This window comes from Schistocerca serialis, chromosome 1, assembly GCF_023864345.2.
Source record: "Schistocerca serialis cubense isolate TAMUIC-IGC-003099 chromosome 1, iqSchSeri2.2, whole genome shotgun sequence".
NCBI classification, from domain to species: domain Eukaryota; kingdom Metazoa; phylum Arthropoda; class Insecta; order Orthoptera; family Acrididae; genus Schistocerca; species Schistocerca serialis.
Window position 1 is genome coordinate 102,875,786 of NC_064638.1, and position 72,089 is coordinate 102,947,874.

Sequence of the window (72,089 nt, forward strand, 5' to 3'; positions counted from 1 at the left end):
TAGTAAGAACGCGTTCTAACTAAAAACGGCTTTTGACTGTAACATATCAATATTTTATCCCCAGCCCTACGATGAAGCTGTTGCTAGTTCCAGTCACACCAGCTGACTGTCCTCTCACCGCCCGTGTCTGTCCACAGCTGGGTGACGGCGACGCTCGCCTCCATCAAGCCTTACCTAGTCCTAGCATTTTGCGAGATTTACTCTTAAATTTGCAAAAATTACTGTTTCCTGAAAACAATAAAGTGAGCATATAGGAAAATGAACTTTAAATATGGGTCCTTTTTCAAAAAACTCTATCCAAGATGGCGAACATGGCCAAGAAAGACCGATAGATTTGCACAAGTGCGTAAAAAACTGGAAAATCTGTAAGTCCGATCAAAAATCTTAAATAAGAAAGTAGTACGGCTTAACAAGATCTATCTACAGCTTCTATATAAATATCGATTATTTTGTTACTTATCGATATACATCGAGAAAATCGTTAAAATCAGCTTTTTGTAACTCGTTATCCTTCATAGTCCCTCCTTCCTGTTTACTGTAAATATAGCCTGCAGTAAGTCAAGAAATTAAAAAATTATAATAATTTGTCGAGATAATTCTTATTTTTTTTAAAAAAAAGAAAGAAAAAGGATTCACCTGGTAACCAGCTAGATCTCATCAGCGGATGTTCCTAATGTAAAGATTTTAACCTTACTTCTTTTGCAAGTTATTAATTTCTACAATTTTATTGATTGTGAGGACCAAAGGACTTAGCAAAACTTGAACTTTTGTTCGGCGTGTTTCAATTATACACTCCTGGAAATTGAAATAAGAACACCGTGAATTCATTGTCCCAGGAAGGGGAAACTTTATTGACACATTCCTGGGGTCAGATACATCACATGATCACACTGACAGAACCACAGGCACATAGACACAGGCAACAGAGCATGCACAATGTCGGCACTAGTACAGTGTATATCCACCTTTCGCAGCAATGCAGGCTGCTATTCTCCCATGGAGACGATCGTAGAGATGCTGGATGTAGTCCTGTGGAACGGCTTGCCATGCCATTTCCACCTGGCGCCTCAGTTGGACCAGCGTTCGTGCTGGACGTGCAGACCGCGTGAGACGACGCTTCATCCAGTCCCAAACATGCTCAATGGGGGACAGATCCGGAGATCTTGCTGGCCAGGGTAGTTGACTTACACCTTCTAGAGCACGTTCGGTGGCACGGGATACATGCGGACGTGCATTGTCCTGTTGGAACAGCAAGTTCCCTTGCCGGTCTAGGAATGGTAGAACGATGGGTTCGATGACGGTTTGGATGTACTGTGCACTATTCAGTGTCCCCTCGACGATCACCAGTGGTGTACGGCCAGTGTAGGAGATCGCTCCCCACACCATGATGCCGGGTGTTGGCCCTGTGTGCCTCGGTCGTATGCAGTCCTGATTGTGGCGCTCACCTGCACGGCGCCAAACACGCATACGACCATCATTGGCACCAAGGCAGAAGCGACTCTCATCGCTGAAGACGACACGTCTCCATTCGTCCCTCCATTCACGCCTGTCGCGACACCACTGGAGGCGGGCTGCACGATGTTGGGGCGTGAGCGGAAGACGACCTAACGGTGTGCGGGACCGTAACCCAGCTTCATGGAGACGGTTGCGAATGGTCCTCGCCGATACCCCAGGAGCAACAGTGTCCCTAATTTGCTGGGAAGTGGCGGTGCGGTCCCCTACGGCACTGCGTAGGATCCTACGGTCTTGGCGTGCATCCGTGCGTCGCTGCGGTCCGGTCCCAGGTCGACGGGCACGTGCACCTTCCGCGGACCACTGGCGACAACATCGATGTACTGTGGAGACCTCACGCCCCACGTGTTGAGCAATTCGGCGGTACGTCCACCCGGCCTCCCGCATGTCCACTATACGCCCTCGCTCAAAGTCCGTCAACTGCACATACGGTTCACGTCCACGCTGTCGCGGCATGCTACCAGTGTTAAAGACTGCGATGGAGCTCCGTATGCCACGGCAAACTGGCTGACACTGACGGCGGCGGTGCACAAATGCTGCGCAGCTAGCGCCATTCGACGGCCAACACCGCGGTTCCTGGTGTGTCCGCTGTGCCGTGCGTGTGATCATTGCTTGTACAGCCCTCTCGCAGTGTCCGGAGCAAGTATGGTGGGTCTGACACACCGGTGTCAATGTGTTCTTTTTTCCATTTCCAGGAGTGTATATGTCAGCTTTTATTTTATGAAAATACGAGGGGCGTTCAATAAGTAATGCAACACAGATTTTTGTGAAAGCAGGTCTATTTTATTCAGGATTCCAGTGCACCGTATTATTCCCCACTCCTTTCGGTTCGAAACACTGTTTTTCAATATAAACTCAGTTCAATGCGACGGCCTTACTGGGAGGGCCTGTATGCCCACAGTGTACCTCTCTACTGGTCGACGTCGGACCCAAAGTTTTGCTGCATCACTAACCCCTCTCGTAACCCGGTAGCAATTCCTCACATATGGTCATCCGTTGTCCATTATGGTTCTCCGTTAGGTGGCGAGGCACCCAGCGTGCACAGTCCTTTAGTGCTCCAACTGGTGGACGAGTGTGCCAGCACTACCACCAGAAACGGCCAGCTGAGCAGCAAGGTGTGTGATAGTGATCCGTTCATCACCTCGAATAAGGGTGATCGCACATTGCAAAACTGCGAGAGTCGCAGGTGCGTACGCCCATCCGGGCCGCGGCAGACACGACAGGTTTGCGGCGCCCTGTTGCGATGGAGACAGACGCCTCGCCCAGCAACTCAACGTTCTTTAGTTCACCGCCTGGTCTCCGTAGACATTCTGAAACCACCTATTACTATCACTAATGTGCTTTTCCACCAAATGAAACTAATACAAAGCTCTCTCCTTACAGACACCATTTTTAAGGCTACATACAGTGCCCCCACCTTAGCAACTTTACGAAGCTACAGGGGGAAGCTGTAATATTACACATTTCCCACAACAAATGCCGTATTTCTTGATCCAAAATCGACTAAAAAGTGTTTTCCATTGCTTATTGAACACCCCTCACTAGTTTTAAAGCATGAAATTGCTGACATTTTACTATTAATTAAACGAAAAGAATGTGCATCCTTCTGGGATCGAAACAACTTCTTTGAAAAAAATCTTGTGGACGCAGTTAACATTTTTCAGCAATGTGCTTACTTGAGTTTAGGAAGCATAACAATATTTATCACTAATTAAGCGAAGCGCTTAAGATATTACATGAAAAATGCTATTGTAGTACTGCAAAGATATTAAAATGACAGTAAATGTAAACAAAATGAAAATTAAATATTTCTTGCAATTTTTTTAGTTCTAGAGAGAAAAGACTATAAAATCGTGTTTGTCTTGTCAAGCTAGCGCAGAGTAAGAACAAAAGCATTTCTGTATGTAGGCCACAACCCGAGATACCAAAGGTTATGCAGACGCCAGCTGTTAAGAGTCAGGTTCCCCTCCCCCTCACCTCCCCCTCTCCCCCCCGCCCCCATCTATTTCCCATTCTTCCTCCGCCTGGCTCCAGTTCAAATGGTTCAAATGGCTCTGAGCACTATGCGACTTAACATCTGAGGTCATCAGTCGCCTAGAACTTAGAACTAACTAAACCTAAGGACATCACACACATCCATGCCCGAGGCAGGATTCGAACCTGCGACCGTAGCGGTCGCCCGGCTCCAGACTGTAGCGCCTAGAACCGCACGGCCACTCCGGCCGGCTGGCTCCATTTGACGCACTCCGCGTTTGTTGTACACTTCACTCATTACGCAATTACTAACACTAAAACTCAATTAAACACATCCTAGTACTTTTCTAGAACACATAAGTATTGAATATTAACCTCCATCAACAACAACGCTGTAAAATGGGAATTGCGATTTGTGAGCACTATACTTTTTTAACCTTATCACGGCTCCAGGAGTTCGTAGGAAAAAAATTTAAATGCATGAAAAAAATATCAACTTTCTCCTGTTTCAAAAGTTATTCTCTTCAAATAAAAATTGGTGTAATTTAAAAAAAAACACTCCTAACCGGAGTACATTTTCTTCGAAAACTGTTGTTGATCCTTAAAATTAACACAATGGAAAAATTATGCAACAACATGATAGCACAACTCATCACAAAGAAAATAAGTCTAAAAGTGTACCATAGTACCATTCACGGACAACATGTAGCCAATTATCGGTAGTGCCTTTTTGTAAAAAGTCAAAATATCTCGAAGTACAATTAATACTTTTTAATTTTTCAAAGAAGTACATTTCTCACTTGCTGAGGGATATACTTTCAGTAAATAGCAAGTATGGTAACTTGAATGTTAACGAGTTATAAAGAAACCGATTTTAACATTCCTTTTAGATGTATCACGAAATATAAAAAAAGCAATCGATATTTATAAAGATAGGTCGATAGATCTTTTTAAGCCCTGCAGCATTCTTGTTTAACGTTTTTCCACCGAAGCTATATTTTTTCACTTATTTAAAAAAAATCCTTTTCTCTTGCCATGTTCGCCAGCAGGAACTGAGTTTCATGAAAGAGGAACTGTATTTAAAATTTAATTACCTATATGTTCATTTTTTAGGTAATAATTTATGAATTCACTTCTCCATAATGTATGGACCAACCTTTTGCCCACAAGAGCGATAGTTGGTTCAAAAATAATCTTTGTTTTAGGGGAAACTGACCACGCCGTACGACACAGCGAACTGTCATCAAAAGACGTCAGTCTTCGACAGTTGTACATGTTCTTCAACATGTACATTTTTTTTCACTTCCCGTCACCACCAAATATCGAGGAAACGTAAATCACAGGTGCTTTTCCAGATATAAAAATTATGTGAAATACTGAGTGAAAAGCAAGCATATTAGAAATACTTGGAAAGTAAATATGCTGAGAAGGAATCAGTTTAAACGGATATAAAATTTAGTTACTTTGTACACCACGCGAACACGTATAAGAAGTTTCGTAATTAAGTTGTCAGACTCGTAACTTGCGGAGCAGGCAGCACTTTTTAAATACTACAGGGAAACTAAGCGTAGACGTATACTGAACGTTGGTATGAAGAGCCTAGCATATAAGGTACTTCACAGAATGGAGGCGGGTGGTTTCCCGGTAACTTGCGAAGCCGACAGGTGTGTCGGCGGCAGCTGCCGTGGTCTGTATACCCAGAGGGTCCGCCGCGTGAATTCGGCCGCAGCTCCAGGCACGCCTGTCAAGCTGTTTAAACAGAGCGCTGAAAACATTGACAGCCAATTAAAACTGCCGAGAAGTTTCCCGGCGGTTGCTGAGTGCAAACTCTCGCCGGCTGCGAAATGCACGAGGGAGCAAACACTGTGACGACCAATTTCTCTGCAGCTCTGCTCATGAACGCAGCGGTCGCTTGACGAGCGAGCAGAGGGGCCTACGTTTCATAACTTGCCTTTAGTTGAAGACGTAATCAGTTTCGCTCCCCACTCAATCGAAATTCAATAAAACGACATGATTTGATTTAATTTTAAAATAAGCCAGAAATGAATTGGTATTCATGATGACCATGTCTTGCGGTTCTGGTGAACATCACCAGAGTCATTATTGACCAAACAGTGTATCATGTGATAAGAGTATAGCTGAAATAGGCATCATTAAACCTATAAAACACGCTCAATAGGAAGTATAACGCCGTTCAAACTTATTTCATGACAAAATGGTTCAAATGGCTCCCAGCACTATGGCACTTAACTTCTGAGGTCATCAGACCCTAGAAATACACTCCTGGAAATTGAAATAAGAACACCGTGAATTCATTGTCCCAGGAAGGGGAAACTTTATTGACACATTCCTGGGGTCAGATACATCACATGATCACACTGACAGAACCACAGGCACATAGACACAGGCAACAGAGCATGCACAATGTCGGCACTAGTACAGTGTATATCCACCTTTCGCAGCAATGGAGGCTGCTATTCTCCCATGGAGACGATCGTAGAGACGCTGGATGTAGTCCTGTGGAACGGCTTGCCATGCCATTTCCACCTGGCGCCTCAGTTGGACCAGCGTTCGTGCTGGACGTGCAGACCGCGTGAGACAACGCTTCATCCAGTCCCAAACATGCTCAATGGGGGACAGATCCGGAGATCTTGCTGGCCAGGGTAGTTGACTTACACCTTCTAGAGCACGTTGGGTGGCACGGGATGCATGCGGACGTGCATTGTCCTGTTGTAACAGCAAGTTCCCTTGCCGGTCTAGGAATGGTAGAACGATGGGTTCGATGACGGTTTGGATGTACCGTGCACTATTCAGTGTCCCCTCGACGATCGCCAGTGGTGTACGGCCAGTGTAGGAGATCGCTCCCCACACCATGATGCCGGGTGTTGGCCCTGTGTGCGTCGGTCGTATGCAGTCCTGATTGTGGCGCTCACCTGCACGGCGCCAAACACGCATACGACCATCATTGGCACCAAGGCAGAAGCGACTCTCATCGCTGAAGACGACACGTCTCCATTCGTCCCTCCATTCACGCCTGTCGCGACACCACTGGAGGCGGGCTGCACGATGTTGGGGCGTGAGCGGAAGACGGCCTAACGGTGTGCGGGACCGTAGCCCAGCTTCATGGAGACGGTTGCGAATGGTCCTCGCCGATACCCCAGGAGCAACAGTGTCCCTAATTTGCTGGGAAGTGGCGGTGCGGTCCCCTACGGCACTGCGTAGGATCCTACGGTCTTGGCGTGCATCCGTGCGTCGCTGCGGTCCGGTCCCAGGTCGACGGGCACGTGCACCTTTCGCCGACCACTGGCGACAACATCGATGTACTGTGGAGACCTCACGCCCCACGTGTTGAGCAATTCGGCGGTACGTCCACCCGGCCTCCCGCATGCCCACTATACGCCCTCGCTCAAAGTCCGTCAACTGCACATACGGTTCACATCCACGCTGTCGCGGCATGCTACCAGTGTTAAAGACTGCGATGGAGCTCCGTATGCCACGGCAAACTGGCTGACACTGACGGCGGCGGTGCACAAATGCTGCGCAGCTAGCGCCATTCGACGGCCAACACCGCGGTTCCTGGTGTGTCCACTGTGCCGTGCGTGTGATCATTGCTTGTACAGCCCTCTCGCAGTGTCCGGAGCAAGTATGGTGGGTCTGACACACCGGTGTCAATGTGTTCTTTTTTCCATTTCCAGGAGTGTACTTAAACCTAACTAACCTAAGGACATCACACACATCCATGCCAGAGGCAGGGTTCGAACCTGCGACCATAGCGGTGGCGCGGTTCCAGACTGTAGCGCCGAGAACCGCTCTGTCACCCAGGCCGGCTATTTAATGACAGTACTGTCCAAAAACACCCCGACAGTTCCTAAGTGAATCTTTTCCTTATTCTCCAGGTTTCGTCTGCTACATCATTGTCACGATACGCAACATCAGCTAAGCATACAAACGTGATGATTTAGATAATGGCAGTTCCACCACAACAGAATATGTAAGGTCAAATCCGCTACCAATTTTCTGCAATAAAAAGTTAGATATAAGCGAAACTACAATTTATGATGGATCACAGTCGTTGTTGTTGTTGTGGTCTTCAGTCTGGCAGTCTGGAGACTGCCTTGATGCATGTCTTTAAGCTACTCTATCCCGCGCAAGTATATTCATCTCCGATAACTACTGTAACTTACATCCTTCTGAATCTGCTTACTACATTCATCTCTTGGTCTCCCTCTAAGATTTTTACTCCCTGCAGTTCCCTCCAGTACTAAATCAATAATCCGTTTACGTCTGAGAATGTGTCTTATCAACCCACCCCTTCTCCTAGTCAGATTGCGCCACAAATTTCTTTTCCCCCCAATTCTGTTCTGTACTTCCCCATTAGTCACGTAATCTACCCATCTAATCTTCAGCATTCTCTTGTGGCATGACATTTCAAAAGCTTCTATTATCTTCTTGTCTAAACTGTTTATCGTCCATGTTTCACTTCAATACTTGGCTACACACCGTACAAGTACGTTCAGAAAAGACTTTCTTAAGACTAAATCTATATTCGGTCTTAACAAATTTCTCTTCTTCAGAAATTCTTTTCTTGCCATTTCCAGTCTGCATCTTATATTCTCTCTAATTTGGCTGTCATTAGTTACTTTGCTGCCCGAATGGGAAAACTCATGTACTACCTTAAGTGTTTCATTTCTTAATCTAATTTCCCCGGTGTCATCTGATTTAATTCGGCTACATTCCATTATCCTTGTTTTTCTTTGTTGATATTCATTTTACAGCCTGCTCTCATGGCACTGTCCTTTCCATTCAACGGTTCTTCCAAGTCCTTTGCTGTCTCTGAGAAAATTACAATCTCACTGACAAGCCCCAAAGTTTTTATTTCTTTTCCTTGAACTTTAATTGCTAGTCCAGTTTTTTCTTTGGTTTCCTTTGCTGCTTGCTCACTGTACAGATTGAGTAGCATCGGGGATAAGCTACAACTTCTACGAAGTGGGTACGTTGAATGTACTTGGCGTCATTTCGTTAACATTCTTCACAAGCACCCAAAAACGTACACTAAATACATACAACGTGAAAAATTCATTATTATTATTTTTAAGCTTTCGTTCTCTTTCAGAGATCGGCACAGAGAGCATTTTGTTACAGAGTGACAGAGAGAACATTTGATGTAGGAGATCAGAAGCAAACAGCAGGTTTGTGGGTGTGAGGTCGATGAAGGGCAGTTGGAGTCCTTTCGATATTCGAGGCAGCACTCAGAATGGCGATGTCAGAATTTAACTGAGATTAACATCATTTGAAATTCAGCAGCCTTGCGCCCAAATTACCAGCAGTCATGATTCTTAATTGAGTATAACTTGTCTCCTCAGAGTGTCGACATGCATGCCGCAATGGTGTTCTTGCTACTCAAAATTTTTACTTTGTGAGTAATCTTATATGGCTAACTATTATGACTCTGCCATCTATATACGTAATGACACGATTTGTGTAGTATCCTGCAACTACTCAAGCCATTTGTGATCGAAATTAACAATTTGATTTATATATGCAGACTTTAGCAAATAATGAAAATTTGCACCAAGTGGGGGGGGGGGGGGTTACAGTGGTTCTGCATAATTACACGGAGTACCCTAGCAGACCTTCCTTCCCAATCTAGATTCCCGTTTTGACGCTTCAGTCCATTTGGTATTCCCCCTAAACGGCAACAACGTTATAGAGGCCCTCCAACTGACGTTTGAGACTTGGAAAAGTCTCTGGAACCATGTAGTTTCATGCGATTCAAGCACCAATGCCTCGGTTTCAGCATGATATCCAGTTTCATTCAGCGCTGAGATGATACGCATTTGGAGAGCCTCTGCAGCGCTATTCGAATTTAGGGGAATACCAAATAGACTGGAGCATGAATGGGAAATTGGTTCGGGAGGAAAGTGTTGTAGTGAACTCGAGAAATTATTTTTGTGACATCAGATACCATGAAAATTACCAATCAGGTCGCCCCACGTAGCACGCCAAAAATGTGGTGAAGAGTGAATTGTTCTCTCAGCGGTCGGACGTGAAACGAAGAACAGATGACTAATGAGATTGCTCCACGTTAGGAGAGAACAATTAATTACTATCAGTGATTAAATTTTGAAAATCTGGACATTGGCGGTAAGGTCTTATGGTACCAAACTGCAAAGGTCATCGGCCTATGAGCCTACACACTACTTAATCTAACTTAAAGTAACTTCCACTATGAACAACACACACACCCATGCCCGAGGGAGGACTCGAACCCTCGGACGGGGGGGAGCCGCACAGATCATGATTAGGCGCCTCAGAGCTCGTGGCTACACCGCGCGGAAATGATTAAATGAAATGAAACACAAAGGGTACAAAATTAAGGTGTTAATGTATGAATGCAAAAGATTGCTTATATGATCAAAACATGAAAGAAATATATTTATATTCGTGCTTTTACCACAAACCAAAACAAAATTACAAATCTCAGGGCAGATTTAACTGGGCACGTACACGACTCAGTTATAGGGGGAAGGAGGAGGGGACGGGGGGGGGGGGACAAATCGTCTCACCACTCTTCGTTATCGTTCGTCGTGTACTGCTGTCAGCGGCTGGAGCTGCGTCTTTTCGAAGCATCGTCTCGGGGTTGTGCGGCGCGAGTCGGCTGATCTCATTAGCAATCGCAGCTTTGAGGCGTGTCCCAGGTACGATCTCCGCGTTGTCTGCCCGTTGTAGGTTGCGTGGCCGAAGCTGTGCTATCACCGTGTCGGAAGGCGAATGTTGACGATGGGTGGAGGGGCACCCATGTCCTCAATATATTTTTGAGCTTTACTTAGTGCTGGGAACAATCGTGTGGAAACAGTCGACTCATTTGGTTGTGGCTTTACATATTGGTTTAATTATTCAGTCATGGGTGGAGGAGCGCCCATGTCCTCAATATATATATATATATATATATATATATATATATATATATATATATATATATATATACTCCTGGAAATTGAAATAAGAACACCGTGAATTCATTGTCCCAGGAAGGGGAAACTTTATTGACACATTCCTGGGGTCAGATACATCACATGATCACACTGACAGAACCACAGGCACATAGACACAGGCAACAGAGCATGCACAATGTCGGCACTAGTGCAGTTTATAACCACCTTTCGCAGCAATGCAGGCTGCTATTCTCCCATGGAGGATCGTAGAGATGCTGGATGTAGTCCTGTGGAACGGCTTGCCATGCCATTTCCACCTGGCGCCTCAGTTGGACCAGCGTTCGTGCTGGACGTGCAGACCGCGTGAGACGACGCTTCATCCAGTCCCAAACATGCTCAATGGGGGACAGATCTGGAGATCTTGCTGGCCAGGGTAGTTGACTTACACCTTCTAGAGCACGTTGGGTGGCACGGGATACATGCGGACGTGCATTGTCCTGTTGGAACAGCAAGTTCCCTTGCCGGTCTAGGAATGGTAGAACGATGGGTTCGATGACGGTTTGGATGTACCGTGCACTATTCAGTGTCCCCTCGACGATCACCAGTGGTGTACGGCCAGTGTAGGAGATCGCTCCCCATACCATGATGCCGGGTGTTGGCCCTGTGTGCCTCGGTCGTATGCAGTCCTGATTGTGGCGCTCACCTGCACTGCGCCAAACACGCATACGACCATCATTGGCACCAAGGCAGAAGTGACTCTCATCGCTGAAGACGACACGTCTCCATTCGTCCCTCCATTCACGCCTGTCGCGACACCACTGGAGGCGGGCTGCACGATGTTGGGGCGTGAGCGGAAGACGGTCTAACGGTGTGCGGGACCGTAGCCCAGCTTCATGGAGACGGTTGCGAATGGTCCTCGCCGATACCCCAGGAGCAACAGTGTCCCAAATTTGCTGGGAAGTGGCGGTGCGGTCCCCTACGGCACTGCGTAGGATCCTACGGTCTTGGCGTGCATCCGTGCGTCGCTGCGGTCCGGTCCCAGGTCGACGGGCACGTGCACCTTCCGCCGACCACTGGCGACAACATCGATGTACTGTGGAGACCTCACGCCCCACGTGTTGAGCAATTCGGCGGTACGTCCACCCGGCCTCCCGCATGCCCACTATACGCCCTCGCTCAAAGTCCGTCAACTGCACATACGGTTCACGTCCACGCTGTCGCGGCATGCTACCAGTGTTAAAGACTGCGATGGAGCTCCGTATGCCACGGCAAACTGGCTGACACTGACGGCGGCGGTGCACAAATGCTGCGCAGCTAGCGCCATTCGACGGCCAATACCGCGGTTCCTGGTGTGTCCGCTGTGCCGTGCGTGTGATCATTGGTTGTACAGCCCTCTCGCAGTGTCCGGAGCGAGTATGGTGGGTCTGACACACCGATGTCAATGTGTTCTTTTTTCCATTTCCAGGAGTATATATATATATATATATATATATATATATATATATATATATATATATATATTCCATAAGCTGATGAACATTTGTGGTCCGTCATTGTATTTCTAATAAAATAAATGTTGTAATGAAGCTCATTGACAATGCTTTTGCTGTGCTGTCTGTTTCGGTTCTACACACTTTCCCAGATCATCCACGGCGAAATCTGCGGCTAGAATTGCGTATCATTGTTTGTGTTACACTGTACAAGAAACTTACATCACTGTCGACTTGTTAACACACAGTAAAGAAAAATACGCAGAATCAATTCTTGAGCTTGACTTAGTGCTGGGAACAATCATGTGGAAACAATCGATTTAATCGGTTGTTGGGAAACAATCGACTCATTTGGTGTGCCTTTACATATTGGTTTAATTATTCAGTCATTCTTTTGAATGACACCCTGTCTATGTACGGGAACAACCGAATGGGAAACAAGAGAATCAGTCTATTGTAGCTTTACATTTGAGCTGGATTATTATACATTCATCTCTTTTGGTTGAGACCAGTCAGTGTGTTGAACCGAAGAAAAACAGTCGGCACAGTCTGTTGGTGTTTTGGGTACTGGCTGAGCTTCTAGTGAGAAATGTGTCACGCGCATGTCCCAACGACCGTCGCCCTCCACGAAATCCAGAGACTGAGTGAAAGCATTCAGATACCGGTAACTGGCGTAGTTAAAGATACTTGTGTCCGTTGGTTGCCTCGGATTGAATGAAACGACACAAACTAGTGAGTGAAAACATTCATGTAGCTGACACAGCCACAGAGACTAGTTTCATTCGACTGAAAAAACCGGCTGAAGGAAGAAAACAATCGACTACCCTGTCGGTTGCTGAAAACAGTCGGTTTTTCCATCACTAGTTTTAGTAACGATCGATGACATAGGTTCTGCAAATATGTTTTATGGAACTGTGTAATGTAATGATGTTCCTGATCTGTAAAAATAGAGCCGTGGAGATAGTAAAACTAATATACAATTCTCTTTGGCATAAACAATGGATAAGTTGTATGGTAATGACTGTCAGTCATCGGAGCCTCACTTTGGGAACAGCCACGGAGTGATGAAGTTTTCTTCCTTGCTATTTCAGCTCACTGAACTTCTTAGATGTTGGTGTTGTATCTTCGAGGAAATTGTGTCAGAGTTAGTTGGATTTTAATGACTCTTTGAAAGAAATCTGTTTCAGTTTTGCAGAGTGTCTTTGCAAGTTTATTGTTAATATATCAGATCTTGCCATTATATATAGAGTATTGTTGTTGGGCATCTCTATCCAATGGAAGTGTTGTATTTCAGAGTTGATAGGAGTTTCGCAATCTCTTGCTTCCTATTACTACTGTTGCGTCATGTGGGAAATTTAAATGCTGGTAAAATCTATCTGCAACATACTTAGTTTTGTATTAACGCCCTTCGTCATTTATTTTTATTTTGTTGTTACCTGTTACTTCAAAACATAACGGTAAGTCCACTGCCGTAGTTGTGGTCTCCACTCCGGCGAATGGTTTCTTACAGCTTCCCACGCTTGATGGCTCAGGATGTGACCCACAAACGTTGTGCCTTGAAGGTCATTTTTATGCATATATTCAAAAGCTGCAAAAACTGTACTGTGCTGCAAATAGCTTTGACACTTCCCATCAAATGGCAGCCTTCCAAGCTTGCAGATAATGACGTTAACTACTGAAGCTAGGTCTGCAGATTTTGGAAGTATGTATAATAACACTTTTCATCAAAGCTGTGTAATACAACGGGAAGTAGATTTTATTCTACAATAAAGTTGTTTCCTGCCCAGATACACTCAGTATTTCTTTATTAGTTCCACGATCCATTCATTTAATCTTCAGCATAATTCTGAAATCTCTTATTTCAAAAGCTGTACTGTCTATGTCCAAGTTTCACCACCGTAAGAGATTACATGGCAAACCAGAAAAGATTCTTCAGTACTTAAATTTATACTGTTTATAGGTTAAAATAGCCACTATCCACAAGTATGGCTTCAAAAGCTTTGAAATAAATCATTACCTGTTTGGATTTATTACAAATATACGCATCAAAAAACGTTTAGCATCACCTCGGTTCCGAAAGTTCCAGACCTGTACAGAGAATTGGAATAAAGATCAACGTGAACATCATTTCCGCCCTTTTTATTGTTCATGAAAACCACACATTGCATGTTGTGCCACCATACAGCGAGACCTTCAGAGATGGTGGTCCAGATTGCTGTATATAGCGGTAACTGTAACACCTAGTAGTCGAGCATGTCGTTATCCTGAAGGAAGTCATTCACAAGATGTGCACTATGGGGGTCCATGAAGACGAATGCCTCGCCAATATGTTGCCTGTTGTGACTTGGCGAGACAGCCAAGCCACTACGAGGTAGCCGAAAGGCACGCGTTTAAGCTCACGCAGGATGGCGTGAAGTCTGGAACAGTTCAAGGTCTTATCGTAGCAAAAATAGTACGTGGCTTCTGGAATACTTAACTTTAATCCATAATTGGTGAACATCCGTCGGACGGTACATGCATCACAAGATAAATAGCAAATGATAATGGCGCCTTGCTAGGTCGTAGCAAATGACGTAGCTGAAGGCTATGCTAACTATCGTCTCGGCAAATGAGAGCGTAATTTGTCAGTGAACCATCGCTATCAAAGTCGGCTGTACAACTGGGACGAGTGCTAGGAAGTCTCTCTAGACCTGCCGTGTGGCGGCGCTCGGTCTGCAATCACTGACAGTGGCGACACGCGGGTCCGACGTATACTACCGGACCGCGGCCGATTTAAAGGCTACCACCTAGCAAGTGTGGTGTCTGGCGGTGACACCACATTGCCTATATGGTTGCACTGTCCGTCGGAGGATGGCATTCGCGTGTCGTACAGCGGTTACGACGCCTTCCATGACCAGCAGCGGCGTACTTCGGCCCCACATAATGAAACCCCAAAACATCTGTGAACCTCCAACTTGTTGCACTCGCTGGACAGTGTGTCCGAGACGTTCAGCCTGACCAGGTTGCCTCAAAACACGTCTCCGACGATTGTCTGGTTGAAGGCATACGCGACACTCATCGGTGAAGAGAACCTGATGCCAATCCTGAGCAGCCCATTCGGCATGTTGTTGGGCCCATCTGTCCCACGCTGCATGGTGTCGATATAGGAAAGATGGACCGCGCCATGGACGTCGGGATTGAAGTTGCGCATCATGCATCCTGTTGTCCACAGTTTGAATCGTAACACGACGTCCTATGGCTACACGAAAAGATTATTCAATATGGTGGCGTTGGTGTCAGGGTTCCTCCGAGCCATAATTCGTAGGTCGCGGTCAACCATTGCAGTAGCAGTCCTTGGGCAGCCTGAGCGAAGAATGTCATCGGCAGTTCCTGTGTTTCTGTATCTCCTCCACGTCCGTACAACATCGCTTTGGTTCACTCCGAGACGCCTGGACACTTCCCTTGCTGAGAGCCTTTCCTGGCGCAAAGTAACAATGCGGACGCGATCGAATCGCTGTATTGACCGTCTAGGCATGTTTGAATTGCAGACAACACCAGCCGTGTACCTCCTTCCTGGTGGAATGACTGGATCTGATCGGCTGTCGGACCCCCTCCGTCTACTAGGCGCCGCTCATGCATGGTTGTTTACATCTTTGGGAGGGTTTAGTGACATCTCTGAACTGTCAAAGGGACTGTGTCTGTCATACAGTATCCACAGTCAACGTCTGTCTTCAGAAGTTCTGGGAACCGGAGTGATGCAAAACTTTTTTTGATGTGTGTACGTCTTCAAATGGCTATTACAAATTTTCTTGGTTTCGTGTTGTGGTCTCGGTTTCTAGTCATTTAATTTGTGCACTAATATATACAAAAAAAATTTCGTTCAAAAAAATCGTTAACCTTACAGAAGATGTTTCTTTTTCTTCCCTCTTTAACCTTCACAAAAGAAATACATGAAATGATTTTAAAGTCTTTGAAACATAAAATGTGAGGAAAACGTACTTTTGTCCATTTCTCTGTATTCGTGTCAGTTTTAAAGTTGTTACAGACACTGTACAGAGCATACATGCGAATTAAGACATATCTTTGCCAGAAGGTTGACATTAATTTAAAGGTTTAAAAGGTAAATGGTGAAATGTTGAATAAATTCTAATGTGGCATTTTAATGAATTGCTACAATTATGCAAATAAATGCTGTATATAAAGTACAAAAAGATTGTAGGTGTGAGATATGCAGCCAGATCTCACGTGTGTTGCATTGTGATCAGATAAAATAGTTGCATGGTGTACAAAATTAGCAAAATATCCACTCATACCATGTATATGCATACTATCACATAAAATTTCCAACCCATTAGAAGAAAGAACGTCAAAATCAGTTTTACCATCAGTAATAAATTTCGACAAAGAATTGCATACACACCTGCACATTAGTATCCTCCACAATACCACAACAATTTATAAGCTGAAATGTAATAACTGTCAGAAATGCTACATTGAAACAAATTTTAAGGAAAACCTTGCTGCCCTACGACTGAATAACTAAGCAAATCATCCATTTGCACTCGTTTTGCAGCAAACAATCACACACAACATAATATAGAAAACAGACCGCAGATTTTACACCTTATAGTTAAATGTGTCGCAATGAATGATCTAGAAGAGATTGGAATCCGTAAACCGTATAATACCTTCCATCTAATTCTGGATGAACAAGCACAGACAGCCAACATCACATTCCGAAATTATTTGCAATAAGTCTTCTCATGTTTTAAACCAGCTCAATACTATGATAATTTACGATGGCCATAATGCAGTTTCAACGTCCTTTAATTTAAATTTTTACCCATTTGCATGATTACAACATAAAATACTTATGCTTTGATTGTAAAACTCGTATCTGTACGATATGCTTAATTTGACATAAAAGAATATTTGCAATATTTTTGTATTATAACCGGCCTATGAGTTGAATACATCATACTACTGTTCATAATTCATGATATAGCTTTAGAATCGATTTTCAAACTCAGTTTTATCACTGTAACAAAAACCTATCTTATTGTGTTTTGTGATTTTCAAATGTGTGTGAATTCCTAAGCAACGAAACTGCTAAGGTCACCGGTACCTAGACTTACACAGTAGTTAAACTAACTTATGCTAAGAACAACACACATACACACACACACACACACACACCCATGCCCGAAGGAGTCGAACCTCCGGCGGGCGGTGCTGCGCAATCCGTGACTTGGCGCCTGAGACCGCGCGGCCACTCCACGCGGCTTTTATGTTGTACACAGTACTGATCATCTGCTGCTGATTCTATTCATTGCACAAATATCACAGCATGTGGCTTACCATAATACGATTGACAATAATGAAAGCAGTTCTAGATTGAGCTTGCATTTGTGCCGTGTTGGTCTTGTAACAACCACGATAAACGCTTATTCTAGTGAATGCACTAACATTTTATTTGATGTCAACGGAACATGAGTATGATCTGATTTGGCACTTGACACCTATAAAATATCAATGTCTGTACATGACATTTGTTTATATAATTCTAGCCGTTCAGTAGAAGGTCATTTTCGAGTTTATTCCATATAATTTTACTTCTTTTACACCTTGAAATTAATTTCAACCTTCTAGCAAAGACATATCTCAGTGCGGCCATATACTCTGTACAGCTTCTGTAACTACCATCTTTGGGAGTCTAATGTCACTGAATATTTCTTACGTGAAACTGAACTACGTTTTTCAAAAGTTGACTGTGTTTGCTACCATTAGACATAGAATGGCGTGAGTTACAGCAGCTTCTAGAGAATTTAGCAGCACTCAGATAGTGCACCCGCTAAAAATGTGCTAATTTTAAAATGTATAGCACGAATACACGATGGATTCGTCTCACAAAAAATGGACACCACGTAGGTTTTCGTCTGTAGTTCATGATTTAATGCATTTCAAATCACTTTTTGTACAGGGTATTAAATTTCCAGTTTCGAAACGCTATAGAATGAGAATTACTACTCAGAATGACATCAGATCAGAACAGCATACTATTGATGCAGAGGGCAGCGCCATTGAACAAAAACAAATTACGAAAATAGATGGCATAGTAAGTGTCTTAAGGTAAATGGGGTTATTTACAAATGACAACCGGCCTCTGTGGCAGAGCGGTTCTATGCGCTTCAGTCCGGAACTGTGCTACTGCTACGGTCGCAGGTTCGAATCCTGCCTCGGGCATGGATGTGTGTGATGTCCTTAGGTTAGTTAGGTTTAAGTAGTTCTAAGTGTAAGGGACTGATGACCTCAGATGTAAAGTCCCATAGTGCTTACAGCCATTTGAACCATTTGACCAAATGACAGGTGAATCGCAATAGGACGGCTACTCTTTGATTTGCACATTTACAACTTTCGTGATGTTCGTTGTACGACTAGACAAGTTCAGGAGTCAACAGTTGTGGCACTGTTAGTGAGGTAAGCCAATGCACCACCAATGTGGTACCACATCGGATGTGAAAAATCTGGTTTCAGTTGTCCTGAGGTCAAAAACCGCATAAAAAGCAAAATGATGTCGGTCTTTACTTATCTTTGGCCCAAAAACTGTATATAAAAGAAAAAATGACATCGGTTTCTCTTCGTCCACGGACTGGCGCAGGACATGTTCAGTATACTGTCAACTGTTTTCTGCCTCAAGTTGAAATCGTAAAACAGATGTTCCACAACAGATTGGGGTGTATCAGCGATCAGTTTCAGAATCCTTTGCGCAATGCGTGCCTTCAATTCACCTACGTTCTTAACTAGAGCACTGAACACAACATCGTTCAGCCAGAAGTCACACGGAATAATATCTTCTGATCTGGTCGCCCAGGTTGTAGGAAAATGACGACAATATAATTCTAGCATTTACGAAATACCTCTGCAGCAGCCTCTTCACTAGTTGTGCAATGTGGGGAGGAGCACCATCTTGCACGTAAATGATCCTGCTCATACAACCACGATGTTGAGCGATTGGGACGAAATTGGTGCGAAAAAGACTCTCATAGCGTATACCACTGACGGTACAGATAACAGGACCAGCACGACAGCGCCTCGGAAAAAAATACGGTCCTACGATAAATGATGCCGTCGACCTGCACCACACATTCACCTTTGTAGAATGAAGTGGTACGGGATGAAAACCGTGCGGCTTTTCTGTTGCTCATATTCAGCAAATTCCTGCACAAGGGTGATTTTGCATGATTGGCACTGGAGGATGTTTCGTTGTATTTTATGCACCGTACTCGCAGGCACATTCAGCATTCGGTCAGTTCCCCGTGCAGTGCATGTCTGCACACGACCGCTCGACGCCTCGTGCAGCGCTGTGGCCATGCCTTCGGCAGACGTCGGATCAACTGCTTTGCTCGCTCTGCCACACTGCACTTCAAAAGAATCCGTTTTTTTTCCCGAAGTTTGGAATCATTTTCAAAAAAATGTGTGTGAAATCTTATGGGACCAACTACTAAGGTCATCAGTCCCAATTCTAACACACTCTAGTTAACCTAAACTATCCTAAGGACAAACACACACACTCATGCACGAGGGAGGACTCGAACCTCCGGCGGGACCAGCACCACAGTCCAGGACTGCAGCGCCTCAGAGCGCTCGGCTAATCCCGAGCGGCGAATTATTTTCTCCAGACCCTTAGCACACATGGGACCAACGCCTTTTTCCATACCCTTGACTGTGTGGAAGTTCTGTAGGGCTACTGGCGCATAGTCAACGTTCTTGTCGCGGAGTTTTACCATCAGCGCGGGATCTGTCACGGAGACAGGTATGTTTGGCAGCTGGGACGCAAACTGAGGAACAGCCGTGTATTGCACGTCTGTTGGAGTGGATGTTCCGACGCTTACGTCTATTGGTTAAATTCTCCTTCAATTTTTTTCTTCCACGGCGTTTCTTCCTGCGATAATAACATCCTGTTCAAATTTGACGTCATTCTGTGTAGTGGTTCTGTATCTACAGCGTTTTGAAACTGGAACTTTAATTGTGGTCACTCTATATTTTTCTTATGAAGGTCAAAAAGAAACATCTGTCGTAAGTTTACCGAATTTTGAACCAAAAATCTTTTTGTTTATCTTATTACACAGAACAGGCCAGTGGCATTGCCGCAGTGGTGAGGCCGGTTCCCGCCAGATCACCACAGTTGCTCTTGGGCTAGGCTAGCACTTGGATGGGTGACCGACCGGGTCTGCCGAGCGCTGTTGGGAAAGGGGGTGCATTTAGCTCTTGTGATGGCAGATAAGGAGTCAGTTGGCTGAGAAGTAGCAGCTCCGATCAGGAAAACTGACAACGGCCGGTAGGAAGGTGTTCTGACCCACATGCCCCCTCAATATTCATGTCCAATGACGCATATCGGCTGAGAATGATACGGCTGACGGTCGGTACCACTGGGCCTTTCCACCCATGTTCGGATGAAATTTTACTGCACAAAGGAGTACAAAACGTGAGAACTTTTAACATCGCATCGCGTCAGCAATCGTGAATAATTTAATGATTATAAAGAAGCCACCTCGATTGCAAATAGAAACCCGATGTTGACCTAAGTTTCGGCGCGGATAAGCACGCTTTCTTCGGAACACACTAAAACTACAAAATTGCCTAAAGAGGCATGGTCCAACATTAATACAGAACGCCCAAAAGTGCAAATGACGCGCATAAAATGTAAAATAATCGGTATGTACACACGGTACACACATACCGTTTATTTTACATTTTATGCGAGTCTTTTGCACTTTTGGGCGTTCTGTATTAATGATGGACCATGCCTCTTTAGGCAGTTTGTAGTTTTGGTGTGTTCCGAAGAAGGCGTGCTTATCCGCGCCGTAACCTAGGTCAACATCCGGTTTCTATTTGCAATCGAGGCTGATTCTTTATAATCGTTAGAGAACAAAACGAGTTCGTAGCAGGAAACGAAGAAGATCCGTAACAGCGACCTCAAACCGATTATCCCACTGTTATAATGCCTATATTCGGCAAGATGGTGTTACTTAAAGCTATTTTGATGTAAACGTTTAATCGTTTTCTAGGAAAGCATTTCACGCTATTGCCATTGTATATTTACGCTGATGATTTAAAACATTATTCGTACCTGCTCAATGGCGTACTGGCCTACTTTTAGACTGAAATGTAGCAACGATTCTGCGTGGCATGGATATGAGAAGTCCCTGCAGTTCTGTAAATTTCCTCGTTTGTGCCCCGTATCGTCGCTATCATGATTCCCCATTCGTCTCTGCTCCTTACCACGAGACGTGCCCGTAACGCCAGCAGTCGGTATTGGCTTTCTCGTAGGGTCAGCGGCTATCGCTGTAACAATCGGTTTTCGGTTATGTTGCTTTTCTTTCACGCCAGTTTAACGTGATTGTTAAAACCGCTCAGAATAACCGATTTTTGGTTTTTTATTCCTGTTAAATCTCGTAATAAACGTAGAAATTGAACAAAAATTCGAAGAATTTTGACTACCCCAGTTTCGAGATACAATCAAAATATTAAATGAAATAGGCAAATAAGAGAAAACTCTACCATTCGGCCGCGCGGAGTGACCGCGCGGTTAGAGGCGCTATGTCACCGACTGCGCGGCCCCTCCCACCGGAGGTTCGAGTCCTCCCTCGGGCATAGTTTTGTGTGTTGTTCTTAGCATAAGTTAGTTTAAGTAGTGTGTAAGTCTAGAGACCGATGACATCTGCAGTTTGGTCCATTAAGAACTCAAACACATTTGAACATTTCTACCATACGCTGCTTCTCACGAGAAGTGATAAGTGATTGAACACTTCAAAAACAATCACCAGTGTTCTCCTGCTGATTCAAAGTTTTTTGAAACTACTCAGAAATCATGCAGCAATTGGGATTCGTACCACTATTTGAGCTTTACGAGTAGTCAGTGCTAAGGGACGAAAGCTGAGGTTGAAGAAGTTTGTGTTTCATGTTAATTTGTCCTTTTCCAAGGGCTGCAAGCAGATAAGGTCACATTATGTAAAACCAGGGAGCATATCACATCATGTTTCTAGTGTATACTGTGTATGATTTGTTTTTAAGTTTTTAGTTTGTTACTCTTACCATTATTTCCTTCCTCTTTCGTTATTTAACAGAAAAGGCAAAGAAATCTTTAATCTTCTTTACTACGTCCCTTCGTAAAAAGATTTCCAGACTAGCGTTGTTGCCGTTCTGCAACACAAGAGATGTCCGGCGATGACAGCGACAAACTACCGTATGGACCAAGTAGGGGTCAGGTCTTCCACACTGCACGTACGCGCGTACCATAAAATGACGACAGAGGCGTTACTGTCGCAGCAATGCAGTACCAATTTATACCTGAGGTGTTTGTTGCTCTTTCCTGTTCACACAGTTATTAAAATACCGCGGATCGTTTTTCCCAATTCCCGTAGTAACGTAATAATTGAAACGGTTGCAAATTTTATGAATGAAAATTATTTCTTTTTTTAAAAAAAGGTTTATTCAAAACCGAAAAATTTTAGAATTGCTGCCATAGTTATTTGATATTTCGACTGTTTGCTGAGTTATTAGTAAAAAATTAAACATCTATCATAAACGACACCAAACAGATCCCGAATAATGTGGGTTATTCAGAACTGGAACGCCGGTGTCTGTTTCACCTGTCGGTTTTTCCCATCCCTACCATCGTAGTGAGCACTGGTCGTAATGTTTCGGCTCATCCTCTTCACCAAGGCATCGTCAGTTCAAATAAATAAAATTATCTCACCTATAACTTTCAGTGCCTCATTTTCCAAATTTCATTTCCTGCATCATAAAGTGACTTGTACATTAGTAACACAACAAATTATCAACTAAAACATGTGGCCGTGAAGTAACAAAATCATTTGTTATAGCTACATCAAAAAATTCGTATAAAAGTGTCGCTGTTAATCATCAGTATCAAACTGCTGTTTAGGCTCTTTACTGGAAGCTATGACGAGGAAACGCTCTTACACTTAGGTGTAATTTCAGCGCGATGTAAAACTGTGCACCGTGTTTTGCTGACGTGCTCGCTTGCAATGTACTACAGCCGCGGTGCAGACGTCATCCCCACTTGCTCTCCGTGCTTTCAGCTTTTGCGAGTAAGCGGGACTAAAAACGGCGTCACCTGTGAAAAGTAAATAAAAAGAGTCGAGCACGGGCTTTCGAGCGCTCTGATTGCTTATTTCCGCAGACAATCAAACGGCGCAGCTGCGAGCGCACCGGCAGGCGCCGGACACAGGCGGGGCCGGAAATTTCAGCGCAGGCGTCCAGTGCGCCGTGTTTCACAGCCGGGCTGCGATAATCGCGTCTGCCGATGTGGAGCTCAGCCGGGGCCTCTCGGCGAGCGGCCGGCAACAAGTGGCAGGCCAGCCGGCCGCTGATCGCCACCCTCGCCTCGGGCCCTCTCTCCACCTCACCAGACACGGAAAAAGAGCACGGTGGCGCCGCTACAACCGGCGCACGTTCCAACAACGCACCAAAATATTTTAAATAAAAGCCAGTCTAAAACACACCACAAATCAGTTTAAGAAGTGGAAAATAATTTTTCCAAGCCCCATAAACGTTCCTAACCCCATACAGGCAGTCCTGAAAATCTGTGACTGTAAATATTTAATTGTTACGCAAGTACTACTCAGATTTAAAACGAAAAGCGTGTGACGTATGCAATACATGAGTGATGCAGGAATAGTTCATGCCTGTTAAGCATACAGAATAAAAAGAATTTCTGTATGGGTTTCGGAACCAGTATACGGGTAGGAAAAATTATTTTATATTTTTTAATCTCAATTTGAAAAGTTACATATTAAAAATTGATTCCTTTTCAAATAATAATTTTTCCTACTTATTAGTCTTGTGTGTTATTGTGTACATTGTTCCGTGTAGTCAGTGCGTACACAACACTAGAGCACGCCCTGCTAAGCACAACAGCGCAGGCGCAGCGCTCGTCCGTCTCCGCACTACGAGATAGCGCTGCATTAGACACGGACAAATTCTGCTCCCGCCGATCCGCGTATTAATATGTAACGCCGCCTATGAGATTGCTGCTAACGTAGAACCTTTTCTCCTCGCGGATCACACTCGCGCAGTGATACCTGAACTCGCGAGGTATTATAACGAGTGTGCAAACCTCTGATCAGTCAGTCTGCATTTATCTGCATTTGTCTTCACCAGTCTGTACCAGTCTGCGTAAGTCTGTACGATTCTGCATTTGTCTGTACCAGTCTATAGTCAAGTTTCAGTCTACGCCTAATAAGATTATCATATTCCTGTAGATAGCCGTGAAGAGAAATGTATTGATACTTTGTCAAGTATCAAAGGTATGTGAGAATAAGATTAACGTACCAAGACCAAAGGAACTTCAGATTGTCAATTGTAAACAGCATCCAGAATCAAGTTACGTAGTATATATGATTTTTATTATTTTAATAAATGTGTGTGAAAATTAATCAAGTTCTGTTTAAAGTTGGTCATCGTCAATCTGCTACTCTAAGCATGCAAGTGGCATTTCTTTCGTCTGACCTAACGGCAGAAGATAAATACGCCACAATAAGACCACGAGCCGTATTGCTGACACTCGTCTACTTCGTTAGACTGACAAGTCAAATAATCTGTTGGTGTGTGTACGGAAGGTCTTACAGTACGCACACCACATGTGTGAAAAATTTTTAATCGATTTCAAACATTTTGATGAGGTTATGTCGAAAGTTTCAAGTCTCTAGCTCATAGGAAAGTTAGTTTAAAATAAATTGCAAAAATTGTGCCGAACACGCGGCCACACAAGAAAGTGACCTAACAATAACGTGGTAAATTCAATGACACCATCTGGAATTAAAGAGAAGTTGTAAACGTCCATAAAAATCTTCAGGGTACGTGACCGCATTGTCAATGTGTAAAATTCCTCCAAGATTGCTTTTCTTCAGCGTATTTTTTCGTTGGGCACATTTTAAATGTTAAAAAAAAGGCTCTTAACACTATGGGACTTAACATCTGAGGTCATCATTCCCCTAGACTTAGAACTGCTTAAACCTAACTAAACTAAGGACATCACACACATCCATGCCCGAGACAGGATTTGAACCTGTGACCGTAGCAGCAGCGCGGTTCCCGACTGAAGCACCTAGAACCGCTCGCCCACATCGGGCGGCTTCAAAATGTTGACAATGCGGCTACATACTCTGAAAAAGTTCTAGTGACTGCGGTACCCTACTTTTCAGAAACTGTAAAGCTTTATCTCCTCTCTCATTAAAAAATTTTCACCATTTCTGGGGTTGTACACCACACAAAAGTATCAATAAATTCCCCTAGAACAAATATATTAATGTCAAATATCTTAGTATCCTATCAATTTGTTGCTTCACTGTACCTATTTCGTCCTTACTGCAAGTGTGCAGAATAATAGGAAGAATACATGATTCACTTTCTGGGAGATTTGGGTATGAACAGTGTGCTATACTTGTACATAGTGGTGCAATCTCTGCCTGCACCAACAGCCTTAACCAGACTATGCCTGGAGTCAGATTGAGTTGGATCATAAATGCACCTACATCGTTTTGTAATCTGGAATGTTGATGTGCCATTCTCTTGGCAATTTAGACTCAGAAATTTTTCAGAGAGAAACCTGAGAAATTTTTTGTGCCCTTGAACATCTGCTCTGTCGACGTAGGCTAACACAGTATTGTGTTGAGATTTCTTGCTAGAACATAACAACACAGGGACCTCGGAAAAAGAGCACCATCACCATTCATAACGTGACATAAATGTAATGGAAGCTGGCTATGAGAACCAGAGGGGACTGTTTTAGGTACTCAACAGTATCTCATAACAATTGTCTGGTCCATATGACGATGACGAATACAATTCTGCAGCCTTCTGTTATGCAACAGATTTTTGAAATACCTGTCTATCCTACAAAAAGCTCACTGAAGATTGTAATGTCTACAAATAGTATGTAGTATGCTCTTGACCAAAGCGCATTGTTGACTAAAAATTCCAGGCTGCAAACCAAGAATTTAATATTCCAATTCTTCCAACCAAACAATCTCATTTTCCTATATCGAAGGAAATAAATTCTATATAGTTACCACAAAAAAGATTACCAAACCTGAATTATTTAAGAACTTGAAAAAATTTAGTAAAGAAAACTTTAGTTTGATTAAAATCAAAATATTAAATTTTTTAAATTTATTCAAATTCAATAACATGCATAGCTCGATATTTTGTTATTTTAGCTTGACAGAATGTAAATTTATAACTGTATATAATTTATCATCAACAGTTACAAGGATTTTAGTATATCCATGTAGAAGAGATATTTTATATTTATCATCTAAAAGTAATAAAATGTTTTTCTCCAAACTTTGTTGGAAAAATTTTGTCATCTGAAATAACATAAGATTTATGTTTTTAGTTCTGACAAATTAGTCAACACTTCTGAATAACCGTTATCATAATTGTTAAGTTCAGCTAATAGATTTTCAATCCTGCTTTTTGTGGACATCTTGATTTCTATAGAAAAAATTCAATAAATTAAAAAATATAGATAATTAAAGATTCTGCTTTTTATCTTGTCTATATTCCTGAAAAATTTCAAGTGGAAATGATAACAAGAAGTTAAAATTTCTGTAAATTTTTGTTCACTTACATAATTATAAATTTTCAGCTTTATTCAATGTTCTCAATCATTAGTTAATATTCTTTTTATCATAGATGGTAACATAAACAATTGTATAATTTGGAATATTTCCATTAAAGACTGGACATAATTTCGTCATTGTTTTTTGAGTAGTTAAATCACTCATACTGCTAGACATATAGTTCCATAAATAGGATAATTTTCAGTAAACTGAATGGACTTACATTTGTATCATTATTTAATTGTGTTATCCTTTTAAAATCTCTGAAATAATCAAAAGCTTTTAAGAAGCTATTCAGTGGATCAAGATTCCATAATTCTTCCAAAAAAAACGTCATTTCTTCACCTTTTAACATAGATTTATGTAATTTAACATGATAGAATAAAGAAGAGTAAAGTAATTGATTATTTATTCCATTAGTTTGGAAAACAACAAATAATAATGATGCATATGAAATTCTATCGAACTTAAGTAGTTAGTAATACCTAGATCAAAATTTCTTTCTCCCTGTAAACCAGCAAATTAAATTGTTTTTGAGGAAGGAAACTGGTACACTTAGATTTTAAAGCCTTTCTTATTCTAATTCAGGTGAATATTCTGGTTTATATACAACACCAGAAACACGAATTTCCTTACTTTTAACAATAATTCTACCTTCTTTTGGAAATGCAGAATAATAATTGTCTGTTGTCCAATGAAGAATAGACTCTTATTAATCTGTTCTCGAACTCCAAGTAGAAATGACAGGTAAATTAGCTTCGAACATAATTCCTATATAATCTTTAAAAATCTTTCTCTATAGTTCATTAATCATTAAGGAATCATTTATTAAATTGTTATACCATTAAAGTCAATAAACTATCTTTTTCAATAGTTATAGTTATTTATAAATTCTCAATATTACCAAAAATTTTGAAATTTTATTGGATGATTTGGCTCATAAATTATTCGACCACCAAATATAGAATTAACTATAAATGAAGCAATAATGTTATATTCTTGATGAAAATGATCATTTAGTTCAACAAACATTGCATCAGCCAAATTAATATTAACATTTATTAATTCAAATGGAATAATTTTAGGAAGAGCTTTGGTAACAGTTTTCTTATTTGGTTCAATAATTTGAGTAATAAATCCTAAAAAACTTGTAATATTACTTTCTTATATTCATGTACATTTTTATCTCTTTTGAGAATAATTCTATTCCTAATTTTATCTGCTTTGAACGAATATTTAAATTTTGGAATGAATAATTTTTTCAAAAAATTTCTATGTGAATTAACCAACAGGAAATTCTAGTGTTTCTCCATCATAGTAAAGTTTATTATTTTTTGATATAACATTTGCAGTTTTAAAGACGGTGAATAAAAATCAACTAGTGAAACGTTTTTATGAGTTTGTCTTATTGGAACAGTTAACTGCTTTTTCTCAACAGAAACTTACCACTCAGCTGTACTAATGTACTCATTTAAATTCAGAAAAATTATATAAATAAATATTAGATTTGGAACCAAAACTAAGAATTGCAGAAAAGAAACCAAAAATTTACTTCCTTAACTTTTACCTGATTCTATTCAGTGTGCAGCTTTTGTATCAAGTATTTGTGGACAAACAACATTAATCATTTATAATTATATTTCATCACCAGGTTGACTAAACTGGAGAAAATTAATCATTTGTACATTTATTCCAGGCGTTTAAATCAACAAAATCATCACCAATTTATAAAAAGACGTGAAAAAATTGAAAATAAAATCAATAAATATTGTTAGTTTTGTTGAAAAAAGGTGATGAAATTATTCCATTAGATGAATCTGATAATAATTCAATTGCAGTTTTTGAAGATTTCAGTCTCGAATTCGATGATAAACTTTGAGAATAGAATCCATAAACTTTGAGAACATTTTATTAGAGTAAGTCAAAAAGGAAAAGATTGTTTTCATTTAGGTCAAACATATTCACAAATTCCTAAACAATTAGTTAGGAGCAATTTTAATTTTTTGTACATTTTTAGAAAAGATTACAAAAATTTAAATTTTTTATTAAAAAAATTAAGAAAGGTAAATATACAGAAAAGATTGAGGATTTTGAATTGTTGAATATACAAAGTATAAAGAAATGAAGTGAACCCAAAATTCCTCTTATTTTCATACACAATTTATTTTAATTTCAAATATAAAAATGTTGAATTTAAAACATTTAACATTAAATTACTTGGACTTCAATGTTAAACATAAATGTTGAATGTAAATGTTAAATGTAAAATAAAATAAGGATTATTGTATATCTTCCTTAGCAAATGTTTGCAAAATACGATCCAGAAATTGTTAAAGAACGAAATGTAATTAAAAAGTAGAAGGACAGTTTTGGGAAGAGTTTAAGAAATGGAAAAAAACTGAGAAGAGAATAGGTGAAATTCAAAAAAAGAGCAACCAGTTATCGATACAACAGAAAAAGTTAATGAAGAAATTGAATAATTTGGAGAAAAAGTTGTAGAAGCAACTACGGAAAACAGAGGAGTCAAAACACAAACAGTCCCTTATAATCAATGTAATTAAGAAGGATTTAATGATATTCCAACAACTAAACTCTATGAAAGTGATAAAAAAGATTATTCATTATGTTAATCAGAAATAAATAATCTGTTAAAAATTATAGAAAAGAAAAACAAAATTAAAGGACAAAGATGTTAACGAAATAAATATAGGTGAAAAACCTTTAGAATTTATGAACCATAGTGAAGATCCTCATTTTGGGTTAAGATCCATTGGCCCTTATAAATATATTGGTAAATTACCTCCAGAATTCAATAATGACAAATTAAAAATTGGTGAAAAAATTGAAGAAACAGATGGTTAATGAATCTTTTAACTAGAAAGTTAGCTAAGGATGCTTTAGGAACAGAAATTGATTTTGTTGATTTACAAAAATATGCATTAATTTATTAGATTCTAATGCTCTATATAATAAAAGTAAACCAAATAAAATAAATGCTCATCAAAGAAACAAATATAACAATTTAATTGAACAACAGTTGATCAAAATTTTTATAGTCCTTTAGAAAGATACCTTGGTGATTCATTTGAAAGAGTTGTCGATGATTTAGTAACAAAATTTTCAGAAAAATCAGTTCTATGTATTTGGGTGAATGATGTTGCAAATTTAAATGATAGGTTAACAGTAATTCGAGGTGAAGAATTAACAGCAAATAATAATGAACATAATGAAATTTATGCAATAACATACATTTAGCTAATAAATTTAGTGATTTAATTGTAAATAAACCCAAAGGAATTCCATATTTCATCAGAGTTTTCAATAATTTGCCACACACATTTTGGAAAAGTGAAAAACGTTATACAGAGTTAGTAAACAGTTTGATTAACAAATTACCATTTGAGATGCATCTTCCAAGCTATTTATTTTGTGGCCCAGGAATCAAATTAGAAGAAAGAATAGCTAGAGGAGATCAAGGAATTAATCCATTACATCAAGCATATAAATGTTGTGATGTTTCTTACAGAAATAATAAAGAATTTAAAAAAGCCATGAAGCTGATATAAAGCTTCAATTTGTTGTGTTAGAAAGACTGTATGCAACAGATTCTCCATTATGAGAATAAACAGCTGCAACTGCAGGAAGAGGAATTATGTATGGAAATGGGTTCAGAAGTTGATAAAAGCTGATGGGGCTTATAAAAATTCTATTATTTTTTAATCTAGGTAAGTGGTTAATTTTTCAGTTGATTATATTTTGCTTCCCAGTGCCAAAATTAAACCAATATCAATTACACTTGAACTCAATAATGAACAATTAAGTATTATTGAACCATTTTTAATTCCTGTTCAAACAAGAAAGGCAGAGAAAGAAACTGACTGAAATTTACTTGTTTCATTTACTATTCCTGTTGTGAAAAAGATTGATGAACAGTTAAGAAACAAAAAAGAAACAAAACATGAAGGAGGATATATACATGACAATCCTCATGCATTTTATGCATAGGTTAATTACAGATCCACATTTAATATAATCAACTGCCTCCTTTGTTGTAGCAAGGAAATCCTTGAAGGTTCCCTTGTGAGCTTGAACTGGGCACTCTTCCACTATGTCAGACTGTTTGTTTTATAGCGCCGCAGTCGCAGTTTGGTGTTGGTAAAGTTCCCCATTTGTAGAGATCGTCAGCACATCTTTCTTGGCTGTTACGTATGTGGCTTAGAGTTGTCCACACTTTGTGACTGGTTGAAGCCAGGCAGTTTCTCAGTTGTCATGAAACTTGCACTTTGATGGGCAATACTCTTGCCAGTGTTGTTTCCACCGATTGTCGACATCAAAGTTGAAGTTCATCATTCTTTTAGCAGAGAGTAATGCTGGTCATGTCTATTTAAGTCTTCTGCACTCCACGTCAGATATGTCGCTGTGTATGAGTTGTTAGTTATCTTGTTCAAATCACTGAGAAAAGCGGTTTCTCGCCGCATTTCTGGGGGTGGTATGTAGCTCAGGGTTGGCAGCAGTACTGTGGAATAAGATTTTATTGTGCCACTGATAATGCAGATGTGTCAGTTAGTACCACATAATCCTGGTTGTATGCAGTCTGTTAATCCACACAGGAACACAGTATTCTGCCAGAGAGTGGACAAGCCCAACTCCTAATGTGAGGAGTGTGATTGTTGTGGAGCCCACACAATTTATAGACGATGTCCTTTCTTGTTTTCGTTTTATCTGCAATCTTTGTTAGGTGCTCTTGGTAAGAGAGTGTCCTGTCAAATATGACTCCTAGATATTTGGGGTAGTTCTTATGGCTAAGCTGTTTCCCTTCAAGGATGACATTAAACCCTCTTCTTGCTGAGTTGTTCCAAAGGTGGAAGCATGGCACTTCTACTGTAGTCTCCATTTGCGAAATAGCCACTCAGCAGCTTGAAATCGCAGTACAAGTTGTCTTCAGTAGTCTCGAATGATTCATATTGTTCAGCTGTAGCCCAATCGTCTGCATAGCCAAACTTCCTAGATTGAGTGTTTGGGATGTCAGAAATGTAAAGACTGATGAACAATGGAGCAAGGACTGATCTTTGTTTTTGTCCATTGTTGAGAATTTCGGTACAACTCATTTGTTCTCCGGCAATCACTTGAAAATGTCTCCCACCAAGTATGTTATCGACAAGTCTTATTATATTGCTGTATGGGATTATTTGTATCAGTTTGTAGAGCAGGCCTTGTCTCCGGATAGTGTCATAGGCTGTGCTTAAATCTATGAATGCTACTGATGTTTTTTGGTTCTTCTGGTTGCCTGCCTCTATATGTGTTATCAGGGAAAGTACTTGATTAATACTGAATCTATTAGGTCGAAATCCTGGTTGTTCATCTGGAACTGATTCCAGTATTTTAGACTCAGTCTACTCTACACCGTATCTCGAGCAGCTTGTATATGAAACTGAGCAGTGTGATTGGCCTATACCTCTTCGGCTCAATGCTTGGTTCTCCTGGTTTAAGAAGTGCAATGATCTTTGAATTCTTCATTTTCTGTGTATTTTCCCCGTTGCCATTATATTTGAGTAAAAGTCTGGAAGCAATTTTTTGGAATATTCTCCACAGTGAAGAAGGAATTCTGGGTGCATTCCATTCAGTCCACTTGCCTCTCCTGCATTTTCACTCTTCAGCGCTTCTCTGACTTCAGTGGTGGTAAATGCAAGGAATACTGGTCCAAAAGTGTACTGTTTTTCTTAAGAACACTAAGCTCACTGTGTGTTATTCTTGTATGTTTCTTGCCCTTTGGAGCTTCATATGTTGCCCCCTATCCTGAAATCCATTTTTTTAGAAATATCTGTTGAGTTATGAGTAGGTTTGTTAGCTCCACCTAGGTTTTGGAAGAGACCAGGGCTGTATACCAGATATCTTGAAATCAAGTGACTCAACGTTTTCAATCAATTTCTCTCGCTTTGTGTTGTCTATGTTGTGCAGCAAACAATTATTTGCTCTTGGGTAAAGCCATCCTAAGCACTTATCCCATTTTTCCATGTAGATATCCCACATTACCTCTCCGAAATTCTGCTCAAAAATGGCTCAAATTACTCTGAGCACTATGGGACTTAACATCTGAGGTCATCAGTCCCCTAGAACTTAAACCTAACTAACCTGGGGACATCACACACATCCATGCCTGAGACAGGAATCTTTTAACATGGGCTGGGGGGTGGTCCTGGCAGTTGGCTGGCAACGTGCGTGTCCGTCCCTTATCGTAGGGCCTTCTAGCATAACACGGTTCTGCTCTCAGCTTCTGTTCTCGTTTCTCCCCTCGGAACTGCATCTGTTTCATGGTGGGAAGGTATGACATGCATTTAGGCATTCTTGTGTTAGTCTGTGGTATTCCATATGCTCACTCATTAATCGTATTACTTTGGTTCATTTAATGTCACGATTTATTTGGAGCTATGTGATATACTGCCGGATTTGCTTATCATGTCAGGGTTTTCATGGAGGGTGTTGGATTTGCCTGACAACAACTAGTTAACTATTTAGGAAAAATAATATGTATTATAATATCAAAAGAATACAAAACATTGATGAGGTGAATTGTGGTCATTTGTATTTATTGGTTTTGAAATTATTTAGTATGGCTTATACGTTTAATGGTACTTTATATTTATTAAATGGACTATTTTGGAAATAAACTCAATACCGATTTAGAAGAAATAAGTAATTAATGATAAATTAATTTCAAATTTTGAAGAGTTTCAGTCAAAAATCAAAGGTTTTCAATCAACAGTAGATCCAAATATTAATGCCATTAGAGACACTGGATTCAAAATTCAACGATTTTCTATCTTCAACATATACACAAATAAATTATGTATTAGACAAGTCAGACATTAATTAAATGCTATTATTAAAGTATTCAGACACTAAATTAGTTTTAAAAATGTGAATTTTAATGATCCCCTTGATGATTTTGATGTAGTTAGTAAATGATATTTGTAAACAAGACTTTTAGAACCTAAACAACAATATGTAAATTGTTATTAAGTTATTTGAGTTGACAATTAATAATTTAGATGAGAAAGTTACAATCATAAAATTAAAAGTAAATTAATTATTTTTTCTATGTAAATGAAGAATGATAATCACAATTATTCTTTCAAGTGCAGAACTTCACTGAAGCATTTCATCCTTGTAGATTAATAACTGAAACTGAGGAACAAAGATTTGAAGGTTTTTGGTCAATTTATGAAAATGAAAAGGGTAAATTCATTAAAAAAATTTCGTAAGGGAAAGTCTAAAATTTGTGAACAAATTATTAATGAATAACATAAGTAAGTTACAAAAATATTTGTTGTTCTATGATTTAGTCAAAATGGACTCTGGTAATCCGAAAGGAGTTTCGAAAATAAATAACGAAAATATGTAATTTTAACTGTTGTAGATGTTTTTACAAAGTTTCTTTAGCCATGTAAATTTAAAGATATACCAAGTAAAACTAGAGTTGAGGCTTTCGGAAAAATATTTGTGACAAAAATAATAGCTAAGAATTTTATCATAAGGAATTTACGGAATTAGTGTAAAAATTTTACTTTAAACATTATTCAACTTTTAGTGACTTAAAAGCAACTGTTGGTGAACAATTTAATAGACCATTGGACGAAAAGATGTGGAAGAAATTTGCTCTACAGGGAAATTATAAATGCAACCAAAAGATGTAAAGAAAATAAAGTGAAAAACGTCTTGTAATTCCTCAGCCTATCTACAAAATCTGTTGGCATTTTGAAAACTGGTTCAAATAGCTCTGAGCAATATGGGACTTAACTTCTAAGGTCATCAGTCCCCTAGAACTTAGAACTACTTAAACCTAACTAACCTAAGGACATCACACACATCCATGCCCAAGGCAGGATTCGAACCTGCGACTATAGTGGTCACGCTGTTCCAGACTGTAGGGCCTTTAACTGCCTGGCCACCCCAGCTGTCTGACATTTTGAACAAACGGGACATATACCGCATGTTCGCGTCATTCTCACACGATATTTCGATGGTGTAACTTGCTGCCTTCATCAGGTGCTACCCAAGAATGGTCCTTGAGCTGATCAGTCCTGTATTTATGCCTGTAAAGTGCTTGGTGCGCCCTAGTCAGCGATGCCACATCGGGTATTCCCACTGAGAACATCCAGCATAGGTACTGTTTTTTCAAAATGAAGAATGTCTTATTGAAAACTTCAATTTTTGTAGTCCTGTCTTCCTCAGTTGCGTGTAGTATTATGGTATATTTACAATTTTTACTTATGGACCATCTGACGGCAACTGAACAAAACACAATTTTAGTGCCAAGATTATGTTTTATTCAGTTGCTGTGATAAGTAAAAATTATCAATAAACTATATTATTGAAAACTCTTTATGTAACTAATTTGTTAGGTACTTAAGCTAAATATAAAATTGGTGTAAAGTAAGAATAACTATTTTTAAGGGAATTTATGAGAAAGGTTATACAGGAAACAGGTCGACAGAAATTTTCTATTTTGAAGATGTTACTCATACCAATCCGATCACATATAAATTGAAACATTTAAATGGCAAATAAATAAAATCATATTCCTACAAAAAGAAACAATTAAAACTAATTCACCTGATGTTTACCTTTTGGAAAAAATATGAAATGTAACAAAGTTTATGTTGAATAGATCAGTTTTGATAATTCACACAACAGTTGGGCAAGTAAAACTAAAAGTAATTTATCACAATATTAATAAATAGATTTATATAAAAATGGCGCTAGTTATTGAAGATTTAAGCATGTTTGGAATTGAATATGATGTCCATTAACCAGATTCTTTCATTAAAGAAGAGCAACCATATTCAGAGATTCAAATAAAGGTTAACAAAAACGTTAATGTCAAAATCGTTTCAAGATGTTAAATCTTAGTTGGTTGAGTTGAATGGTTTTGATATATTTCCTGTATTAGTTGTATATAATTTTTTTATGAACATTATATAAAATTGACTATATAAACAAATTTGGAAATGTAGTTTTACATTCCATTAAATGTTTACTAGTTGATTTGTATCTTCACACATGTGTTCTGGTGAATACTGAACCTAGGTATTGAAATAACTTCAGTAGGAAACCATTCTTAGATTTTGTTTCATTTGGTGATATAAATTTACAGAATTTGGTACATGATTAATTCATAAAAATTCCTAACAATTTAAATGTTTCTATCTAATAATTTCTATGTGATTTTGTACACTCTTTAATTGAAATCAAACAACAAGAATGTTTGATCATAAAAAGAAAAGTTGGTCCTTAATTTCGATCATTTAATTGTGGAGCAACATATGGTAAAAATCTATTTATTTCTGCCTTTCTTTCGCTTTTTTTTCAACTGCATCACGAATTATATGTCAAACACTTCAAATTATAATGTTACTAAAAATCCATCTTGATTGCAAATTTTTTATTCATATGACCGGTTTCCATTCATTCAGAACCATCTTCAGATCTGATATTTCAGTTATAGGAGTAACCCATCCAAATCCAGCAACTTTCACATGCTACAACACATCATGATGTGACATGTTACTCCTATAACTGAAGTACAGATCTGAAGATGGTTCTGGATGATCTGAAACCGGTCATATGAATAAAAAATTTCCTATCAAGACGGATTTTTAGTAACATTATAAAATCACTGATTGTTGTTATCCCATAAGACATTATGTCTGTTTCTGCAAAACACTTCAAATTCTTCTACCTTTGATTTTATGTATGTTTTTCCAGTGCTTTATTTTTTTCATTATTTTATTCACCATTTATTCTAATTGCTGGTAAGACTTCTACACAATCACAATCTTGAAAATGTTCTGCAATATTAATTCAGATATCATTACTAAAGAGTACTTACCAGGTTCAATAATAATTTTTTTATTTGTATGAATACTTCTTAATATCATGATTTCAGTGTTACTGTAATTTTGTTTAACATATTATCTAATTACATTTCCTGGATATTCATAACCTAAAATATCAATGACGCGATTTGTGTAAAACCAGAGATTATCTTTATTATTATCTTTTTCATGAATTTGTATTACAAAATTTTTGTTATTATGAAAAAGTTTATTGTGTTTAACATGCACGAGCGACTTTATTTATGTTATAAAAATTTCACTATATGTTTTTAAATTTTTAGAATTCCAGTAAATATGGCTTCCTTCTAAATAGGAAGGAGAAAGAAAATGATTTGACCAGTTTGGAATTGGGGAAAGAAAGTTATAAATTCTGCTATATATGTTAATAACTGTGTTCATTCAAAAGATGAAATATAAGTTTAGAAATATGAAAAAGTAGAGAAAGCAGCTATTATTGTTCCAAAGAAGAATGTTTCTAAGGAAAATACGTTTCAAAATTTTTTGGGAATAATGTCTTAAAAATAATTTTTGTCATCTTTTGTTTTATATAGACATAATTTGTAATGACCATGTTGTAATGTATTTATTCCATTATTTAGCACAACACAGTGATCATCACCTGAACTTAAAACATTCTGATTACATTCAACTATATATAATTCATATTTAATTGATATAATAAAATGGATTTCTCTACGTTGTTTAATTTTGACAGTTAAATATTTTTATAGTAATTAAAAGTAATTCCATTTGTCACAACCGATTTATTAACTTCTTTAGATTTTTTCTTTCCTTCTTACCAACTTTTTAAGTTCACATTTTTCACCTTCAACTAATGTATGTTAACATAATTTTTCCACAATTTTCATCTTTCATTTTCCTAAAACTTCCTTGTTTACTTGCAGTAGCTCATAAAAATTGTCTTTTCGTTCTTCACTTGTATCCAATTCCTTTCTTCATTGATTTCATATTCATACAGAAATCTACAGTTAAAATATAATAAATGAATCGGTATCCATAAAAAAAATCAAATAAATTCCCCATATTTGATCTTATATAATTATAATGAAAAATGTACATTTTTATTTTCGAAATATGTATACTACTCATTCGAATATAAATAGGTTTATTATACATTATTTTAATTTACTTTTAATGACCGGATACTAAATTTCTGAAAATTCAGTAGTATGTTCATAATAACATTTAGAAATACAATTTTATATTTATTTGGATCTGTGATGATTTTAAAATTTGATCTAGTTCTAAAATTTTCCATAGCTTGCCCAAATACTGAATTATTCATTAACTTGCAAATGTATTTTTCAGAATTCTTATCTGCCTTTTTCTCATTTCTGTATTATAAACAAAGTATTTTTTGAACCAATCTGTCTGTTGGAATGATAATATATTAGGAATTTTCTTAACTTTTATCCAAGATATAAATAATCTTTATGTTTTCTGTAATGTAAATAGATATTTCTTTATTATTTAAAGTACAATAATAAGTTTTCCCTTCTTCAGGTGCTAAAGGGAAATCTGTATGTAAGTCGTGTAATTTTCATGGATATTCTAGAGCAAATTCTAAAATAAAACCATATTTATAATCACTTACATTTTAAGTACTTTTTCTGCATTAAACCTTTTTGGGTCCAACCAACTGAAGTTTTTAAATGGTAATAATTGAGACATTGCCCAACGATATTAATGATTATCATCTGAATATGCAATACAATTTTTCTTATACTTGGTATTTAACGTTACATATCTTTTAGTCCTTTGGAGAACTCCACTTCAAAATCCTTATTCAAGAAATAAAATCATACCATATAGATGTAATAAAGTAATCCATTTTTTGCCACTTTTAATATAAAATCCCAATATAATCATGGTACTCTAACTTCCAAGATGAATCAAGGCTATAACATGTAATTCATTTATCTCGAATATTTTTGTATTTATCTGGTAAAATTAAAACAACAGACTGAACACATAATTGTCAACATTCAACTAAATTTTTAATATTTTTTCCAAGCTGTTTTTGCTCTTTCATAATCTTCATCAGAAATATTATCATTATTAATTTTGTGATACAAACATTCTCGTTAAGGTAATTTAGTTTCTTATAATTTTGCCTCAGAATCCACATATCTGTGAGGATAAACTCCTTTTCAAGTATTAAATGTAACTGTTCGCAACTAAAATATTTCGATGTTTCTCTAAATTGCTCTTTTGTAGGATTGGGAGGTAATTTAGCAATACTTCAAACCACAAATTTAAATATGTCAGAAAATTTTAAAGTTTACTAAAAGAGATATATTTTTGTTCAGTATTTAGAATTGCACCAATATCATTACTAACAATTGCATAAATTACATAAGGAACTTGTAATGAATTATTACAATTTTTAAATTCAATTGTTGGTGTTTCTACAGGCATTTCTATTTTTACTTCTTTTTGTTCTTTACAAACGATTTCATCAATGTCTAATTTTTCCTGAAAGTAAAAAATCTTAAACATTGATTTTAAGGATAAATATTCATTTTGTATATAGTTCCTCATGATTTTATCAAACAAGATAAATCTTTTATCCAGCAACTCTGTGAATTATTTTCTTCATGAATTAAAAGATTTATATGTTTTCTTGTTTATTTTGTGTATGGTAAAGAGCATATACAACAATTTTTTCTTCTTTATTATTTTCATACGTATAAATATTAACTGAAATATTTGGTTTATTTTGAGAATAAACTGGAAAATTAATTTTCTCACTTTCCTAAATTTTGTCTATTTACAATCCAATACTTCCATAAATATATATCTTTCTACACGACAATTTAATGGATATAAAGCTGTTTTTATTGAAGAAAGAATATGTTTTGATCTTTATTTTTTACATTAATTTCTTATGTTTCATTATTTTTGATAAATCAGTATAAGAGGAACCAAAAATTGGATTTAGTTTATTATCGTTTAAATCTAAACTACTTATATAAAATAAATACAACCTGGTTTCTTCCTTTGCATTTCATCCATTTCAGCTAATTGTTCATTTCTTGACTACTGATAATAATCTTCTTATTCAGATGTTCTTAATGAAATTATGTAAGCTGTTTCACAAATAAAGGTGTCTATTTCTTCTTGTCTTTTAAAATTACAATAACGTTCCTTGTTAACCTCAGTTACGCTTCTTCAGACCAAATTGGTCTTTAATTTGATGGTTATTTCTTCTTTAATCTGATTAAAAAATTCTTGTGATTCATCAGCATTATTATAGTTGATTCCAGAACTTATTAGTTTTGATTTGAGAGCAGTAACTGTTCTATAGATTCGTTTAGTTGATTTGAAAAAATCTTCATCATCTAGAAAACAGATACCTGTAATTCTTTCTGTTAATTTTGTTTATTTAATTCCTTCATACTTCTCTTCTATAAGTTTTTGAAAATAATGCTATTATCGTTACTATTTCTCTTATTATCACTATCACTAATTTTGTTCTCAGGTCAATTAATAAGATTGATTAATTGTTGCTTATTAAGTCAAGATTAATTTCTTAAATTTTTCGTTTTGCGAGCTTTATGGAGATCACTCAAAGTTTTTTTTACTCAAATCGTTATCATTATTAATTTTACCTTCAGCTTACTACATCTACATCTACATCCATACTCCGCAAGCCACCTGATGGTGTGTGGCGGAGGGTACCTTGAGTACCTCTATCGGTTTTCATTTCTATTCCAGTCTTGTATTGCTCGCGGAAAGAAAGATTGTTGGTATGCTACTGAGTACTGAGCGTCTCTCTTACAGTGTTCCACTGGAGTTTATGTATCATCTTCATAATGCTTTCGCAATTACTAAATGACTCTGTAACAAAGTGCACTGCTCTCCATTGGATCTTCTCTATCACTTCTATCAACCCTATCTGGTAAGGATCCCACTCGATGAGCAATATTCAAGCAGTGGGCGAACAAGTCTACTGCAACCTACTTCCTTTGTTTTCAGACTGCATTTTCTTAGGATTCCTCCAATGAATATCAATCTGGCATCTGCTTTAGCGATGATTAATTTTATATGGTCATTCCATTTTAAATCACTCCTAATGCCTACTCCTGGATAAATTTATGGAATTAACTGCTTCGATTTGCTGAGCTGCTATACTGTAGCTAAATGATAAGGGATCTTTCTTCCTATGCATCGGCAGCACATTACACTTGTCTACATTGTGATTCAATTGCCATTCCCTGCACCATGTGGCAATTTGTTGCAGATCCTCCTGCATTTCAGTACAAGTTTCCAATGTGACAACCTCTCTATATACTACGGCATCATCCACAAAAAGCCTCAGTGAACTTCCTCTGTTATCAACAAGGTCATTTACGTATATTGTGAATAGCAACGGTCCTATGACACTCCCCTGTGGCACACCTGAAACCACTCTTACTTTGGTAGATTTCTCTCCTTTGAGAATGACATGCTGATTTCTGTTATCTAGGAACTCTTCAATCCAGTCACACAATTGGTCTTTGTTCATTAAACGACTGTGGGGAACTGTATAAAACGCCTTTCGAAAGTCAAGAAACACAGCATCTACCTGGGAGACCGTTTTTAAGGCCCTCTGAGTCTAGTGGACGAATAGCGCGAGCTGGGTTTCTCAAAATCGCCATTTTCGAAACCCATGCTGATTCCTACAGGGTAGACTACTAGTCTCCAGAAAAGTCATTATACTCGAACACAACACGTGTTCCTAAATTCTACACATGATCGACGTTAGAGATATAGGTTTACAGTTCTGCACATCTGTTCGACGTCCCTTCCTGAAAACAGGGATGACCTGTGCCCTTTTCCAATCTTTAGGAACGCTATGCTCTTCTAGAGGCCTACTGCTGCAAGAAGGGCGGCAAGTTCCTTCGCGTACTCTGTGTAAAATCGAACTGGTATCCCATCAGGTCCAACGGTCTTTCCTCTTTTGAGCGATTTTAACTGTTTTTCTATTCCTCTGTAATCTATTTCGATATCTACAATTTTGTCATCTGTGCGACAACCTAGAGAAGGAACTACAGTGCAGTCTTCCTCTGTGAAACAGCTTTGGAAAACGACATTTAGTATTTCAGCCTTTAGTCTGTCATGCTCTGTTTCAGTATCATTTTGGTCACAGAGTGTCTGGACAGTTTGTTTTGATCCACCTACCGCTTTGACATAGGACCAATATTTCTTAGGATTTTCTGCGAAATCAGTACATAGAACTTTACTTTCGAATACACTGAACGCCTTTCGCAGAGCCCTCGCCACATTACATTTTCCTTCGTTTAATTTTTGTTTGCAAGGCTTTGGCTATGTTTATGTTTGCTGTGAAGTTCCTTTTGCTTCCATAGCAGCTTTCTAACTCGGTTGTTATACCACGGTGGCTCTTTTCCATCTCTTACGATCTTGCTTGGCACATATTCATATAATGCATATTCTACGATGGTTTTGAACTTTGTCTGCTGATCTTCATCACTGTTCGGTTCTGTTTGTCACCAGAAGGTCTAATATGTTATCGACACGAGTCGGTTCTCTGTTTAATTGACTGAGGTAGTTATCAGATAATGCACTTAAAAAAGTTTCACTTGATTCCTTGTCCCTGTCACCTGTTATAAACGTTTGAGTTTCCCAACCTATACCTGGTACATTAAAGTCTCTACCCAAAACTATAACATGGTCGGGAAATCTACTCGAAATATTTTCCAAATTTTCTTTCAGGTGTTCTGCCACAACAGCTGATGCGGCAGATGGACTATAGAGACATCCAATTACCATGTTTGAGCCTGCTTTATTTGTGACTTTCACCCAAATTATTTCACATTTCGGATCTCCGTCAGTTTCCTTCGACACTATTGCACTTTTTATCGCTATAAATACGCCTCCCCCTTCACTGTCCAGCCTGTCTCTGCAGTATACATTCCAATCTGAGTTCAGAATCTCATTACTGTTTACATCTGGTTTCAGCCAACTTGCCGTCCCTAGTACTATGTGGGCGTGTGACTGTTTATTAATGAGAGCAGTTCTGGGACCTTTCTATAGAGGCTCCTGCAGTTTACTATTACCCCATTAATATTGTCATTCACTGTTGCCTTTTGCCTACTACTACCTTATCGCGTCTCAGGAGGTGTCTTGTAGGGCCTAGGGAGGGAATTCTCTAACCTAAAAAAACCCACAAGTGCATTCCACACATACTCCGCTACCCTTGTAGCCGCTTCCTACGTATAGTGCACGTCTGACCTATTCAGGGGGGCCGTACATTTCTCCATCAGATAGCGGAGTTCGAGAAATTTACACCCAGATCTCCGCAGAATCGTCTCAGTCCCTGGTTTAAGCCTTCCTTTCGGCTAGAAACTAGAGGACCGCGATCGGTTCTTTGGACGTCATTACAAATAGTTAGCTCAGATTCCACCCCGTGAGCAAATCTTTCCGCCCTCACCAACTCCGCCACCTCTTGTATGAACTGACCTCTGAACCCATACAGCAGGAGCCATTGGTGCCGACATGAGCAACAATTTGGAGTCGGGTGCACGTAGTGCTCTCTTTTGCTGCCAGCAAGGCCTCCTTCACATCTCTGATGAGACCCACCGCCCCCAGCAAGCAGACAGAGAGAACACTGGCCTTCTTCCCCGACCCTTCCACTATTTCCCTAAGGGTCTCTATCACCCACCTAACATTGGAGCTCCCAATCACTAATAAAACCCTGCCCCCCCTCCCCGTGTGCCTGGTCGGATCCTGCTGAAGGAGAGGCCACATGTCCACTCACAGGAAGAGCGGGTGATGCCACATGGCCAGCCTCCACATTGACCCTCCGCCTTGTCCGACGCAAACGCTGTTGAATCCGCTCGGTACTACTCTCGGTACCCGTGAAGATGTCTCGACAGCAGGGACCGTGAGTGATGTATGTAGCACCTGGGGTGTACCATTCGACGCACCAGACTCCCCATTCTGAGGCAGCCGGCTGAAGATGGCTGACCTTGGGCATCAGCACATTCAGCTGTTCATGAGCAGTGGACAGCTCCACCTGTGTCCATACACGGCAGTCACACATCCTATCCATCCTAAGAAATCAACAATTTACTGTAAAGAGTTAAGTAATCAATTCTTAACTAGACTGCTAATTCACTAAAGGCGGCTAATAGCTGACTAAACTGTGTCTACTACACCCTTCTTGTTGGAAACAATGAAAATAAGCACTAACTGTTTCTAGACTGTATTCATAACAAACAGAAAAGCAATGGAACAATATTACTATACTCAAAAAATTAAAGCTTCCAAAAATCCAAAAAAACATGGAAAAAGAAGTGACAAGTAAGAAAAACACGGTTAACACATAAATTTATGTAGCTTGCTGCATAGGAGATGTGAAGCAGATGGCATTTAAGACGACACTGACAGATAAGATAAATTAATTGACTTTTTTCTAAGTTTGAAATAATTTCATGTTTTTGGTTTACAAATTTGATGAAGTTCTTTTAAAGATTTTTTATTTAATTTATTATCATTATCATTGTTATTAATATTGTCAACAGGAATTTGAATAAGATCAGTTAATTTTTCTTTACTAAGATTTTAATAATTATTTAAATTTTATGTTCTGACAATTGATTTTAGTTCTTTTAAAGTTTTATATTTCAGTTCTCTCTTCTTTATTTCATTACATATTTCATTCCCTTTAAAATAATGAATAAACCCAAACAAATCCTATCTAATTCCATTTGAATACCATTTTCTTTACAATAATTTTCTAAATCTCTGTGACTCAATTCATATTTTCCCTTACTATAGTTTTCCAAGTTTTTACATAGCTCAACTTTGTAGTCTGTATTTGTTTTGTTTGTATTTATGCAGAATGAAATTTGATTTTTTCAAAACATTTTCAGTTAAATGTACCTTTCAGGATTGTTGGTAGATGGCTCTTATTTATAAATAATAAAATTTGTCATATTTGAAAATTTCTAAATGGGAATCTGTTTCTTCTCGACATCGGCAAATATGATGTTTTGGTTCTTAATTGTAACAAGTAAAATTTATTAAATTTTAAAAAAATTAAATGGTTGGGGATGACTGCAAAATCAGATACTAGGTTTGCAACCTAGAATTTTTATTCGAAAATGTTCTTTGGTCCAGAACTCTCATCTGTATAGTACTTCTACATATTTCTATTACTGAATATCACAGATAAGCATGAAACAACAATTAGATAATTTGTTACTTACCGGCATTTACTGTCGAGAAATGGACACTCGTCTTATAGCAGTCCTTTCCCCTAAAAGTTTTGTTTCGATACATACTTATGCTTTGCAATTAGCACTCCCTTCATATTACTAACAAAGACGGTAAAGATCATAATCTGTATGTACAGCCTTTTACTGTTTGCACTTTGCATGTCTATGGATAATATGAGTACGTGGCATGCTTCAAGCAGCCAGCAGTACCATCCACCGTCGCTCCTATCCCCAAATTTCATATTGTTTTAGTTATACACACCTGAAATATCTATGCTGCATTGTTTTCCTTAGTTTGTACTGGTTTGAGTGGCACATCACAAATTCAGTCTTGACCTCCTCATCTTGGGGTAGCACTTATATGTTTTATGCATTCTAATCCCAACCCTTTACTGCATATTTTAGCTCCTATAGCACCCTCTAGCACCACAGAAATTATTCACTGTTGTCTGAACAGACATAGTGTTGTCCTGTCCCCTCTCCTTTATGTGTTTTCCGTATGTTCTTCCTTTCCTCATTCTGCTGAGTAACTCTTCATTTCTTATCCTAACAGTCTGTTCTGGCATAACCACAAGCGCCAGAACGAAGATGAGGAACGCAAGACCAGAGAAGGTTGTGAAACGACGTCGGCCAATGTGCTGATTAGGACCACACCACGACAGGAGCGCCCCCTAGCTGAAGGGAATATAAACGCCACTCCTGCCAGCCTCGGCCAGAGATTAATGGACAGTATCCGCAGAGTATTAGCACGGCCTATCAGAGAGTGCTACGAGAACAGTGATCCTTATCCCAGCCGGCCGCAGTGGCCGAGTGGTTCTAGGCCATACAATCTGGAACCGCGCGGCCGCTACAGTCGTAGGTTTGAATCCTGCCTCGGGAATGGATGTGTGTGATGTCCTTAGGTTAGTTAGGTTTAAGTAGTTCTACGGTCTAGGAGACTGATGACCTCAGAAGTTAAGTCTCATAGTGCTCAGAGGCATTTGAACCATTTGATCCTTATCCATTGTTTGTTTGGACTTTGTCCATAGCGAAGAACACTGCTGTTTCCATATCGCCCATCACTTGCGACAAAATACAAAGTTAAGTATTGTCAATCTGCTTTATTTAAAGAAAATCTAATGTTCTTTGCTTGAATAGTTGTATACCATTCCGAGAACGCAGCATCCCTTAGGCACCCTATACGCTACGAGTGGGCAAGAACCCACATTGGGCGATGAAGAGTCAACACCGTCTACCTAATTTTGAAGACACTTTTATAGCACCACATCTCAGATCCTTCGATTTTCTTCTTTATCGTTTTTCCCACAGTTCATCATTCAGTACCATAGAATTTTGTGCTCCAAACAAACAAATTTAAAAATTTCATCCTCACATTAAGGCCAGTTTTTACACTAGTAGACTTCTCATTGACGGGAACACTATATTCACCTGGGCTAATCTGCTTCATGTGTCCGCCGCTCTTCATCTGCCACGTGTTTTTTAGCTACCGAGGTAACATTATTCATTAACTGCTTGATCCCGAATTACGTTAATCGATAATCTCATTTCTGCTGTTCCTCGTGACCTACGACTTCTTTCGCTTTAAGTCCACACTATGTGCAGTACACTGACCTCTTCGTTCAGTGGGTTCCGTAATGCTTTTTCGTTTCCACTGACGATAGCAATGTCATCAGCGAATCTTACACCATTATTAGTCCAAGCACTTCGTTCTTGGTTCAAATGGTTCAAATGGCTCTGAGCACTATGGGACTTAACATCTTTGGTCATCAGTCCCCTAGAACTTAGAACTACTTAAACCTAACTAACCTAAGGACATCACACACATCCATGCCCACGGCAGGATTCGAACCTGCGACCCTAGCGGTCGCGCGGTTCCGGACTGAGCGCCTAGAACCGCTAGACCACCGTGGCCGGCTTCGTTCTTGGTCTACCGTTCGTATTATTGTATTGTTGTTTCTTGTACAAATTTCACATTATCTGTCTTTGCCTTTAATTTACACGTATTTTTCTGGGAATTTCGAACATATTGCATCATTTTACGTTTTCGAACGCTTTTTCTGAGTCGGTACATATTATGAAGGTGTTTTGGTTTGTCTTATGTCTTGTTTCCATTATCAAGGCAGCGTTAGAATTTTCTTTTATCTTTCCTACAGCCAAACTAATCGTCATCTACCATATCCTCAATTTTTCCATATTTTTCTGTATATTATTCTTGTCAACAACTTTGATACATGAGCTGTTAAAAGTGATCGCACAATAGTTCCACACATACCCGCAGTTCCTTTCCTCAAGATTGTGTGTGGATAATATTTATCCAGAAGTCGGATAGTACACTGTCCACTTTCTTAGAGTTTCTACACATTTGAATAGTCGTTTGGTAGCCACTCCTCCACTGATTTCAGAGACTCCGAAGAAGTGTCATTTATCACTTCCACGTTATTCCATCGCAAGTCTTTCAAATCTACAATATAATATTGAATCGCCTTTGTCTTCCTTTTCCTCTGCCATTTCTTCTTCTATGATGCCATTAGAAAAGAGACAATACACACTTGTTACAGGCCTGTTAACAAGAAGAGCCATCAAGGGAAGAGAGAGAACGATTGTGTGAACGTTGTATGAGATACCTGTGTGTGTGTGCCAGCTGTGAAGAAGTGGAGGAACCCGCATTCAGAATAAACAATGCGACGCCCATTACTGAGGCGGCATATCAAAGAGTTGAGTCCACAAGGGATGTCACGAGACCCCTAAAGTGACGTCATAAGTGGTGTGTGTCCCATGGAAATGAAAGTGCTCTTGCAGGCACAAAAGACAAAGTCTCATGAACAAGCCACGATAAACATCAAAACAAAACGACGACTACAATAAATCAAGAAACAGTTGACATGGATTTCACTTGCCCTGAAGGGAGAAGAAAGCTACAGAAGGAACAACGATGATTTGTGAGAGATCTAGACGACACTAAAAGTATGATAACAGCACATAATTGGATAAAAAAAACTTGAAAAGACTGCACCACTGTGTGTATTACCTCATGTAGGACACACATTACTTGTTCATAATATACTGTACATAATTTAATAGTTTTTATTCTGTACCAATCAAAACTATTTTTATAGAGAATTGTGATAAAGAATAAGAGCCAAAATTGTTTAATCATTCTCTCTCTTTCTCTCTCTCTGTCTCTCTCTCACAAACACAAACACACATACACACACACATACATACACACACAAGCGCCCACACAAAATCACTCTCTCGTCAAAAACGGTACTAATACAACAGTGCTTCTTGTTCAGTTATTACAGTTGCCAACACAGAACAGTTCATCCGTAGTCTATATTCAAATATTGCTGAGTGATGATGCCAAGGTAAGCTCCGAAGAAGCAGCTGAGCCTAACCCTCTCGGGGACTGCTCTATACTGCCAAACGATTCTACTGCTTCTTCGTACAGACATCGCAAAACGTTGTACAGGGAATAAATAAACATAAATTATTACGAACTAACGGAAACACCTGAACGCCTTTACCAAGCGGCACGGTTGTTATATGATACAAAATACTCGTAGATTTTGGCGACCGTATAGTATAGTAAATAGTAGAGAAGCCACACGTCACATACAACTTTCCTGCCAGGTATAGTCAATGATTATCGGATCCAAAACGATAGGAATAGCTGCTGTCTGTGTATACAGGTCCATCTTAATCATTTTCGGAGCAAACTTTGCGAAGGGAACTGCATGTAACGCGCATTTGGAAACGGCGAAAGGCCATTTGTTAAGGGAAGCACATAAAGCTGCACGTCTTCAAAGGACCAATCCACCTAGAAACTGCGCAGTAACTGACTGCCGGAGTGTAGTATAGTAGGGATGACAAAAATCTTCCTCATAATACCGATACCGATATTTTGCTTCTGAAACGGTGTTTTTCGGTATTTGTTTAATCAGGTCATAACGGGTCTTTTTTTATTTTTTACTAACAAACGGTTGAAAAACCGGCATTCAGTTTGCTGTAGCCACAGTGCTAAAACGTTTGGTTTTTAAATAAAACTTTTTTTAAGAAACGAGTAATGTTTATTCGTAAAATTTCCGTTGCTTTGAAATACTGGGTTATTACAGAAAACGGAAATAACGATTATTGCCACTTTAATACCAAAGTCAGTAATTGGAAACGAAAAACAAAAATATGGCATAAGAATCGGTTCAGAACTGCAAAGAAAGTAAAAATGTATGTCCTGCATTTTGGTGTGGTCGATTAGACAGTTTGCATGTATGCTCACACGTACCCTGTACGTGCACTGTGCAGGACTTGCCCGACACCCGTCTGCACAGTAGTTTCTCACTGTCATCCTCGAACTTCGGTTGTATTGCAGAATGGGATCTTCCCCAGTTTGGAAGTACTTTACGAAGTGTGGTAGCAACGAAGTACTACGCACCATTTGCTTTAAAAGGTTAAAAGTGGAAGAAGGCACAACAAACGTGCGGTATCATTCAAGAAGGAAACATCCACAATGTAATTAAAATCGCCGCACTCCATGACTACCACAGTGGCACTGCTGCATCAACCGTAATAGATCTTTAGAACAGGAAAAACAGTCTTGGTAGCATAAGATAGGTTTATTTGATCTCCATACGCGTCGCTTTTCGCTTCTTTAGGCATCGTCAGACAGTCTGGAAAATTACAGACTGGTATAAGTATAAATTGTTATTAAAGGCAATAATAAAAGAATGAAACAAAAATAACAAGAGGAAGACATATACCGACTGGACTATGGAGCACAAGGCCACGTTTGTGTTCCAGGAGGTGGTGGAGAGCATAAATTTCAACTAATTTCATATTGCACCATAGCTGAGCTTACCGACAAAAATTTTCTTGTTAGTCGTAACTGAGGCTTCGAACGAAATTGAGAGTCCCACAGAACTGAGAGACAACAGCCAGAGAGCCACTGTGAATGATTCATTACATCGCCGATAAATTTTCCTACTCGTAATTGAAGGGCCGAATTTGATGAAGAGTCCCAAAGAACTGGGAGGTGACAGTCAGACAGCCACTTTCAATGAGTCATTGCAACACCTATAAGCAACACAAAAAAGGTAATGACAGTAGTAAAAACAAAACAACTAAAGAGTGCAAACTCTACCTAACTTAGCAAAATAGACATATTCAGTGGACAGAAAAGATGAGTGCAAAATACAGCCAATAATGTCTAGGCTAATATACATTTCGCAAATGACTGGGCGCTAATAAGAATAAAGAAATAGCTTTAAATTTTAGTAACTTTTAGCTGTTTCTTTATTCTTATTAGCGCCCAGTTAGTGTTGTATTTTCCCGGCCATCATATGGGTGTATTTCGCACTCGTAAGTTGTTCTGCTCACTGAATATGCCTATTTGCATAAGTTAGGTACCCTTGTAGGATTTAGTTGCTTTGTTTTTCTTATTGTCATTACCTGTTCTCGTGTTGCTTCGAGGTGTTGCAATGACGTATTGAAAATGGCTGTCTAGCTGTTACGTCCTAGTTCTTTGGGACTCCCGATTACTTTCGACGAATCGGTTACCATTAACAAGAAAATTTTTATCGGTATGCTCAGTTAGAGTGAATTATTTTAGCTGAAATTTGTTTCTTGGAATAGAAGATACAATGGACTGACATATCTATAACTTCATTCAGGCATTATAAGCTTGGAACCTTTAATTTCGTGTTTTCTTCAGGGTGAAATACTGATACCACAAATATTGGTGCCATCCAAAAGTGGCCTGCAGGGAAATAATCAGCTTGAGCCCTTTCGCTCTCGTCTTTGCCGTGCACATCTCCCTAATCTTAGCCAGCTTTGCTGGAAACATTAAGATCGATTTCTGTCACTGCCACAACCCAATATCGATATAGATCTCCTACATCTTCACTTACATTAGAATTTTCCAATGTTTGTTCCCAGTTTACCTGTACTACTGCAAATAACAGCACTCAAAAACCGAAAATCTATTATTGTGAGAAACTGGTTATTTCGAGCGGTTTTAACAGACAGCTTAAATTGGTATAGCCAGAAGCGGATTGGCACAGAGACAATCGCCATCCCGACTACTGCGAGGTCGATTCGTTTCAAATGTTACAAGGTGTGCTCTGTGACGCGACAGGATCGCTACGGTGCCGCTAAGAACGCGTCATTCAGGCTCGTCTGCAGGGGACCGGTAGATTCCTTTTCGCGCCTGTTTCGTGAAATTATTGCGTGCTTCGCTGTTGCGGATACTGTGCAGCATATTGGTTCACCCCATAATGGGAGTATGTTAACACTGTAACGCTCAATTATGTCTCCATATTCATGGGCGCACCTTCGTGTTACGAAGTACTTCAAACACTATGGAACCGACACAGTGCAGTAAGCCTTGTATCGAATTCTGGGGGATAAATGTTACGAAATGTACGAGGATATCACATTAGGTAAGACTCTTCAGAAAAACAAAACTAGTTAAATACTCTGCGTAATAAAAATTAACTAACACAGTCTACCAGAGAAGCCAAACGACGGTCGAAGTAAGGAGGATATAAGAACAAAGATAGCACAGACAAAGAGGGAAATCGTCGTGGAAAGAAGGGTACTACTATCGCAACATAAGGCTTAATTTGAGAGAAAAAAGTTTTGGATATATACGTGTGGAGCAACTAGAATGGACTGTACAAGAAAGGGAATAAAAGATCGTCGGGGTTTGAGACATTGTGCTGCAAGGGGGTACCGAAAATTAGATAGACAGACAAGATAAGAAACGAGGAGGTATTGCAGAAAATAGGTGAGGAAAGCAATATAAACAAAATTACGATAAAAAAATGGCGGGCTGATAGGACACGTGTTGAGACATCTCAGAACAACTTTCTAGGTAGTAGAGTGAATTCTGGAGGGCAGAAACTGCAGGGAAGGGATTGAAATATATATTACGAATGACAGAGGATGTTTGATGTAGGTGCTATTTTGAGATGTCGTGATAATTATTCTTTTCCATGTTTCTATGAAGCTTATCTCTTTTACTCACATGAGACCATACATGTCGTGTAAAACAGTAGACATAGTCCAAATTAAGAGTATCTGTTTTTTTTATTTTTGTCCAAAAGATGTTATTTGCCATGTTTTCTTAATTTAAGCAATCTTTATTAACTATCTTTTATAAAATTGCAACGGAAACTAATTTTGCGTTCTATGTGTGATTAGGAACAAGAAGACATGAATTTTTTACTTAAAAAATGGTTGGATACATCTCGTATTTTGAACCTCTACAATGTGTATCCTGTGTCTAAGCGCTGCAGTTAAAGGATTCGCGCCAGTCATATGTTTACAGCTCTGAACAGAACAAACTTCGACGGCACTCCATAGGACTACGCTACACGCTAAAATGTGAAACATTGGCTAGGAATTCCTTGTATCTTCGTCGTTCTTAGCCATGCAAGCAGGAAAACTAACACTGCCACATTTGGCACTGTAGTACAGTTAAAATTACTTGACAGCTGACGTGTATCAATTGCCACTACAGTGTTGCCACATCGGCTGCCGGTTTCAACTCGGTTATAGACGACACACAAACATGACGTGTCACATCACAAATGCTATTAAACTGTAAAGCGCAGCAATGTTGGAAGCGGTCGCCGCGAGGCATGATCGAAATGCGAGATGTTCTGTCGACGGCTGATTTCAAGTGACCAACGACAAAAACGCGGCAGACAACGCGTTTTGTGGCCCTGAATTTAAAGTCGTGTCCTTGCCTAACCACAACCTCGTGGTGTGCAATGTATCCCGGAAAACGGCGGTCCATGATCTGCGGCAGAACTAAAATCACGACCGCTTTGGTAGTAGTGGTAAGGTTCTATGGGACCAAACTGCTGAGGTCATCGGTCCCTAGATTTACACGCTAACTAATGTAACTTAAACTACCTTACGCTAAGAACAACACACACCCGTACCCGAGGGAGGACACGAGCCTCCGACGGGGCGAGCCGCGCGAACCGTGGCAAGGCGCCCTTGACCACGCGGCTACCCGGCGGCGATGGCTTTGTTCATGGCAGTTAAAGCTAACCTCTCTGAGCAAACTCAAGATAGAGAAAATTCTGTTTCAGCGTTAAAAAACAAAGTATAATTTTTCGCTGTCATTCATTGATTACCTGAAAATATCCCCACTCTGGCTACACGAACTACCGCTTTACCACACGATAGCAGTCCTGGTTGGCACTTGTTGTGGATTATAGACATACTGGCAGATTCCAAATAAAAAAATACATTTAAATCAATTAACTGAATAAAAATAATGTTTAAAATTTTTGATTAGATTTACAACTAAAAAAAAAAAAGATACACTGTGTTTCAATAGTTTCGAAGCTATGACCTTCTGCAATTAAAGTTAATGCGCTAACCACTTTTTTTCACTTAAACTAGGGACACCGTTTTTACTCATCTGCAGGAAATTTCATTTTCCTTCTTCAGAGTATTACATCAACATTTAAACGGGAACAAAATAATGGACTTGCCTTTGCGTTGCAGTTTGCAGAAGGAGTTTAATAAATTCTTATACAAAACTGAGCAGCGTAAAAATAAACCAGACTGGAACAAAACTAACTTTGTAATAATATAGTATACTTTGGAATGTTAATCATATATCACAAATCTATAACCAAATTAAAATTTTATTAAAAAATACTTCTCTAAGTAGGATTAAATTTTAATAAATGTCTTTCACATATTAAATCAAATCCTGTTACACATATAACAGTTAAGTAAAGTTGAATTCCAAACAACTTCATTGTCATACCACAAACTATATTTCTGTATCACTTGAAAGCTATATAAACTTAACACATTTTGTGCATAACGTAAAGAAAGAAGCACACAGGACACTGGAGAATCTGATTTCCCTTCTCCCTGCTGTCCTTTCAACCAGGTATGTCTTTTCGTGAGCATTTAGTATTCACCTATTCTTATCTCCCGCTCATTCTTTTGTCGCATCGATAATTTAGCTCCCACTGCCCTGGACGTTCCAGTTATGCGACGTGTCTGGAAACGCACTCCATGAGAAGTTAGAGATATACTGGCGATGCTTCGGATTGTTCGCGATCTTCAGATGTCGTTCGTGTAAAAATATCCAAAAGTCCATAACATTATTTTGGCCTTCTCTGAACAAATAGAGCACCGTCTGGCCTCGAAGCCACGTTACTGCATTCGGTTTAGTAGGTAGATAGTATGTCCCGTACGGGAAGAGTACCATCCCCGGTCCAATGTTTTGTTACACATTCGAAAAAAGAAAGAGATCGTTTTTGTCGCCAAAAGTCACATGTTTGCCGAGGGTCCGCATATGAGGCGGTATTCATCGTTGTCAAGAGACTGATGACCCAATGGTTTGGTCTGTTTATTTTCCAAACCAACCAACCATCATCGCCGTCCACAGTTCGGCACTGAGGGGACGATGGTAATCCGTCATATGAATTGCATGGAGTCTAGATCAGGTGACATTTGTATAATTAACTGTAAGGTACCAGATTTCACATGTCTATGTGTCTAAATAAATATGGTATACTGATCGCCATACTTCATGCCAAATGACATGTGAACGCTTCCTCTCAACAGGATTGCTACGTCGTCCGGTCGTTAGCATCCGGCAGATGTCACGCGCCGTTGCAAGTCTGGTTTTCGGCAGAGCCATCTGAAATTACCTGTATTGGACCAAAAAAGCGCGTAAGTGGTAAAGTGACGGGGAAATGTGCTGGACTACCATTGGCGCCATTCGCGAAACTGGTTCTACTTCTTCTATTAAGATTCCGGTCAGCTTATCTGATATCGTCTCCACAGTTATAAAATCTTGCTGATATATACATCACCGGCGCTCGATAGTGAACATGCGCAAGACCCAGTCCACCCGTAACAAGAATCAAAGGGAGTCGTATCTTAATTTAAAAAGTAGACATGCACTCACGAAGTAACCGAATGCCGCCAGTATGCGTAGTACTATCATCACTTGGGCCAAGTGCACAATTCGTAACCCTAGGTATGTGTCAACGTACATATGTGACCCGCTGGATGATGTTTACCGCCCGTGTGATGTTCCCTTTGGCGCCACTCCAGTGTGACTTTAGTAGTCTGCTATAGTTGTACCCTGCTGTGGGTCGTATGGCGTTGGTAAAAACAATCCCTAGGTATTTCAAGGTATCCATGAGCCTTCTTCTGTTAGTCCAACACCAATATTCAGCGCTACACCCTTGTCCACATTTATGTGGGTGCCTGTGGCAGTTCCATATTTGTGGATCCAATCTAAAGCCATTCGCATATCGATTCCATTTCTCACTACTAGCACCATGTCACCCGCACACGACTGGCACAGAAATATGTACTCTCGCAAAGTCAATCCCGTTAAGAGGTGGCGAACGCCGCAGAGTAACGGGTCGAGGCCATGTGCGTATAATATCGTAGATAAGGGATATCCTTGTCTGACCGATCTCTCAATGAGGAGACATTTCGTCGTACGTCCATTGATGAGCACTTTGGAGGAGGCATTGTGGAGTAGCCGCATCACGACAGTGACAAATGGTATTGATAATCGCATTTGTGTGTCAGGACTTCGGAAGATAGATATGGCTCACTCTATGAAACGCTTGATCAAAATCTATCAACGCTAGTGCTCCACGGAGGCGGCACGTCTTTGCTAGAGCTATCGAATCTCGATATTCACCAAGTGTCCTTCTGGGTGACGTTTGATCGAGTAAGATCACTTGGCGCAAAACTCTTCGGAGGTGTGCTGTTAATAGTCTGGTGATTATTTTAAAGCCACATTTAAGGAGCGTCAGTGGTCCATAGTCCCGTATCCATATACCTCCCGATGGTTGGTGTATCGGAATAATCTGCCCCTCCACAAAAGCCGACAGTAAGAGCACGTCAGGAGACATTAATTCACGGCAGGCAACAGTCCATCAGGTTGCTATCATATAGCTAAAGGTCCTATAGAATACCAAAGGGAGGCCATCTGGTTCCGGCGATTTATTCACCATTCCCCTGCCTATAATATTCATCACTCCTCCTCTGCAGTCTCCTCCTTCAGTTGTGTTTCCGCCTCTGGTTCAATGGTGCCGAAAATCGTATGTGTAACTTCGGCAGTGGCCACCGTATCGGTATCCACTGCAGTGTAAAGCTAAGTGTATTATTCTACAAAGGCATTGTTGCGATGTTAGGTGGCTGCCATCATCTGTGTCCACGACACACACCAGGGGGTGGAGGAGGGAGGAGAGAAGAGGGGGTGGGGTTACGGTTGAAGTAGGCGAGTCACATTTTGGAAAGAGAAAGTACGAAAAGGTGCATGAGGTGGTAGGGCTTTGGGGTTTTGGAGTAGTAGTTTCTCGAGGAGATTGTGCTGATGTTTTATTTAGGGTCGTACCAAATTGTACAAAGGAGGTGTTGACATCTTTAACAGAAGAATATCTAGAAGAAGGTTCCATAGTTATGTCGGATGGGTTTACTTCGTACACGGGGTTGGGCTACAGGGGTTATGATTATTTGGTCGTCAATCACAATATTCAGTTTAAAGAGTACAAGACTGGGGCATGTACCAATACTATCGAGTGGTATGTGGGGGGGGGGGGGGGGAGGCTGTAAAGTCTACTGTCGGGCGGGGAAAGAGAAGGATTTCACTGTTGCTAGGCCATTTTGATTAATACTGTTGGGGGAAGAGTATTCCTAAAGGTTATTGTGTATTTCATGTACTTATAAAAATATTCAGCAAAATGTACAAGTCTCGTTTTGTTAGTTAGGTGGCTCTGATATTTTTGTTTTACGTTTCGTTTTTTTCTATTACTGTACTGTGGATTTGCTACTTTTTTGGTTTCTCAGCGAGGAGGTTTTTCTGTCGTTTAATATTTTTTTGGTTACAATGGTGGGGTGAGGGGTGTTGCTGTGTCTTGTGCAGGAGGGTTTTATGTGACTGACTTGTGATATCATTTTTCATTATTTTAAAATTTTGTTTCTGGTTTAGGGCGAGTGGTAGGGAAGAAATGATTTGGGTGGTGCCTCTTTCGTGCCTGGCAGTTTGTGTTTCTTACTAATTTTTTGATTATTTATTCTGAATTTTGAGTATTTCGTTGTAGTTTGACCTAACTTTATTATTTCTTGTTATGTCCTTGTTTTATTCTTGTCAACCTAGATCTTTCACTCCCTTGAAAATTCATATGTGGTAAGTTTCTTTTTATGTAGCCACTGTTTTGTTTTCCTTTTCGATGTTTTTACTATACTTCTCTTAATTTAATTTTCATTTCTGATGTATCAATTTTAGTGAGTGTTGTTTTGGAGGAACTGTAGGTAGTGCCACTGTCATGCAGTACAGTTATCGGTTGCAAGTTTTGGTCATTTTTGCGTTTTATTTTTAAGTGTGCAATAATGTTTGTAAGGGTTTTCATTTTTTGAAAGTCTAGTCGTACTCTGCAGTTTATTAACAAGATCGTCTTTTAAGCACGTTTCTCGCGTGTTATAAGGTTTTTGCGCTTGTATTTGCTCTTTTTACTACCGTGAAACATTTATATTAGAATCGGTAATTAGGAATGACCTCATATATATGTTACTTCTAGTGGCCGATTTCAACTATTCGATGGTTCATTACTTAGATAGTTTCTTCAGTGTGTGTGGAAAATATAATACAATATCTGCACTCGTAATTGGTCTCTGAAGTTTTGCGAAAAAGTTAGTAATATTGGAATCGGAATTAGAATTGACCTATATATGAGGTGAATTCTAGTTACCGATTACATCTATTCGAAAATTCATTAATTGGGTCTTTATTTTTCCTGCAGTTATCTCAAATATAATAACATTTTTCCGCTCGTAATTGCTTTCTAATTGCAGCGAAACAGCTACAAGCATTGGAATCGATAACCAGAGTTGAATTCCTATATATGTCAATTCCAGTTACCTACTCCAACTAGTCGATACGTCATTCATTAGATCCTTTTTTCTATTCGATGGTTCATTAACTGGATCGTATTTTTCTAGCAGGTGCCTCAAATGTAATAAGATTTTTCCTCTCGTAATTGTTCTCTGATTTACAGCGAAACAGCTACAAACATTGAAATCGTTAACTAGAATTGACGTACTACATAGGTCAATTCTAGTTACCGATTCCACGTACTTGCTTTTTCATTAATTATATCATTTTTCCAGATCCTGGGTTAAATATAATACATTTTCTGCACTCGCAGCTGCTCTTTGAATTTCTGCAGTAAAGTTAGTAATATTGGAATCAGTACCTAGAATATAGGTCAATTCTGTTACCGATTCCAATATTTGTTAATTTTTAATTGGTTTCCGTTACTTCAGTAGCTGCTTTGTTTATGATTTACGGTGTACATTTCTCCATATTTTGAGTTAGTAATTCGTGTTTGTTATAATTCACTTTACTTTTCCGTTGTTCTGTTCTAATTTAATTCCTCCCCGCCCAAAACCCCAACTTTTCTGAGCCTCTCCCGCTTCAATCAATAATAGAATTAACGTAATTTTGCAATAGGACCACTCCACCGTGCACTATACTGTAATACAGTTTGTGGTTCTCTGTGCCGGTTATCTTTAACTCGTTTACATGTAATTTGTGTGCAAATAATAATCGCATTAAATGTACTAATTTATCGCGTGCTATATTCGTTTGTTTACGTGTATGATCCGTTCCCTTCGTAGATTGCCGATATGCAGCATCTTAGCCTTGGGTATAACGTCATTGGTCAAGGCCAACGAATGGAATCGGCACTAGAATTTACCCAGCAGTCGGCTGAACGTTGCAAATTCTTCGACTTGACAGTACACAGATTTTCAAATATCTTCAACATTTTAACACAAAAAATGTGAAAAAACTTTACACACCTCTTAATAAACTCTTCAATCACTCAAAACATTAAAGCCGATGGTAAATTGACGCGATGTTAAGAAGTGATGTGCTTTTCCGAGAGGAAGGCGTTTGGCGCATTACAATCTCCAAAGATTCTGAAAAGCGTCTCGACAAGCTGGGCTCTCAGATGAACACGTTCATTTTCGAAGGACTGGGGCCACGTCACACCTACTGCCTCCGGAGGGAGATCGTACTTATTGCTGCCGTATGGTCAGTGTAGGCCACATTTCCGCATTGAGCACGTCAGCGGCAAGAATGCATGTAACATGTATTCGGTCGAGACGGCTAGCGGAGTGACTCATGGTATGGATGTATCCAGGACAGAGACCATGGACACGCTCCAAGGTGTTAACCAGAAGCATGCTCTTTACCAGTTGTTCTGGGGACTGAATGATATATCAGGGTATATCGAGTAAAATGATCTTTCGGTGCAAGTACACAATTAAAATCGCCGCCTAGGATTAAAGGGTCATGTCGACTCTGGAAGAGCGGGACACTTTTTTTCTGCGAAGTAGAGGGAACGCTCTCGTCTCCTGTCGGAGGCCTACGGTGCACAGATGTTAATGAGTCTTCCATCAAGCACTGTCATTGCTAATCCCCACCATAACGATAGCAATATTACCTCCTTTGCCCTGGTGTTTCTTTCTGAGAAGTATTGCCATTCCGCTGCCAGTTTCGGAGGTGTGTGATATGTAGGATTCTTACATGTACATGACAGGAAGTTCATTGACGTATACTTTCTGTAGTGGGACGTTGTCGATGTCCGCGCTTGTAGCATGAGTGTAGACATCTTAATTTACGACCCATTCATAAAGACAAGCCGATATGATTGTCTTCGCTCCGTCACTAGTGTCACGGCCATGGAAGTTTACACTATCTGTTGTTGTTGTGCTAACAGGTTACACGGCTCCGTCCTGTCCGCCGTCGTTCCTTGTAAGTCTAACTTTTAACGGGCGCCGCCCCCGCCGTGTCTCCCGCCTGTGGGTCCCCTTCGCAATCATCAGCCCAATCTCCATTAGACAAGACTGCGTCGGATAGGTCTTTCCTGCCCAGTATCTCTGTGTCGTCTCCTCTGTTATCTTGGATTGGCGGCCGCATACTGGCAACTCTACGTTGTCTTGCTTTTCAGGTCGCTCTTGGCGTATGCTACTGTCGGAACGGTGGTCCTCTGGATGTGACGTGTAGGTACCCTCTCTTAGGTGGCCGTCTTCTTTTTTTTTTATCGTAGCCCTGAGTACGTATTAATCTGTCATCTGACGAGGTGAGTTATCGTTCCTTGTGCCGTTTCGGGCGTCGTTGCTTACGCCTGTGCGTTTCTGTATCCGAATGTGGACGAGAGTCTCTGTAGCCACTACGGCCTGAGACGAAGGCACTACCTGACGTTGATCATTTGCTCTTCCGATCTCTGTACTACTGGTATCGGTCGTTGCTGTTCGGTGAGGTGTGTCGCGACCGCCTCCATCCTCATGTCGTAATCCACCGATGTCGGCTTTTCGACGGGTCTGTCCAACTGTTGGGTGAGGTCACTGTTCAGTGGGGCGTCCTTTCGGAGCACATTTGCACATGTGAGAGGGATTGATATCACCATAGCAGTTGCTAAAGCTTCTCCTGTCGATGCTTTTGCAATTCTCCGTTAGAAACATGCTGAGCGGAATTGCAGAATGAGATTTTCGCTCTGCAGTGGAGTGTGCGCTGATATGAAACTGCCTGGCAGATTAAAACTGTGTGCCGGACCGAGACTCGAACTCGGGACCTTTTTGCCTTTCGCGGGCAATACTCTCCCATCTGAGCTACCCAAGCACGACTCACGCCCCGTCCTCACAAGCTTTACGTCTGCCAGTTCCTCGTCTCCTACCTTCCAAATTTTTCAGAAGCTCTCCTGCGAACCTTGCAGAACTAGCACTCCTGAAAGAAAGGATATTGCGGAGACATGGCTTAGCCATAGCTTGGGGGATGTTTCCAGAATGAGATTTTCACTTTGCAGCATAGGGTGCGCTGACTTAAAATTTCCTGGCACATTAATATTGTGTGTCGGACCGAGACTCGAACTCGGGACCTTTGCCTATCGCGGGCAAATGCTCTACCTTCTGAGCTACCCAAGCACGACTCACGCCCTGTCCTCACAGCTTTATTACTGCAAGTACCTTGTCTCCTACCTGCCAAACTTTACAGAAGCTACAAAGGGACTGTGTCTGTGATGCAATTTCCACAGTCAACGTTTATCTTCAGGGGTTCTGGAACCGAAGTGATGCAAAACTTTTTTTGATGTATGTATGAAAAACGCAGATCGTTCAGTTGGTGTTTAACGTGAAAAATGCAAATTGTTCTATGAACAAGCAAAATTCATAGCCACGCCTAAGAATATCAGTGTAATAGCAAAATATGCATCCGTTCATGCCTTCGTACAACACATCTGAAATAAAACAGAAGATAGTGCCTCAGATCGAAATTTTTGTGTGGTATTTTAATACAAAATTCATAAGTTGCATAATTTTATACAATAATAATTACATCAAACACTTTGGAATATGGTTTCTAAAACACTCTATAGAACACTGTTTCCTTTTAAACACAGAATTAGGTTGTCGTATTAAATGACAGTATATGCAACTATAGAAAACTGCTTCCAGTTCAAACATTTTTACAGTAACAAGTAGTCTGTAAAATGCACGTGAGCCTCACGAAATTATCACAAGTGATTAAGGAATCTGGACTCCCAGCTGCAAAAATAGTTACACGCTGATCAATATCTCTAAACATTTCAGACTTTCATCTTTACTTGTTTACCTTTGCATATTGCTGTATAGTAGCAATGGTTTCCATGCTATATGAAATAACAATTACAAATTACAAAAAATTATTTATTTTTCTTTAATTAACTGAAAACATTATTTAACGACAAATCTAACTGCTTTACAGGTTTTTATGGTAATTATACTGGTAATTTTCTGATACAACACTAAATGTCACGAAAATGACTTTCCTGTCTCGAGAAATTTCAGTTACTTCTATACTTCCCTCTCTAATTACCGTGTTTTTTTCTCTGTTCTGTCCCGTGACACCACTAATAATTTTCATAAACCGCGACAGAAATTGTATTTCAGCGAGCGAGTTATCATGAAACTAATTTTTCAAACACTCACGTATCTGTTTCTGCTCTGGTTATTGTTTTTTGACGTACTAAATAAAATAGCAACGAACGCTTAATCGTTCCTCCACATCTTGGCTTCCTGAAATCGCCTTTCTAAATGAAAACACTCATTGCAGTTATAGATGTTATGATGGTGGATTCAGTATAGCTTCATTATGTTTCAGGACTGACAATATACTATACGTAATAAGTATTGAACGTGTGGAGGCCGCTTGTGTACTGGCTGTGCCAGGAAAGCGGAGACTTGCGGACGACGTCAGCTCGGGAAGTCCCTCTCTCGTGCCGAGGGATAGGTGCAGAGACTGCCTGGCAAAGGTGAGGTCCGCAGATCTCCGCAAATTCTGCTGTCCTCATACCTCCTTGTCCTCATTTCTGCGGCATTGTTGTGGAACAAATCTGTAATAATGTTCACCAGGCCAGAACGGAACAGAACATGCATTTATTATGACGACTTAAAACATGTAGAGTATGAGTTCCTAAAGTTGCATTGCGATGTATGTAGTTTTCAAACGTTTGAAAATAGATGTAACACGCTCGGAAGTACAAATAGGTGGGGTACTACCTTTTAAACTGTTGTCGTTTCGCGACCGTGCGCCCTGTCCACACCACGTACCTGATAATCCCGCGGCGGTCGTACTGTTCTGCTCCACACTGCTGCTGGATTGCCTGAAATTATCTATCGAATTATACAAGCCGGTTCAGGGGAGCCACTCAACGTTAAAACACAACACTGTTCTACGTCTGGTATGAACATCTATATTCTGGGACGATAAGGAATCAGTTGCACTGTTTACATTCTAAGTCGTAGATGTTTATCCCAATTAACAATCTTGATTATTATCTGTCCACAATATCACTCAAGACGAGCGTACGCTTAACCGACACGACGAGGGTGATTGTTGATGATTCGGCAGCCGAATTATCGAACGAAACTTCTTACGCTCGTCACACATACAGATATCTGGTAATAGTCCTACTTGACACTAGTAATGATGTAACACTCTTCGTAAAGTTAATTTTTCAGTTTCTTAGTTCTCGCTTGTACGAGCGAGCTCGTAACCGTCGCGGCGCGGCTGATTGTTGACAATGCGGAAACGCGATAATCGAACGCACGTCCTCACGCTCGCTACAAGACACTGGCACTTGACTGCACTCTTTTATGGTAACTAATTTTTACTGATTCACATTGGGTCGTTCTGGGAGACCGAACACGGCGCGGATGATCGATGCTGTGCGATACGCAGCGTGAGGATACATAAATACGTTATTGACGGCACTGCTCATTTTCAATTACTTCTTGACGCACTTTCCTCTGAACCATCTCCATATATCATGAGTTTACTATAACAGCACTTGTAGCAACACTTCAACTTCCATACTAACAATGCCTCTCACATGCAGAGTTACACACTACACAACATATCAGTTCCGTGTCCCGCGCTCGAATCCACAGACGCGGCTGCCCGCAAATATACTCCACAACTAAACCAGCGATATGACAGTACACTTTCACAGATACAATTATATATGAATGATCTACTATATCCAGCGCTTTAAAAGTAGTGAAAAACATGCGCACAAGTACGTGAAACCTGTCGTTCAAATGGTTCAAATGGTTCTGAGCCCTATGGGACTTAACATCTGAAGTCATCAGTCCCTTAGAACTACTTAAACCAAACTAGCCTAAGGACAGCACACACATCCATGCCCGAGGCAGGATTCGAACCTGTGACCGTAGTGGTCGCGCGGTTCCAGACTGTAGCACCTAGAACCGCTCGGTCATCCCGGCCGGCAAAACGTGTTACTACTTTCAAGTAAAACTGAGAACGGTTTATGATGCCCCTAAAAATTTGGCACTGCGGTTGTGACGGAGCGTTGCCCGTATCGTGTGTCATGTGGATAAACCGACTTTGCTTCATGCTCTGTGTTCCAGGACGATGGTCAAAAATGCATCTTGCTAGAGGAATGCACTTCAAGGTGGAAAGCTAAATGTAAGATCATAAAGGGGAGACTTCTGACTAGTATCGGCGTTTCTTTGAGTTTAAAATCGAAGGAATCGAATGTGGGGGCAACGCGAAGACGCTTTGTAGCGCGGAACGGTAACTATTGCTCGGAGATGGTGGTGGAGCGCTGTTACGGACTGCCGCGAGTGTTTTAATGACTGTGTCATTGATGGAAGGCTGGAGTACAATGGCAGCACCGCCGAAGTGCTGGGGGAGCCCCAGGGAGGCCCAAGTGGTGGCATCCACTTGCTGCTCTTTATGCAGCAGGCGGCCAAACAATGGCGACCACGGTAGGGAAGAAGTGCTCCATCTGCAACGAGCATTGTGATCCAAGTACATTTTAACGATCGTACAGAGAATGGCGGGTATCATCTGGCCCTTGAATCTATGGACTTTTTCAAAACATGGCATGTATTTTCTGTCGTAACTAGTTCACTGACAGTTTCGTCTTTTCGTATTTTGGTAGCGTATTAGACTGTATGATTCCCAACTGAGTGTTCCCGGTCGCATAAACGTACACTGCCTTATTGCCGTCTCCCTCGCCCCCCCCCCCCCCACCCACGCTCCCCCTTCCCGAGAAAAAGAGTACTAAAATGTAACATTATGTTTATTGGATGAGCAACGCAATAATCATAAGACGTCAGAAATTCTTTCAACAGCAACTTGATGTACTTAGCTTTAAGCTCAGAGAGCAGAACACAGAAAACTGTGAAAGTGTCCGAAATATTGAATGTCTAAAAGAATAATAATGATACTGATTGGCCCTTGGCATTGCAGTTCTATTGTCGCCAATTCTGTTACCGTCCACTATAAACAGTTTAACTGTTCTTTCTTCAAGTAAAAATTTCCTGGGTGAATAGGACCTGAAGATGAGCGCAGGCCTAGAGTTGATAGCACTGCATCAATAAAATGGCTGATAATAGGATTGTCTGCGTTCCTGTTGGCTAATACCAGGGAGGGTAGAATTGTGTACCCCTGTCATATGTCATTATAAAGTGTACTATTTGCAACCGATATCGATTTGTTTCAGCCGGCGTAGGCTACGTCAAACGCACATATCTTCAGTAGGAACTGCGCATTCGTCGCACAGGTATCGAGGGTGGTGTTTCAGAGCTGACAGCAGGGCTGCATACGGCATAGGGCGAGGCTCTCCACATTTCACTCTAAACGATCGGTGAGGTATGTGCCACTATTTACACTATTTCGTTAGCTTTGGATGAATTATTTAAAAACATTAAATTCTTGGAGGGTGACCAACCCAACTGTGCCTGCCTGTGTGGCCGTGCGGTTCTAGGCGCTTCAGTCTGGAACCGAACGACCGCTACGGTCGCAGGTTCGAATCCTGCCTCGGGCATGGATGTGTGTGATGTCCTTAGGTTAGTTAGGTTTAAGTAGTTCTAAGTTCTAGGGGACTGATGACCTCAGATGTTAAGTCCCATAGTGCTCAGAGCCATTTGAACCAACCCAACTGTAAGCAAGTGTGTAGGGTTCAGACAAAACTGTGCTATTTCGGTAATCATCTTGCCGATCTAGCCGACCTTGTACTCAGTGATTAGCAGAGGGGCGTTGTAAAACAGCTGAATGAGAGGACTGAAGAATTACAGATTAGCTCGGGCGCTTTAGGTTTGGAGAGTGAATGGTCGATTAGGGAAAGGGTGTTTCAGTTGATCAGTTCCAAATTAGAATGGCTGAAGCCCAAGCTCTGGGGGGGAGGGGGGAATCCATTCCGGATTCTTCTGTTAAACTGCCGAATCCTATTTTGTGTTTATGAAATGGTATCACTAAACCAGCGGTTGACCAGTTGAACCAAGTTCGCGAAATGTTATGGTTGATCGTGGGGTTAGAATTACATGCTAACGTCTTCAAGATCTCGCATTTGGTCCTTCTTTATCTCCTTTATCCCTTGTGTAAGGGATTGTTAAGCGAGTTGCTGTCAGGCGTACTCCGAGGGCGGACAAATCTGGGACAGTTTAGGGTCCATATATTTCAAAGGATGTTTCCAGCTCCTATTAGGAACGAATTTGGGCGCTTGTATTATTAGCAAGCACCTTGTTTCAGTACATTGAGCGTGTACTTATTGCTCTCTCGGTTTTCAGTATCAATGCCACCGAACACGATTGTATTTCTAACATCTTGGAGGGCATGAGGATTGACTATCGATCACGGCTCATTTCACTAGGAAGCTGGCGGCCTTTGCTCGTCTCACAATAACCTATATGGAAGCCTTTACATTCACTGATGAGCAGAGTAATGGAAGTAAGGGTGAGCTACTCTTTCTTCTTATTATAGCTGTTAAATTATCATCTAGCTAGTCCTGTTTTCGGTGTGGTTCCCGGAGTCACTTAGTACGGGATGTTGAGCGCGGGCCTAGGCCAAACAGCTGACGCCATTGGAATAGAGTAATCGTTCGAGTGAAAGACCCACCGGGGTTTGTGCGCGTATTTGTGCTCGTAATAAACCTCTAATGTATGTGCTCAAATTTACGGGGAACCAATTTAGCGTATACTTGATTCAGGAAGTTCAGTTTCTTTACTTGATTATGATTGGCACCTTGAGTTTCGACATTTGTGAAAGTTGGCCTCTCTTAGACCTTCCTCCCAGAGATGTGTTGCCAATGGACAGGAATTGCCTCTGGTGGGTGAAGTGCGAGTGAGCCATCGATTCTTGGTTTTTCCTGGCCGGTTAAATTGTTAGTGTGGTTTTTGGTGTGATTTTGGTGTGATTTTATCCAGTGTACTGGATTAGTCCTCTATTCTGCCAGTAATACCTTCTTCTTTAGGTTTCGTACGTCAGAGAAGATGGTCTTCTACTTCTGTTCCGCTAGTAGTGGTAATATTAATACTTTGCAGATTGAGCCGACGGAGATGGATCTTGATTATCTTATTGTGTGAGTTTCCCTATGTGCTAACTGATAGTTTGGGGGTGAACGATAAGAGAAATCCATTTAGTGGACGATGTTCCCTTATCGTCTGTCACCACCTAAAACGTAGATTTTAAGGCAAAAGATGGTCCGCCCCCGATAGCTAAGTGGTCAGCGCGACACAATGTCAATCCTAAGGACCCGGATTCGATTCCCGCTATGGGACTGGGTGTTGTGTTGTCCTAATCACGATCATTTCATCCCCATCGACGCGCAAGTCGCCGAAGTGGCGTCAAATCGAAAGACATGCACCCGGCGAACGGTCTACCCGACTGGAGGCCCTCGTCACACGACATTTATTTAAGTCAAAAGACTGAAATCATACTTTGCGATGGTGTAATAAGACCTTCAGCTCCACCATATGCCTCACTTTTGTTACGAAAGAGACAGGGCAAAGATTTTAGACCGGTTCAGCCGGTCCGCGTGGCCGAGAGGTTCTAGGCGCATCAGTCTGGAACCGCGCGACCGCTACGGTCACTGGTTCGAATCCTGCCTCGGGCATGGATGTGTGTGATGTCCTTAGGTTACTTAGGTTGAAGTAGTTCTGAGTTCTAGGGGACTGATGACCTCAGATGTTAAGTTCCATAGTGCTCAGAGCCATTTGAACCATTTTTGTTTTCTTAGGCCGATTCTGATTATAGCGTCCTCAATGAAAAATATTAGAATCAGTTCCCGTTCCAGATCTCCATAACTGCATTACTTGGCTTGCTGATGCCTCCTATTTTTATGTGCTTGAAATAAGTCACGGCTATTATCAAATACCTCTGAGTGAGGATTCCAAGTCAGTTTCAAGGTCCTGGATTTTGTAGAACACAACCGTGTTCCCTCTGGCGTAGCCAGTGGAGCTTCCGTGCTTTCACTGCTTTTATATCGTGTTACGGGGGATTTAAAATTCAGCTGAGTTTCTAATTATCTAGATGATGTTATTGTGCATAGGCGGTCCTTTGATGAACGTCTTTCGCATCTTCAACAGGTTTTATTGAGACTTGGGTTGCTTATTCTACAGTCAAAACCTCTAAGGTCGCTCTAGCCTAGCATCAAAACACGTGTTTGGGACATTTGGTTTCTAAAGATGGAATCAGAGTCGATCAAGAACGTACTTCCGATCTCAAGAAGTTTCTTTCTATTAATAAAAAAAGGGATTCGCCTGAGTTATCGGGATGGACAACTACTTTCGAGAATTTGTACCTGATTTCGCTCAATTAGTTGCTCCTTTAACGCTCTTCGTAAGAAGGAACGGGAATTTGTTTCGGGAGGAAAACAACAGGGCGCCTTGGAGGCGATTAAGACACCTCTAAGTAACCCACTAGTATTAGCGTTCTTAATTTCGAGAAGAAATTCATTCTCCAGCCTGACGTGTGTAATACCAGGTTGGCAACAGTACTGTTACATGAAGATGCAAGTGAGAGGCAACCTATTGCTTCCGCCTCACGATGATTGTTGGGACCTGAGGTTAAGTAATCGATATCTCCAAAGTTTTGGCCGTTCTGTTCGGTCTTGAAAAATTTAAATGTTATCTTGAACACATATAATTTGAATAATAAATGAAAAGCACCAGTTTGCTTTTGTTCTACAGTATTGCTTTTCTTGTGTTAACCGGTTTTCGGCTTACACGACCATCTTCAGACATTTACTGAGCATTGTCACCAAAGAAGTCACAATATTTGCAAATGACACTGGAAGAGAAGTAATACGTCTAGACTGAAATGGAAACACACAGTAAGTAGCATCCTTGACAGTGTGGTGGCAATGCAATGAAGAAGTTAAAAATTGATCAGTAAATAAATAAAATGGAGTAGACAGGAAAAACTTTAACACAAAATAGGAAAAGGATGCCTAAATAACAAACAGTTTTTTTAATAAATAAAACGAATAAAATTAAATAAAATTATTACTTGACAAGGCTACATCAGGAGATATAAAACATGGAAAGTGATACACAAACCAATTAGAAGAAGAAACAATTATCAATGTGATGTGTTATTCCTTTCGACACATAGAAATTAAACACATAACCAGTTTCTAGCTGCCATACACTTCTTTATTACGAACACATGCTGTTAATGAAATCAACAGTAAAAACGATTGTAATGAAAGGCACCTGCCCTTCAGAATCAGAGGCAGGACTCAGATGAGAACATGAATGCATTTAAGTGCGATAGCACAGATCTTTCAAAATTTACTAAACCAATTTTTCCTAATTAATACAATGTTCATAAAACCACCATTAACCAAATTCAACCGACATAACTCAATGCTCCATAACTGGCTTTCACATAACTCATATCCAATTCTACAACTGCTTCCAACAACTAAGACATCTTCCATGTACTGATCTTAAGCAACTGTAACAAATTAAAAGTATTATCAAATTAATACACTCAACTAAGCTTCTCTTTAGTATTACCCACAGGTACGTGGTTCACATACATTTTATGGCTAGAATATAATAATAGCATATTAAATAGTCTTAAAATGGAGCCGTTTCAATTTTACGTTGAAAATTAGTGACGACCGCGAGCAGACCGAAAGGTTCTACCAGATAGAGGAGATTCACGGACGAGAAGGTGAAGTGGACTGTACTCAACTTTGAGCTTCAATTAAGCTTCCAGCAAACCACAACGCTCCACCGGAAAAATAGAATTGCAGGACACTAACAAGGTAACCACAGACACTGATCCCGGTCCTCAAATTTCCCTCTTTCACCGTGATACCCCAATCGGAGTTTGCTGGCGTCGACTACTGCCAATTATCTGAAACATAACCACATCAGCGCCAGACAACATTCTGGCGCATCAGATACACAAATCATATCTGTCCAACAAATGAACCCAAGCAGAAGTAACCTACGCGACCACTTGCCCAGTAACTGCTCTTAAAATTTCACTAGCCAATTCTATAGGACAAACAAATAAATAATAACATAAAAAGGGGAATAGGAAAAATTATTTAGGTCTGCTCTTGAACGTCAAGCACAGGATTACGTGCTACGTGGCGTGACCTCAAGCTACGCATTAAGTACGGCTTCATGTATATTTGTTATGCGTAGCTAGCACTCCTTTAAATATCATCAACATATCAGGCGGCCGGACCAAATGCAGTGATAAGTAACTGAAACAATCAAGAGAAGCAAAATTTTGTACATGGCCGCACGTTCAGAGACTGAAGAAAGACAGCCCTCGGTCACTATTTTTAACAAATTAACCTGGTTTCTACACTGCTAGGAGTGTCTTCTTCAGAATTTACAACAATGGTCTACGAGGTGCGACTAGAAAAAAACCGGACTGATGCTGGAAAAAATATTTATTTACAATTATTTACAATTTCATGTTATCTCCTTCAATGTACTCTCCTCCTCGGTCTCTACACCGCTCCATACGAATTTTCCACTGTTCATAGCAATGCTGCAGATCATTTTCGGTAAGTCCATACATTACTTCCGTCGCTTTTTCTTTTACTGCTTCAACAGTCTCAAATCTAGTTCCTTTCAAAACTGACTTGACTTTAGGGAAAAGAAAAAAGTCACAGGGGGCCAGTTCAGGTGAGTAGGGTGGATGATCTAAGATGGGAATGTTGTGTTATGCCAAAAACGTCTTCACTGACAACGCACTGTGAGCTGGGGCATTGTCTTGGTGAAGGATCCATGACTTTTTTCTCCACAAATCGTTCCGTTTTCTCCGTACTCGCTCACGTAGGGTAGCCAGGACGCTAATGTAGTAATGCTGATTCACTGTTTGTCCCTCTGGTACCCAATCAATGTGCACAATCCCTTTGATGTAAAAAAAAAAAAACAATCATCATTGCCTTGAATTTCGATTTTGACATTCGTGCTTTTTTTTGTCGTGGAGAACCAGGAGTTTTCCAAGCATCGATTTTGTAAGAAGGTGGGATCACTTTCAATGTTTTCCAGGATGTCAGAACAAATCATTCTTCGGCGTTCCTTCTGTTCAATTGTGAGACACTTTGAAACCATTTTTGAACACACTTTGTTCATGTTGAAACTTTCATGAAGAATCTGCCTAACACTTTCCTTGTCAACTCCTGTTAACTCAGACACTGCTCTGATTGTTAAACGGTGATCTTGTCGAACAAGTTTACCGATTTTTTCAATGTTTGCATCAGTTTTTGCTGACAATGGTCTGCCAGTGCGAGTGTCATCACTGGTGTCTTCGCGGCCATCTTTAAATCGTTTAAACCACTCAAACACTTGTGTTCGCGATAAACAATCATCGCCGTACACTTGTTATAACATTAAAATCGTTTCACTTGCAGATTTTCCTAGTTTGAAACAAAATTTGATGTTAACACGCTGTTCTTTCTGTACACTCAACATTTTCCGACGCACAGACAAAACGTCAACTACCTAAAACAGACGCCACGGGCAGACTGAGTGCAGGAGGCAGATGAAACTCGAGCAGTAGGCGGAGAGAGAGTCACGTGACAGGCCACGCGACTTTCAGCCGTATTGCATTCGTTTTATTGTTTCACCAGTACTAGTCCGGTTTTTTTCTAGCCACACCTCGTATATTCTATAAAATGGTCACAGAATAATGACTAAAAACGTATGATCGGATATTAGTACGGAATCATCGTAAAAGACAGACAGTACTTATATATCATTTAAAAAATAATAAATATGCCGAAAGAGCATCAGTCACAAAGATATTTAAGATAAAGAAAACTGCCACTAAGGGCTGCTCGTTACTTGCGTGGTGCAAGTTGCAAAACGGACTGAGGTGCCCGTGTTAACAAATACGGCCAGGTGACCATGGGCCATGGCACTGCAACGAGCGCGGCATCTAGTAGCCGTAGATACAATTAGGCTACTTCACATTGAAATATAGGCAGAAATGATTATAAACAAACAGTATTTGGTACATAATGGAAAGCAATGTTTGTTTGAAGTAGCATACAGCGCAACATTTTGTCTACATCAAAGCTTATAACAGCAAGATAAAACATGAAAACATCATTATGAAAATGTAGAAAGGACTGAATGACAACTTGTAGAAAGCAATATTGACGTAAAATGCAGCTAAGAAACGTTTCATAATTGAAAAACATAGGACTACTACCTTAGAAGGAAAAGAAGGAGACACGAAGACAGATATCGAGTAACGGATTTATACAGTTGAAACATTTTTTGTTACGTAGCTGTAGCTGTTCGTTAAGGATGAGGGTATCATTTCGAGCAAAATGCTTGAAAATGTTTAATTCTTCTAGAATATCTAGTCTACGCCCTTTCTTTTCGGTGTGCAAAATGTTGCTATCGCAGATGGCTTTAAGTGAATGACCTATAATTAGAAGATGGTTAGCAAAAGACGAATTTTGGGGGCTAGTGCCATTTTTTCTTAGCAAGTGTTCTTTATATCTGGTAGTGAAACCACGTCCTGTTTGTCCTATATAGTAAGAGGAGCAACTATCGCAGACAATTTTGTAGACACAAGAATTTT